Source organism: Papaver somniferum, chromosome 6 (assembly GCF_003573695.1).
Source record: "Papaver somniferum cultivar HN1 chromosome 6, ASM357369v1, whole genome shotgun sequence".
NCBI classification, from domain to species: Eukaryota; Viridiplantae; Streptophyta; class Magnoliopsida; order Ranunculales; family Papaveraceae; genus Papaver; species Papaver somniferum.
The window spans coordinates 148,244,195-148,315,142 of NC_039363.1; the positions used below are offsets into that span (position 1 = coordinate 148,244,195).

Below are 70,948 nucleotides of genomic sequence, written 5' to 3' on the forward strand. Positions count from 1 at the left end.
TCAATTCTAGCTCTACAAAACTGTCTTCTATGCTTTGTGCTTGCAAAGAACATCGTGATACACGTGGTCTGGGATATAAATGTATAGAAGCTCCAAGTACAGGTAAGATAAGTTTTGTTAAGGAAAAAAATCCTTCTACTACCGTAGATGTATCTAATAGTAAAGTTCGTGAGCCTACAAGAATCACTCAGTTGAAGACAAATAAAAACTCTCCTGTCAACTGCTATTATTGTGGAAAGAAAGGTCATGTTGAAAGAAAATGTCAGCTTCGTATACGGAATGAAAAACTTCACAACATTCTTATTTGGATGTCGAAAAAAGTCGTTAAACCTGTTCCTCGGTGTCCAGTTAAAAACTCATTCAACAATCATGAAAAAGGCTGCATAGAGGCTTTTTCTGATTATGACCACAACAGTTCTTCTACTTACAACTGTAAAAGGAACAATATTGTGTGGATGACTGATAATTCTGAAAGACCTGTAAGAAGAAAAAGGTGTCGTAGAAAAAAAATTCTTCAAACTTCTCTCTTTCCCTCAATAATGATCTTGCCGATATTCCTGATTACATTCACATCAATAATCGTGTCTCGGAACTCAAGACCAATATCAATGGCCTCAAACGCAAGATCAAGAAAGCAAGGAAAGCAGCTGATCCAGGTAACCCTTGTCATTCACCTAATAATTCTAGTATAGGGGAGGAAAGTAAAAAAAGGAGTGCGTCAACACCATTGATGAACTTCATGTTCATCAATATACAAATTTACTATTCTTTTATGTGTATCCTCTCTATGGACCAATGAGAAGATATACATAACCCTCAACGGAGATCTTCTTCTTGACAAATGGTCTGTGTTGTATTGTGATAACAGTGTTATCTCTTCCTGTAGTTTGATCCAAACAGTTTGATTTTAAAATTGTTTACCTTTTACCTTCTAAAGATACACTAGTTTATCTTCCTAGAATGACAGTCGAGTCACCTTGTATCAATGACTCATGTCATCTTCTCAACCTTTTTTTTCCATCCATTAATAGACCTCGGCTTGGGTCTTAATCTTGTATATGTGCACACTGGCCCGTTACCAAACGTTTACAAGAAACCCTGGTTTCTCTTATGGGATTTTTTCCTTTAAATATGTATCAAGTCCTTGATATACATGTACTAGTTCGGTAATGCCAAGAGCTTTTCTGGGATTGATTGAGCAAGTGCACGATGGAAGGAAGCAAAAAGGAATGCAACTTTGATGAAGTAACCTTTGAACTTGATGATGATCCCATTTCCGTTATTTGCTATAAAGCAATTGATCATGAAAAATATCTTCCAATCCAGATGTTTGTACAATTGGTTGGAAATCTTCTTTAAGATTTTGAGGTCATGCATGAACATCTCGAGATTGTATCAAAGAATCTAGTGTTTTTGAAGGAGGAGCTAAAGAAAGCAACTGATGAAATTTCCCTTGTCCGTTCCATGCTTGATAATCTCGTCTGAGTTTATTATATCTGGTAAATCTTCTCTTTATGTTTTAGAAGAATAACTAGGGTTTGGAATAGCCATTATTGTGAGTACACATAGTTATGTCCAACAATTTTCATCTTCTATGTTTTTAGATTTATTTATTTAAATTATAATTTTTTGGAAGATGATGTTTGAAATTTTAATCTTTATGATTTTATATATTTCAAACTGTTATGGGATATGTTGTTTACGTCCGTGGACCTGTGACTGTCCCATACTTGTTCAAAAGTTATCTCTATTATGTCGGTATGAATGTATGGATAGAAGATATAATGAACTTTTGACATTACAAAAGTTAAAGCCTTTTATGTCATTGTTTTGATGGAAGAAAGGATAAAACTTTTGTTTACAAGGATTAAGTCTTTGTGCAAATAGTGATGGAAAATAGAATGAATCCTTGTTTATTCTGCAGTATTGGTCGATCTCCGATCCACATCTTTGTGCATATACTGTGTTGCTCCGTAAGGTTCCTTATGTTTGAGCATGATCAACTAAATTGTTCATTCTCTTTTGGTTATTTTAGTTATTGCTCTGTAAGTTCTCTTATGTCGAGCATGACCAATTGAATTGATCACTTTTTGTGGTTAATTTAGTTGTGTAATTCCGATTGAATTAATCATTGGTTTTCTTGTTATTAATTTGGTTGTATTTTTTCGATTGGACTAATCATAAATTCTTTTATGGATAATTAAATTGAATATTTTGGATGCAAATTCATGTTTTCATGTGATTTGAGTTATCCAAAAGAAATCATTCTTTTCTTGTGAAAGTAAGGTCGCCTTTGTTGTTCTTTCGGGAATGACATTTTATGGAGGAGAGTTCATTTTGAACTTGTGCTTAATTGCCAAATCTTTGTGGGGAGTGCAGCTGTGGGATATTAGGGGTTATCTTGTATCTTTATAAATTCCTTGATGAATGCATTTAGCTTCGGCTTTATGATGGCATCTAAATAAGTTGATATGGTATTCTCTTTTGGTCATGAACTATCTATGTGAAAGTTTCATGAAGATCCCACTAGTTTTTGTACCTTTGCTAATTTATATTGACAAAAAGGGGGAGAATTAATGTGTAGTGTGATACTACAAATACATATGGTTTACGGATCATTATGTAAGGGGTAGTGGTTTTCATGTTGTGATGAAGTATTGACGAAGGGAGAGTGATACATATCACCATAGTATTGTTGTCAAAGTTGTGATACAATTGAACTTTGATGCTGTGTAATAATAAGATGACATTGTATAACAATGATTGAGAGCATTTTTTTTTCTCATTGTTATCGCTACGGATCTTCAACAACTGTGATGCTGAACTTACAACCTTTAGGATCATGGAGTACTTGGAAGTGACGAAGATTTCGAGTCGCGTTGAAGATGCCAAGGAGATCAAGCATTTGGATGAGAAGCTACAATTTCTATCTATTTTATAATCCATATGTATTGATACTTTTGTCACTAAAATTGACAAAGGGGGAGATTGTTAGAGCACTTCTCGGTCGAACTCGCATGCGTTTCTATCTCAAGCATGTTTGTAAATGTTAGTGGTCAAAACTACAAGTCTTGATTTCTAGCCTATTTATAGATGTCTCGGACTAGGACATAACTAGTGTAATTGAGCTTAGATTTCACAAAGTTCATCATTTGAAGACGAAGAACTACTAAAGGGAGCTTGTGGAACTTCTTCGACAAAAGGTATGTGGAGACTTGAACTCATCTATCACTTGGAAAGTCTATTTCTACTATCTCCTATATTGAGACATAAGTCGTGTTAAAATATAGTTTTCTCTATACACATTTGAGATTTCGAGCTGAGTATATCTCGCTTACATATTTCTCGAAATATGTGTTGGTAAGCTTTCGCTTCGACTAAGTTCATCTTATATCATGAGAAAATTGCCGAGTAACATCTTACATGGTTTGTGTGATACAATTATTTGATGTAGGCTTGGAATGTTTCGATAATGATTATTTCAATATCTTGAAAATTGCTTTGATGCTAATAGTGTGTGCAAACGGCTATTGTCACTATAGAAGAATGTTTCAATGATTGAAATAAAGAGTTGTTAATGTAACCATGTTTGTATATAAGCATATATAGTGTGTTCGCACATTAGTGTATAAATCCACAAACCGGGAACCAAGTGTATGCATATGTGTGTAAACCAAATTGGTGAAGGAGGCAAGATAAGTATGTGTACCCGTACGCATACTGGCGGAAGTTTTCTAACCAAAAATATCTGCTGAGTTTGGGAATTACAAACTCCTAAACTAGTCACCTTATGTATGCGTACCCGTACGCTTACTGGCGGAAGTTTTCGAACCAAAAATTTCTGCTGAGTTTGGAAACTTAACAAACTCAAATCCGGTTGCTTAAGTATGCATACTTAAGCTGGTTACTTTGTCAAATCGGTCAGTTCGTGGACTTAAACATTTAAATCATAAGTAATGAAATCTTTGCAAACCGTGGCGATAATGTTCATGATTGATTCAAGTGAATCAAACCGATTTGGTTTCAATTGTGTTTTCTATAACAATTGAACAACTCTTTAACTAGTTTCATTTGAGTCATTTGAACTACTTATGGTTGAGATGAATAAGGTTGATATGAAAGTAATCACATGGCTAACCTCGGTTAACTATTTGTGAACCAACATGGTGTACACGTTTAGGTATAGTTACATAAACCTAAATGACGGTACATTTCATTTGTGTGTAACAAGATAATTTCAATCTAATGGTTGAAAGATATTAGCTTGGTTGAATTATGTTTTTCATCTAACGGTGAATATTGAATACTTTGTTACCAATGTAACTTGGATTGCAAACCCTGATTTGAAAACTATATAAAGGAGAACTCTAGCAACTGGAAAACCTAATTCCCACACCTCCTGAGTGTTACTAGTTGCATAACTATAGTCGATTCTCCTTTAACCTTAGGTTTCTTCTCGAGACCCTATAGGTTAACGACTTGAAGACTTCATTGGGATTGTGAATCCATACCCAACTATTATCTTTGTAGTTGCCTGATCTGATCTTGTTGTTTCTATCGTGTTGAGTACAATTGAAATAATTGGCTCGAGATTTTATATCTCCGATAGGCAAGATAGAAAAGTAATCACAAACAATTCGTCTCATCGTTTTTGATTCCACAAAAACTTGTTTCACTAGTCGATTAAGTTTATTATGAGGTGATTGATAATTCTAGGATGTTCTTCGGGAATATAAGTATGGGTTATCAATTGGTTCCTGTTCACCTTGATTTATCAAAAGACGGAATAAAAACTCTTCGGTATTTCTGTGGGTGACAAATTTATTCAATCCTATAGACTTTTCTGTGTGAGACAGATTTGTCTATCAAGTATTTGAATTTGGGTCGTAGCAACTCTTGGTTGTGGGTGAGATAAACTAAGGGAATCAAGTGCGTAGTATCTTGCTGGGATCAGAGACGTAAGGAGCGCAACTGTACCTTGAATCAATGTGATATTGATTAGGGTTCAACTACAGTCCAGTCCGAAGTTAATTGGTAGTAGGATAGGTCCCGGGGTTTTTATGCATTTGCGGTTTCGTCGCTAATAAAATTCTGGTGTCTGTGTTATTTGTTTTCCGCATTATATTTTGTTATATAATTGAAATATCACAGGTTGTGCATTAAGATCAATCAATTAGAATATCCAATCTTGGGTGGTTGATTTACATTGATTGACACTTGAACATTGGTCTTTGGTACCGTTCAAGTTACTCCTCTTATTCAATCGGGCTCGCAGATTTCTATTTGTTGATTGCGGATTGAATTAAGAGTTAGAGATATTAAACTATTTGAGATACTTTACTCTAGATTGAGTCTGACTGTCTAGTTGATTCTCTAGAAGGTATATTGGTGTAAGTCCTCTCAGATTGCCAAACGACTTGTTGGGTGTGGTTGTTAGACCCCCGCATTTTCAAAAACTATATCTTGATTTCCAGTCTACTAAGTCAAGTTTCGGATAGGTTATAATTGTATTGAGTATCATAGATCACCCTTGGAGACTGAAGATCGACGAAGACATTTGGAGAATTTAAATATTAGGTATGTGAAGACTGAACTGTTCTATTTTACTCACTATACCATCATTCTATCTATTGAGATATGTCGTATGACTTATATTAGAATCACAAAGAGGATGTTTCAAGTCAAGCTTGTCTTGTAAAAAATCTCGAAATATGATTTCGTGGTTAGCTGTTCAAAGGTTCTTAACGATATTTGTTAAATGAATTTATTTGTAGACAATTGAGAATTGCTTATGCAAATCATTATATCACTTGGGAATGTTTTAAACATCATAAGAGAGAAATGTGAACTTATTGAAATTTCTACTCAGGGTAGGTTGGTGAACCAGTTCGCAAACCATAGATATCTGAGATATAGAAATATAGGAAAGTTGGTGAACCAGTTCGCAAACCGAAAGTTCAGTTGGGAACAGTTCACGAACCCGATTTGCAAACCACGTACGGTGAACTGAATTTTACAAGCTGGATAAATAGGATAGCAGTGGGAGAACACGGTTTGTGGTCAACTGAGGTTGGTATTCTAGTAGAGTTGGGTAACTCGGTTCACAAACCGTAACACCCTGACTCGTGAACAAGCCCTACGGTTGGCAAACCGTTGTACCAACTATCTTGATAATGTTTAGAAGATATTTAAAGACTTATTTATTTTTAATATGTTTAGCATTACTATAACTCTCTTAAACACTTCTAAGACTTCATTTATTACTTACACACTTACGTGTTTATATCATGATCACTTTCTTCGGTGTTTACAAGAACATCAAATAGCTTTCAGTTCTTTGGATAACCTTCCAAATCACGGTTCCGTAACCGAACCTATGTGTATTGTCTTATATTCTATTTTGAAAACGCAAGTTGTTTGCTTGATTCTCAAGTTATCTTAGCTTGAATCTTATGCTAACCCTAGTCTTTGAAAACTATAAATAGAGCATCGATGTCAACTAGGAAAATCAATCACTGACACTTTATGTCCTAGTTGATTTTATAGTCTTCCTCTTTTGACCTAGGTTTCCTCTATGAAATGTTATTAGGTCTACGACTAAAAGACTTCGCTTAGGGGATTTGTGAAGCCAGGTCCGACTATCTTTACCTTGATAGTTCGTGAATCCTGATCTTGCTTATATGTTATCGAGGTTCTCGTAATCTCCTTCAGGCAAGATAGACAATAATCGCGAAGTTTTATTCATCTCAGAATTTTTGATTCCTCATGATAAATATTTAAAAATTGATCTTTGTAGATCTTTCGAAGATTGTTCTTGAGAGGTGGTTAAGAATGTAGGCTGCTATTCGGGAGTCGTAAGTTCCGGATTTGTGAGGTTTGCTATCTTTGTCTATTACAAACATATTTCCACACCTTGATCTCTGATCAAAACGGAAATTAAATTGGCTTATATGTTAGAGACAGATTTGTATCAAAAGTCTTCACTTCTTATGAAGCAACTCTTAGGATGTAAAGGACGTCAACTAAGGGAATCAAGCGTGTAGTCACTTGCGAGGTTCAAGAGACGTAAGGAGCACGACTGTAACTGAATCTCTTAGAGGGTGGATTCGGTCTCAACTACATTCCAGTCTGAAGTATGATAGTAGGCTAGTGTTTGTAGTGGCTTAATACAATGTGGTGTTCAATCTGGACGAGGTTCCCGGTTTTTACTGCCATTGCGGTTTCCTCGTTAACAAAATTCGTGGTTTCTTGTGTTTTTCATTTTCCGCATTATATTGTTCATATTTATCATTGGATTTACACATATTTGTACTTATTAAATCTAAGTAGATACTGCTTAATTGTAATCGATTACGAGACTAGTTTCTTGTAGAATTCATTTCTTAAAAGATAAATAACAAGTTTAATCGCTTGGCAGAATTCCGATTGAATTATTTGGATACGACTAGATTGATCTTGGATATTGATTTTTGAGATCGTCCAAGTACTCTGCTTAAAAATCAGGTTCACGGACCTTATGTCTATATACATACTGATTGAGTATGCTGAGATAATAACTCTATATACATATTGTCAAGGATCATTAAGTTGGTCTACTCGCAATTGTATTAAGTTTTGTCTATACATGCTACCAAACAAAAAAGTTGGGTGTATTTGGTATTCCCTGCATTTTCACCTAGGTATATAGTAGTGATAAGAATTCGATAGAAGATGGTGAAGGATAGGTGGGTAAGCTTTCATTTAATGATTTGCACGAGAGAAATTATATTTTTAGCGAACAAGGCAATATCCACAAACAATTGGTGATAGGTAAAAGATTTTGATTTGTTTAGTTTGGCTTTCAAATTAAGCATTTACATCTAGAATTTGTGGTGTATTTTATAATGTAATACGTGTCCATATAATTTTATTTGATGGTCAATCTTGAAAAAGTGTATTTTTGGTGGATAAGGAAATATCTACAAATAACTGGTGATAGGTAAAATATTTTGATTTGTTTGGTTTGGATTTTGAATTAAGCATTTAATCCGGAATTGGTGGTGCCTTTTAAAATTCAATACGTGTCCATGTAATTTTATTCGATGGTTCAGTGACTGGGATACCTTTTTATCTGGGTAATTAATGCCTATAAGAGACTCATTTGATATCGGGGATCGATGCTCCAAGATGATGGTGGAATGGACAAAGACATTGTCCACATGATTCAAGCTGGGTGGACGAAATGGCGAGAAACAACTGGCATCCCGTGTGACAGAAAACTCTTGAAAAAACTCAAAATCAAGTTTTATAGGACGACGATCAAGCTGGCGAACACAGAATGTCGGGCTACTAAAAGTCAAAACAGTAAGGAGATGTGTATGCTATGAGGACCTATGGCCACATGAGACATGACCGAATTAGGAATGAGAATATACATGATAAACTTGGGGTAGTACCGTTTAGGGAGATGCTTACCGACTAGGGAGATGCTTACTCAGCATCAAATTGAACATCGATTGAGATAGTATGTACATATCCAAAGAAGACCTCCAGACGCATCAATACGCACTGGGTTTATAAGGCGTGTAAAAGGAACGTAAAGAGGAAAAAGTTGTCCAGAATTGATTTGGGAAGAAGTAGTGATAAAACTTTAAACAGTGAAATTTACAGGGGTGTATTGGATTAGGATTTATCTAGATAAAATTAAATACTAGTTTTATCCGAATCTAGTGGATTCATAATGTTTCTTAAAGATTCTTATATATATATATATATATGATTCTGGATAGTAATGGATTTCGTTAGGAGTAGTTAGGTTTTTAAAAGTTGAGGTATATTACCAATTATATATTCAAAAATATCAAGGTCACGATGATTCTCTTTAAAAAAAAGTTGAGGTGGTGGTGGTTGAATCTAAAACAATTCTAATTGAATACCATGTATAGTTAATGATTCCTTACATATCCTAATTGAATACCTAGCAGTGTTTAGGATTGTTAAGTATTCATGTAAATCCTAATCCAACATACCCCAGTTATTCAAAAGGTTGGCAATGGACAAATGCGTTGGAGATTAGCCCTCCACATTCCGGAAACATGATATGTAAAATTTGGCTTGTAACCTGGATTTCATTTCCAGCGTACCCCGACTTATTCGGGACTAAAGGCTTCGTTTTGGTTTTGGTTTTGGTCCATCTTGAAATAGATGTGTTTGTAATTGTGGCTGCAGCCATCCCACGTAGCTAGAATCCATATGGCAGCTAGTCCAGCTTTCCTTGAATCAATGAGGTAGAGGAAAAGGGGGTCAATACTCAATAAGCACCGGTGTTACCTACCTGATATAAAAACCAAAATAAAAGTCAGTTTCGGAATCCCGTACGAAAATGAAAATGAGCATCTTTTACGTTGTAAAATTTGGATTCCAGTGATGACCCCAAGTCCTCCTTCCTTCCCTGGAAAGCGGAAACTTCTACGACAAAGAACGTGATTGCTGCCGACACTTTTATTTGTGTTCCAACTCTACCCTCATTCGTTCCTCAAGGACCTTAATAATTAATCAATGACAAGTAGAGAAACTCATGACGGTGGGCAGCAATAAAACTTGTGAGTGTCTATTATTGTCATCACGAAAGATACCAAAACAGATCTCTTACACATGCTCGAGTAGTACACGCGTTACGTAACAAAGGCTAGACTTCTTTTTCATGTTCTGTCCAAGATCTGGCTTTCTTCTTCCTATTATTTCTTTGTTTAATCAAATCATAATTAACAATATTTCAACGGAAAATGATTGTTTTTAGACAAAACAAACGAAAATTCTCTTTTGACTAACCACCACAACAGTCATTTTCCGTCGAGCATTAAGGAGTCCTGGGATATTTTTGAAAATCAATGGAAACCCATCCTTCCGTTTGATGTCTACTGTCAGCTATACCAACCAAGATTTTCTTGGTGTCAGTTACTCTCCATTTATTTTCTAGTAAACAAAATTCATTTTCCCCATGTAAATTTATTTATATCGTCAAGCTACTCGTACCTAACCAGTACTGCTTTCGCATACATCAACGGTCGATATAAAATGACAGTACCCTAACTGTTTTATTTTTAGGTCAGACATGTTTCAACGGTGCTCGGCAGCATGTCACTTGCACACTAGTTGCATGCAAGGAGATATGGTACAACTACCCTAATTCAGTAGTACCAACACATATGATATGCCTACCAAAAATAAAAGAAAGAAAATAGTAGTAGCGATACAGTCGTGAATGCATGAATGGAAATTTCTTTTGATGGGCATAACCTGGGGTGATTAGTAAGCCACATATTTACCAAACTTTTATTACCGGTACCTTTAGTAAGGATATCAGCTATATTAGCTTTCAGGGAGGATACATGGACAATTTTATATAGACAGTATCCATGTAAGATTGAACTAATTTTTCTTTAGAGTTCGAATGACAATAAATATTTTGATGATATGTTCCTCTTATTAAGCTTTAGATTCTTACCAAAGATGAGCATAATTTTTTTTCGAGAAGAAAAAAGAGCATAATTTAATATATCAAACTTCACCATCTACTGACTCTAATTTCGACCGTTGATTTTCAAAGTTATAGACGTCTTATAAGTTTCGGATTGTGTTCATTTTTGATAGGAATCTAGAATTTAATAAGAAGAACATATCATCAAAATATTGTGTTCAAATTCATTTACATTTGGACTCTAAATAAAAATTGGTTCAATTTTATATCAATAGTATCCGTATTATCCATGGATCCTCCTCCATTAACTTTCATATACTTATGAGAGAATATAGTAATAATAAAGAAAAAAGATTTCTATTCATTCATTTTTTTTTCCTTTTAAAATTAAGGTTTAAATTTTAAGAGAAGTTTTAGCAGAGTAAATTAGTCTTTCTTAAAAAAAGAAATTTATTTTACCAAGGCTTAAAACATTAAAGTTTAAGTTTGCTACCTATTTACTGGTCACAAGCCCAAGTAGCTAGGTAAAAAAAGAAAAAAAAATCGATAAAGATTAAAGTCTAAACCTAAAGAAAATCAAATTACTATCTACTGTATTCACTTACAAGTCCAGGCAAGCTAGGTCAAGAAGAAAAGAAAAATTCCCCACTTCGATGTTCACGACGAGAGCTACGAGTCGAATTTCGTACTCAGATCGCTGATATCATCACCCAACGACTTTATCACTATACCATACAAATATGATCTCTTTTCAACTGGAAAACGTCTTTATCCCTTGCACAATTGAAATCACTTCCAATATTTCTTTTAAGCAGCAGCAGCAGCATGCCTTCTCCTCTTCTCCTTGGACTTGCACAGTTTGAGAGTAATTTTTTTAATTTTGATTGGTAGACGGTAACGTACGGTTTTAAGAACACGGTGGTGGTAATTATCCGAGTGCATTATAAAAATAGAAACTCAAATACGAAAATAGTGAGTCCGTCCCTCTTTTAAAGAAACCAATCTTAACCAGCCACCATCAGTTCTTCGCAAATCTCTCTCTGGTCATCATCTTCTCTTTCAGAGTCTCTTTATATTTCGGAGATATATCCACCAATAATATCTCTTTCCTTAATTGTCTCAAAAATATATATAAATTTCTCACCTCCTCCTTGTTTCTCATTCTCCTCGTAGATCTGGATCCCAAAACATTGTAAGTCAATTCCCTTTCTTCTCATTCTCAATCAGATCTCTATATTTTTCTTCTCTGGATATAACCTATATATCTCCTTGTTATTGTTGTAAGTATTAAAATGCTTTTTTCTCTTGTTTTGTGATTGTATCTTATTCGTTCTAGGATTGATCCGTTTGTTCACAATTTTTTTTTTTTTTTGTGATCGGTGTAACTGTTTTAGCTCTGTACATTAATTTGATTTGGATCGGATATACGGATCTAATTCTGTTTGTTTAATTCCATTGTGTAGCTGAAAGTAGGGTTCTAAAGAGATTGATTTTAGTGCTTTGTCTGCGAAATCGTGTGTTTTTTTTTTTTGGTCGGTAGTGATTATTTTAATTGGGTTGGAAAATTTGGTAAATGTAACTAGACAAATTTAATTAGGAAAATTATGTTGAATTGCATATGATCTCTTAGATGTTAATGTAAAATTTGTACTCTTGTGAATTTTGAGCTCTTTTTTTGTGTCAGTGAGGTGTGGAAAATCGAGATACATTGGTTAGGTAGTGGAATTTTCTTTATGAAAACACGCTTTCCAAAATTGAACAGATATCCTGATATGGATGTGACCTTTTTATTTAGCAATTAGAGTACTATTTTTATTTTATGTAATGTTCCGTTTAAAGTTGATAACTTTGATCTTGGTTGTTAATTCAATAATTTGTTATTCTGAAACATATCTCTGTGTTTTAATCTGCAGAGACTGACTGATAAATATGGCGAATTACACACCGAAAAACATCCTCATTACTGGTGCTGCTGGTTTCATTGCATCACATGTTGCCAATAGGCTAATCAGGAATTATCCTGATTATAAGATTGTTGTCCTTGACAAACTTGATTACTGTTCCAATCTCAAGAACTTACTTCCTTCTCGGTCGTCACCTAACTTTAAGTTTGTTAAGGGAGACATTGGAAGTGCTGATCTGGTCAACTTCCTTCTTATTACTGAGTCTATTGATACAATTATGCACTTCGCTGCCCAGACTCATGTTGACAATTCTTTCGGGAACAGCTTCGAGTTCACCAAGAACAACATCTATGGAACCCATGTTCTTCTAGAAGCTTGTAAGGTTACTGGTCAGATCAGAAGATTCATCCATGTGAGCACAGATGAGGTTTATGGAGAGACAGACGAAGATGCAGTCGTGGGAAATCATGAGGCTTCTCAGCTTCTCCCAACTAACCCATACTCTGCAACTAAGGCTGGAGCAGAAATGCTTGTGATGGCTTACGGGAGGTCATATGGCTTACCTGTCATAACCACCAGGGGAAACAATGTGTATGGGCCAAATCAGTTCCCTGAGAAATTGATTCCAAAGCTCATCCTCTTGGCAATGAAAGGCAAACCACTTCCAATTCATGGGGATGGATCCAATGTGCGCAGTTATCTTTACTGTGAAGATGTTGCTGAGGCTTTTGAGGTTGTTCTTCATAAAGGAGAAATTGGCCATGTCTACAACATCGGCACAAAGAAGGAAAGAAGAGTGATTGATGTTGTCAAGGATGTTTGCCAACTGTTCTCTCTTGATCCAGAGGCAGTTATCAAGTTTGTGGAGAACAGGCCATTCAATGACCAAAGGTACTTCTTGGATGATCAGAAACTGAAGAATTTGGGTTGGTCAGAACGAACTTCATGGGAAGAAGGTTTGAAAAAGACTATGGACTGGTACTTGAAGAATCCTGATTGGTGGGGTGATGTTTCTGGAGCATTATTGCCTCATCCAAGGATGTTGATGATGCCCGGGATTGAGAGATTTTGTGATGGGTCTGAAGATAGCAATGGCGTCTCCTCCAATGCAGACAGCCTTGTTCAGAACAAAATGGTGGATCCAGTTCAAAAGACCACCAATCCCCCTACTGCAGAACCATCATTGAAGTTCTTGATATATGGTAGAACAGGGTGGATTGGAGGCCTCCTTGGCAAGATCTGTGAGAAACAGGGTATAGCATATGAGTACGGAAGCGGGCGTCTGGAGGAAAGGTCCACGCTGGTGGCTGATATTCAGAAGGTCAAGCCTACTCATGTTTTCAATGCTGCAGGTGTGACTGGTCGACCCAATGTTGACTGGTGCGAGGATCACAGAACTGAGACCATAAAAACCAATGTTACTGGTACCTTGACCTTGGCAGATGTTTGTAGACAGAATGGATTGCTGATGATGAACTTTGCTACTGGCTGTATATTTGAATATGATGCTGAACACCCAGAGGGATCAGGTATCGGATTCAAGGAGGAAGACACCCCCAATTTCGCTGGTTCATTCTATTCAAAGACCAAGGCCATGGTAACTTCTGTCACCTTTTTGATTTCTTGTTTCATATGCTGATTATTTATTTTTTTGTATCTGAAACATGATTTTGTTTAATGAACCAGGTTGAAGAGCTGTTGAAGGAATATGACAATGTTTGCACTCTCAGAGTCCGCATGCCCATTTCTTCAGACCTTAGCAACCCACGTAACTTCATTACAAAGATCAGCCGTTACAACAAGGTTGTTAATATTCCAAACAGTATGACAGTCTTAGATGAACTTCTTCCAATTGCAGTAGAGATGGCCAAGAGGAATTTGAGAGGTATTTATAACTTTACAAATCCTGGTGTTGTGAGCCACAACGAGATCTTAGAGATGTACAAGGAATATATCAACCAAGACTTTAAGTGGAGTAACTTCACACTTGAAGAACAGGCTAAGGTAATTGTTGCCGCTAGAAGCAACAACGAGATGGATGCGTCTAAATTGAAGAATGAGTTCCCTGAGTTATTGTCAATCAAGGACTCTCTGATCAAGTATGTTTTTGAACCCAACAAGAAGACATCTGCTTGATATCTCACCGATCTATGGATGTGTCTGCATTTTGTATTAGTTTGTACTTTGTAGGGGGTAGTTATATTGCCTATATCCTACCACAAGGCATCCACTGTTTTTCATCTTCATCAGTTAGTTTTTCTGCTCATTATTCTCTATTATTCTGATCAAGCCCTTGGAACTTAGAATAAACTAGGTTATTTCTGGTTGTTATCATTCCCTGTGTTTGTTAGTTAATTCGGGGCTTGCTTATTGTTTCTTTTATTGGCATGTAAGAAACCTTCATTTATAGATTCTTTATATGTTTCCATATGAATTTGAAAGCTTTTAGGGGTGGTGGTTTGTAATTTACTTGATTTTAATTAATATGATTCTGTATTTTTCTTCTTTTTTGGGATAGTGATTATTCTTTACATTAAAATGGAATTTTTCAGTTGTCATTTTTGACAATTTTTATTTTATTTTTATGTTCCTTCGAATGTTATATTTTTGCAAGAAACATCCCATATAATGTATAACAAATGGAAATGGGGAATGTACTGTTAACATGCCAAGCAGAAACCTTAACTGTTAACATGTGCCTGGTCACGAACCAGAAATGTCGGAAGAAAATGATCCAACTGTAAATATGAGGCTCATTCCGAGTGACACCGTTCAAACGTGTGGATAGGATATTTCCATGTAGCTAAAATGATGAAATATGATACACGATATTGGTGCAGTTTATCTGTAAGGGAGAAAGATCCATGTGCATTAACAAGATTGATGAGCATTCAACATCTACTGACATTTCCAATAACCTCTTCAATGAAGAAAACAAGAAGAGTAAATTCTATTCAGATATGCCTTCTTTTTTTTTTATACAAAAATAGATTTTATTGAAGAATTAAGGGATTACATTCTTATCCTGATCAACCCAGTTTTGTAGCTCTAATGGAAGATCGGAAAGATAAACAAAATTAGACTTAAGAGATCTTGCTTTTTTAGCAAGCTTGTCAGCTACCCCATTAGCATCTCTCTTAACAAAAACACACTGCCAGTGATCAAGTTTACTTAAGAAATACTTGATATCTAAAACAATAGACTGATTCATCCAATGAACATAGGAAGTTTGTTCATTGACGGATTTTATTAATACTTCACTATCAGACTCGAAAACAACTGCTCTGAACATCTTTGTGACTGCAAACTTGACAGCTTCAAGCATAGCCTTACAATCCAGCTCCTCCACTTCAATTCCAGGCCCATTCCTCCATCAAAATACTTTCCTTGGACACCAATGCATTCACCTGCAAAATCCCTCACAATTAGACCAATGCCTCCTTGTAGAGAAACTTGAACAAAAGAAGCATCAAAATTGATTTTCAAAAAATCATTATCTGGAGGCTTCCAAGTCATTCTATGCACAGAGCTATTCACAGTGGGAATATCAGTTGAAACTGCACTAGAAAGCTTATTAATACAGTCAATTGACAAAACTCTATTAGGTGAAACATTTTGAAACACTTTGGCACACCTATCTTTCCAGATAGTCCAAACAGAAGCCATTAAAACTTTGTTAATATCAGATCTGTTGATCCCATTACCAACATTCAGATTAGAATTAGTAGAAAACCAGGATAAAACCCAATTCCTAAAAGAGCCATGCTGTGACAAAACAGTGCCTACATTGATGTTTACAGTCAACCATATAGACCTAGCATAAGAGCAATTCAAAAAAAGATGATCACTAGTCTCTAAAGGGTGATTGCAGAGACTACAATGCACTTCTATATCATTTTTGTATCTTGAGATCTTGTCTCTAGTAGGCGCTATGTTTCTAATGCATTTCCATATAAGTAGTTTTACTTTATGAGGTAATCTAATTTTCCAGAGAGTTTTCTAAACCTGTGAAGGGATAGTTTGAGTACCTGCAACAGAGTTAGGAAGTTTTGTCAAAACATGATAGACACTCTTAACAGAAAACTGACCCTTTCTATCTGGTAACCAAGTCAAAGTATCATCACCAATAGCAGGTATAGACATTGCTGAGATTTTATGAGCAGTATCTTCAGGAAACATATAGTTAATCAAGTGAATATTCCAATTCCTAGTACCACTAATAAAAAGATCAGCAACATGAATATAACCCACAGAATTGACTGAACCTTCAGCAGGAGTAGGAGGTTTATCTAATCCAATCACCCAACAGGCTAACCATATTTTGGTTTTAGTGCCACACCTAACTGCCCAAAAACGATTCTTCTTGATGACCATAGTACCAGAATACCTTCTTTTTGTTTCATAGAATGAATCATGATATGCCTTTGCTGAATGGTAAAACTGGATGGTAATAGTAATTGTTAGCAATGCTTGAAGATTGAATAAGTATGTGAAATCAGAATTGATTTAACGTGAACCAAAACCTAGACTCCAAAACTTAAGTTTTCACGGGGATTTTTGAAGGTCCTGAAAAATAGAGGGCATCCTCCCTTTGTCAATTTTTTCACTTCCATCTAATCATGTCCACACTGCTCCAGTGTACTAATTCAACCTTGTGACATGTCTAGTTCAAAAACCGACAGATATGAAGCAATAACAGCTAAGAATAAGGTCTCACGGTTCACCAGAAGAAGAAGTTTAACATTGCATTCTCTTTCAAATAATTCATTTAGATAAATATGAACCTGCTACCTGTAATGGAAATGGAGTGAAACATAGACATTTCAACCGTGAAATCCACCTTGCGGAAAATCCATGAGCACAGAATCCAAAATCTGCTCTTACAAACATGTGCAATTTACCTGTAACCGGAATCCTTAAACAACCACTGCAAGCAACTTCATCTAGGATAATCACTAATAATGCCTAAACTCGTTGTCGTGTAAAAATTTTACAATCACAGTCAACAAACATAAATCTTAAATTAATAGTTGGTTGTTAAACCTCTCACCGGTATATTATGTTGACAGTTCAAAATATGCAAATACCAACAGTCACCGAAGTACCGAAAAATCTTCAAAATTTGTGATGCACAATAAAGAATAAAAATGTTATATACAAACAATAGGGACTTAAATAGCACTAAAAACGGATAACCCTCATGGTAGTTACCTACTCAGATTTGTAGGCAAGACCTGAACACCTAAAGAGGCTCTTGGAAATGTCACTAGTTTCTCATTGATCTCCACGAGTTTTCCTTCTTTAGAAGCAGAACTGCTAAGAACAACTTTCTCCAAAACCACGCCATTCTTCAATAAAAATTTCAGAAAATTGAGCTCATTTTCTTGTCCTTGGATGCATTGAATGTCAACTAACTTCAGATTTTGCAGCTCGCATGACGGTGATGACTCTGCATCCCAATCTTCTCTATCACTTTCTGAACCGAATGCTTTCTACACAAAAAGAATAAGAAAATCATATTAACCACAAAAGAGTTCTTATGCACAAAAACTCTTTGCAGACACTTCATTTACAAAAACCAAAAAGAAGAATGATGGACACCTGATTACAACATTGAGAGAGTAGGCTCATGTAAGGGTTTCTTCTAAACAATGTAATAGTTGAATGCTTGAAAGAAGGAAAATTCATCCGAGACAATTTGTAGTAATTCGCATACGGGACTAGTTCTGTCGACAATTTAATTCTCACTATTGAATACAATCATCTCAATGTTGTTTCTGATAACTAGCTACTGTTAATTTTTACAGAAAAATCAGGTCTTTACTATACAGATCTCACAGCGAAAGTTGTAAACACATAGTAACTGGTAAGACTAAGATTGTGAACAAAACCACCCTTTCTAAAGACAGAATAAATACAAAGGGAAAGAGTTTGGTTATTACCCGTTTCAACACGATGCAAAGAGATTGCACAAGTGGAGAGTTCCTCAGTAAGTATGTTATTGAATGAAGGCAGTTTCTCGAAAGGCACGTTTTGAGCTTCAAATGTTGAACGTTAAGAGACATATGAGGATGACTATCTAATAAGCCAGGCGCTTCTGAAAGAACCTTTACACACAAAAAAAGCCAATATTCATAAACATGATGCCTTACAACAGGGTTCAAACCACATAAATACAATTGTTGAGTAAAAGAATGTTCTACTGTCAGTGGGAATGAAAGAGAAAAACTGTCATCCAGTGATATGGGAATTCAATAGGTAATGTGTCAGTGGATGTGATTGCGACTTAATCTTTTTCCTTCATATGGCAAACCACTTGTCAAATTACTAATTTGGTAATTCACTGAAAAGCATGTTGAATTCAACTGAAACAGTAATGAACAGATAGTAGAACCATCCATCACTTTGAGTCTGAGGTTTATATAAAAGTAAAATAAAGAAATTTAAGCATGTATGATCGCAAATATAATAAGTGATCATACCTCAAGAAAACTAGATGAAAGTTTCAGACGTATCACGTTGCGCAGCGCACCTAAAAGGCTCATCATACCCTTAGCATATGGTTCTTTCTTCTCTGCTGAAAGCCCTGTAAAGTATTTGATGTCTTCAACCTCATCTTCGTCACCATCTCCATCCTCATCTTCGTCTTCGCTCCAGTCGTCCTCATAATAATCATCATAAACTTCATCTTCATCCTGGTCATCCTGATTTTCATCCTCATCTTCATCTTCATCCTCGTCCGCCTCCTCTTCATCCTCAATTTCATCTTCACTCTCATCCTCATCTTCATCTTCACTCTCTTCGTCATCATCATAATCATATTCATACTCATCTTTATCTCCATAACAGTACTTGTCTACTTTCAACCTCATGTTAATATCAGCAGTAAGCAGAGAAGAAAGATTCTCTAAAGTATAATCTTTCAATATGAAATCTTTGCAGATGAAGGTTACAAGGTTTGGTGCATATAACTTCACAATCCTTGCCCCATTCCTATCAGTCAACTTATCGTCATTAAAATTAACTCCATCGAGCTTTAGAAATTGAAGTCTGGGTAAATACATGACATTGGGTAATTCAATATCTCCGTAATACGTTCCACCCATTCTCCATTCCAACTTCGTCAACGATTTACATGTAAACAAGCAAGTAGGTACCTTAACTTCCATAGAAACATCGGCAATATCAACAGATAATTCTCGAACATTACAATTTACAAGAGCAAGAGTCCATGTTAAAAGAGAATTTTCTAAATCGCCTTCAATTTCATCAGCACAAACAAGATCAAACATCATTACATTGGTTCTATCACGAAAAACGAATACCCTGTCTATAAAATGAATAAATGAATTGAATTCATCACCTGATTCGTCGTATATATCTGAGTCGAAGTTAAGGGTAGGCACTGATTTCCAGATATGTCTCCATGTTCTTGATAAAAGACTGGTATGAATCACATATTTCATGTCCAGAAATGAAAGTATGTGATGAATAAGGGATTCTGGGAGTTTACTTAATCGATCTTCATCATTCAAAATTGGAGATCTTATTGTTTCCATTGAATCAAACGAGGAAAAGGGAATTCTGGATTTCCTTGTAACCCTAGTCGAAGATTAGTTAATCAGATCGAAAAATCGATAGTTCCAGTGTGAGGAACCCATACCCGCCTAATTTTACTTACTTCTCCTCTCGTTTCCCCACTATAAAGGACTTCACTAAAACTCTTAAGAGGTGTTTGGATACCACACTATAAGATATTATAGCCTTTCGCCTTTGCTTTTGACTTTTGAGAAGCATCCACTTTTGGTTGCCAAACGAACTCTTAGGTTCAAGACGTTATCAATCAGTGAGAGAGCTAACCTGGGATAAAATCCTTGGTTCGTCCCTGTTATCACTGATACCTGATCTTTTCATGACCTCCAAGTGCAACATGTTTGGTGTGATAGGTGTTGCTGGTTTCAGTTCCTGTAGCATTGGCAGCCTTGCGCAAGTGTCATTGGTAATCGTTCTGTGGTAAATAATTACAGACTCTGCCTGCTTCCACCATTTTCACGGTTTTCTGCACTTAGAAAGTTCATGATCTAATTATGTGCCTATTTCAGTTGTTATAATTCCGTCTGTTTCTTTAGAGCTTGCCTACTGTTATCTAGTGGTAGTGTGGTGCTCCTTACTTATTTGCTGCCCTTGTTTCTTAGCTATGTTCCTGGGGCTTCCATACTTTGACCCCATCACAAGTCTAATTTGTCTTGTTTAGGCGGGTTCTGAGAACTCTCCTCCCCTTCAGTTTCTGAATCATCATGACAAAGCTTGGCAAATTATAAAACCTCTGCTTGAATTGCATACTTCTACTAGACTTCATTATGTTAACTTGTCAAAACATAAGATTCAAACTTGACCGCGGATGCAACTCAATAAGAGGCATTAAATTTAAAATGAAAACTTCCAATTCTAGCTCAGGGTATCTCAAATATAGAAAACAGACCATAAGTTAAAATCAATAAAATTGCAAACCACTCCTAAAGCTTTCAAGATCATCTGGAAACATATAAAGGAGCTTCCTAAAGAAAGTTTCTTACTTCACAATAAGAAAAAACAAGACTCGGTATATAAAACTGGAAGTAGCCTAGTTGAGCTATTCTAAGTTCTAAATGCAATCAGAACAAAGATAGAAAACAAAGTTGTGTAGATCAACAAGAAAATACGCAAAGACTACTGCTGCTTAAAGTACCAACTGCAAATTACTTGAACAGACCAGGATTCAACCAGTCCCTGCAACACAAGATAATTCATCATCAACAATTAGATACAAAAGAACAACCTGAGGCGCAATACAAAAGGTAACAGATCGTTCGATTCATTCTTTCTTACTTGCTTATGTCATCAAGGTGATCATCAAAATCAACAACTTTCTGCCATTTCTCAGATGAAATATAGTCTAGCAAGACTATGTTTGACGACGGCTCCCTGATGGTCAATCGACCACCTCCATCAGATCCACCACCTTGCCTCCAAGTTTTAGATGCATCCTTTGTGTAGAACTGCTCCAAGAAAAATAACCACAGCTAAGTTATATCATAACCAATGTATTTAAACAAGTAATAAATGATTTACATAGAGCTATCCAACTGCGAACGCAACAACACGACATACACCATTTTATGCATGTTTTGGTAATTGTTATCAATATTTAGAATGTTCACCCTTGAGTATGGCACTCACCCATCTGATAAGACAACTACCATGTACCAATTTTTTTTTCTAAAAAAAAAAAGGAATACAGTGACACATTGTATACAAACGGAGAAATTCACAATTCAACATGAAAACTTGAACAAAATCAGATGATGGATCATTACACTCTATAAACTAGAGAAGGCACATGGTATATAACTCTTGAAGTTATCTTTATGCTGAAGCTAACTTGAATACAGTACAGACAAGGGACAATTTAAGATATTTGAAAAAAGACTAACCTCGACAACTGGGCTCAATCCTTTCCCTTTTGGAAGAGCTTCCAGCTTCTTATTATCCAACTGAAATTGTATACAAACTCAATATATCATCTAGAAGCATTTGAAAAGAATTAATATAACACACTGAACTTCGCTTCATAAAATTAGCATAGTCAACGAAACGCATGATATAATCAATCCACATGAAACCTACCAAAATCACAACAGCTTGAGGAAAGTATTTATGAATTTGATCCCCAATTCTCTTTGCAACATTTCCCAGCTCGACATCATCGTACCTCTCATTTCCATGATAATAACCAACAACACTCATACCTTGAGATCCATAATGCTCTTCTATCTAATCAAATAAATTAATCGATAAGTTTCAAACCCTAGATAACAAAACCAAGGATATAATCAAGTTGTTTTTGTTTTAATATCTATTTTTTAAAATACCTGAATTAGGGCAAGTTCAAGAGCTGGTAAAAGACCAATCTGAGAGTGAGAAAGAGGTATTGAGTCAGAGATCTCAATAACATCGTCTTTACCAATACGGCCAATGAGAATACCATTAACAGATGATGTCTTGTGTTTCAATGCATGAAGAACAAGTTTGATGTATGCATTCTGTCCAATCTCGTACTTCAATTCACCTCCCATCTCTGTACAAACCCAAAATATAAAATTTAAGGCAGAGCTGTTACAGATTTTAGAGTTTGTTTATTCATATAAAGAAGATTAATTCGCAAAATATCCAGATTGAACTGTGGTTTTCGTGGGAGATAATGGAGTTGTTAAGCTGAAGAGACAGAGAGCACTTTTGAGACAAAAATTTAGATCTACCCTAATTAGGATCAACGAATTGGAACAGTTTACCCTAAGACATTGGAACAGTTTCAAATTGTCCAGTTAATTAACAACCTTAATCAATAATTAAATGAAATCGAAATCGAGATTATCAAATTGAATGAACAAGAGAGAGAGGTTACCTTAGATCCGGTACGACTATTCACTGAAGTGTGTGATGTTTGAGCTCAGGTTTGATTCTGAGCTACTCAGAGTTTTCTACAATATTGAGGGAAATATTATTTGGAGGCGTCCCGTTTCGTAAACTCGATCTTTTTATCAAGATACCGGTTTTGCTTTGGTAACAGATTCAAAAGTCAATCGAAAAGTTAAATTGCGACGTGCAAAGAAGTTTAAGCCGGCTAGGCTAGGTCCGGGAGCAAACACATGGGCAATTTTAGATTTACAGGACGACCCCTGATTTTGGGCATACCTAAATCTTTCTAGGCATACAAAACAATAGTCCCATTTTGGATGATCTTATAAGGGGTATTTTATGGGTAGTTCAATTACCTATATACCCTTAATACAAAAATCTAAATTCAGTTTTCTAAAAAATCAAAATCAGTTTCCCTTAACATCTCTTCTTCTTCCTCCTCCTCTAGCCGAACTCTTCCCCCTCCTGCGCAAAAAAAAATCATCATCGTGATTAATTATCGATTCGCAAAAATTTGATCGTCGATTAAACTCAACCACATAATGACTCGTACAAAGAAAAGCAGGGATTAGGCAAACCAAATCGTCTTCTAATCCATCAATTAAAGAAGAAGAACCAATTGAAGATGAAGGTGTAGAAACTGAAAATCAACCACCAATTGAACCAATTGCATCTCCAACTCCGGAAATGAGGATAAGAAAGTAAGTTTTACAAACCCAATCTCCTATTTGCTGTTTTTCATCGATTAAATGATGGTTACAGTGTTGGGTTCGGTTCAAAATTGAGTTGCGTTTTTAGCCGAACTGTTCTTCACAAAAGCTTCATGTAAGTGTATATGAACAGTTCAGAATGAAATTTCATGAAATTTCAAGCCGAACCTAGTCGCAGATAGAGATGCATAGGGGTTCGGCGTATTCGATAATTGATATGTTTTTCAATGATGTTGTAGTAATAAGTTCGTTGAGACTTGTGAAAGCAAAAGATTTTAGACTTATAAAACTTAAAAATAGAAAACTTATTACAAAATTGATTTCAAGATATTAAAAGTAACCAAGACACTAGATTCCACTATTACACATGAATGAACGATACCAAATATGTTTCAAAACTCTAAATATCCTTTAAGTCTTTTATTTCTTAATTCACATATAATCAAACGTATTCCCAAATATTAATTGTATTCCCTAAGAATAGACTATCAATCAATTAAACAAAGTATAATCTATCAAATTGAATCACAAGTAATTAAGAAAATTATGTGAACATTTAGAACTGCGCAAAAGCGGTGATTGAATGAACTATAAATTGTAAATTAGAGAAAATAAAATTGTTACCAATCATTCATGCATAGATAGCTTCATCCATTGCCTTGGTTGCGCGAGAATTAGATCATCATCATGGAAACACGCTCAAAATTCATTTTTATTGCTCAAAGGGTGTTTACAAAGATGAAATGGGAGAAACAATGATAAAACAGTGATTTTCTTTTCTCTCCCAAAAAAACTCCCCCCAAATGTGCTCTCTAGCTCTCTATTTATACACACGAATACACATCACTCAAATATATTCTTCGATAACTCCAAAATCTTCTTCTTTTTAATTAAAAATATCTTCAGAATTTTTCCTTCTCTTTATTCTATATATTTCTTTACTAAACCCATACCTTCTTTAATTCGCAGAATAAAATCCAAGATAAAATCTTCTAAGGATATCTTTCTTGTTTAATACAAGATAACTTCCTTTTTCTTCAAAACTTCATGTTTGTAAGGCAATAGGATATTCTTATCTTAAAGATAATAAATCCTTTACCGTTGAAACCAAATTTCCCGCCAATTTTTTCTTTTCAAATCTAGGAAGAAGATGGAGCCCCCTTAACCAGTAATGGGGTGCGATTAGCAGTTGGTTCCCTGGGGTGCCCCTTATCAGTTAGGTGCCCTTTGTCCAAAACTGAGAGTCCGAATAACATGTGTCCTCCGGGGTCCAAATAGCACTTTTTGATCAACTTTTTCCACACAAGTGTATTTCTCCAAAAACACCTACACAAACATAAAAACACCATAACAAGTACAAAATCAAGCACTAACAATAGAGACACTGAGGACAATTCAGACACAAAAATGTGTCTATCAAATACCCCCAAACTTATTATTTGCTAGTCCTCGAGCAAATCTAATATAAAATGTCTACACTTAGCACGTGCAGCATGACGTTAAACCGCTAGGTGGGCCTAGCGGCGGAGTATTGTCTCCGGAGGGTTTACCAGAGGTGTACCCAAAAAACCTTTACTACAGACCCTAACTATCTACGCTGAATCTTGGAAGGCACTAAAAAATCTCCTTGGTTGGCATACAATCATTGACTATAGGAGGAAGTACCCTGATGCGAAATTCCAATTGTTGTACACGAGTTTGCACTCAGCATACTAAAATTCATATATAAGTGACAGAGCTCTACTCAGATAGTTTCTAGACATCATAACCGGAGTCAACCAATCACATGGAAAGATTAAGAGATGGATAAAGAGAAAATAGATGGTTCAAAGTGAACGGTGTTTCCCATATCTGTCTGAAGGCCTCTGCCAAGATGAACCTATCCTAATGGACTGAGATACCGGTCTGACTAATATCAACACAACTGGCATATACAAGGGGACCAGTGGTCGATAAACCTAACTCTAGGTCAACACAACTGGCATATACAAGGGCACCAGTGGTCGACTTTATTGATTTTATTCCGGTTGGTCTGATGATCCGGTCTCAAATTTTTTTTTTTTAGGTATCTCAATCACCCTATTTCACCCTAGCAATGGTAACAACTTGAGTCGTGTGCCCCACCAAATCACTTAAGAAATAAAAACATAAGGGATTAGGATTCAATGAGTTATGGCGAAACTACCATGTTTTTTTTTAATTCTAACACCTGAGCTCTGTGCTTTTATGAATAGACTCTTTAGATGTTTCCATCTAATCGGATTGGTTCCTCAACTCCTACAACCAAGATGTTCTCATCCACTTAGATTGGTTTAATGTGCCAACCTTAATAAGCATAAATTTCTAGGCTCTGGAGTTTATTTATTGCAACTAAAAGCTAACAAAAAGTTTCTTCCCCACCCCCAAACTTAAATCTAACATTGTCCTCAATGTTTCTAATGAAAGAGAAATACCAAAAAGTAAGGTAACACGAGGAATCAGTAAAGAGAGAAGTCGGAAAGATAGTACCTGGGTGAAGAGAGAAATCAAAAACTAATATACAACATACAATCGCCTCGATGGTCAATCAAGGGTAAACAGAGGGACCTCCTCAACATCACCTGTAGGAAAGGGCTCTAAAAAGGGTTTCAATCTCTGACCGTTAACCTTCGAAGAACTACTACCATCTGGTGTCTCGATCTCAACAGCTCCATGAGGAAAGACAGTGCGAACAATAAAAGGACCCGTCCACCGAGAACGTAACTTCCCAGGGAAAAGATGCAAGCGGGTATCATACAGAAGAACTTTTTGACCTGGAGAAAATGACTTTCTTAAAATATTCTTATCATGCACAAGTTTCATTTTGTTCTTATACTCCTTCGCACTATCGTAAGCATCTATACGAATCTCTTCCAACTCATTGAGCTGGAGTTTCCTATGGGCTCCTGCCTTGTCAAGTGAAAAATTTAGCTGCTTAACAGCCCAATAAGCTCTATGTTCTAACTCAACAGGTAAATGACATGCCTTCCATACACAAGCCGATAAGGCGACATTCCAATGGGGGTCTTAAACGCAGTACGGTAAGCCCATAAGGCATCAGTAAGCCTAGACGACCAGTCTTTCCGATTAGGATTAACTGTTTTCTCTAATATACGCTTTATCTCCCTATTGGAAACCTCTACCTGACCACTAGTCTGTGGATGATATGGGGTAGCTATTATGTGTAATACCATATTTCTTCATCAAAAGCCTAAAAGGTCCATTACAAAAGTGCGACCCTCCATCACTAATTATAGCTCGCGGTGTACCAAAACGTGTAAGTATATTATTTTTCAAGAACTCAATCACAACCCTATGGTCATTGGTTTACACGCAACCGCCTCAATCCACTTAGAGACATAGTCTACAGCGACAAGGATGTATAAGTTACCAAAAGAATTAGGAAACGGACCCATAAAGTCAATACCCCACACATCAAAGACCTCAACAACTAAAATAGGGTTCAAGGGCATCATGTTCCTACGGGAAATGGTTCCTAATTTCTGGCAACGTTCACAAGTAACACAGTAACTGTGGGAGTCTTTAAACAACGAAGGCCAATAGAATCCACACTGCAATATTTTAGCAGTCTTCTTAGCACTAAAGTGACCCCCACAAGCATGATCATGACAAAAGGAAATAATACTGGACTGGTCACTCTCAGGTATACATCTCCTAATAATCTGGTCTGGACAATACTTAAACAAATAAGGATCATCCCAAAAGAAGTGCTTCACCTCGGCTAAAAACCTAGAACGATCTTGTTTACCCCAATGTTGGGGCATTCGACCAGTAACAAGATAATTCACTATATTCGCATACCAAGGTGCTTGGGTAACAAAGAACAGTTGTTCATCAGGAAAACTATCCCTAACAGGAGGAGAATCATTAAGGGTATCCACAACAAGCCTAGACAAGTGGTCTGCTACTACATTTTCTGCACCTTTTTTATCTCTAATGTCTAAGGAAAATTCCTGCAACAATAGGATCCATCTAATCAATCTAGGTTTAGTATCCTTCTTGGAAAGAAGATACTTCAAAGCAGCATGATCAGTAAAGATTATGACCTTAGAACCTAAGAGGTAGGATCTAAACTTGTCTAAGGCAAACACAATAGCTAATAGTTCCTTCTCCGTAGTGGTATAGTTCAACTGGGCATCATTCAGAGTTTTGCTAGCATAGTAAATCACATGAAGTAACTTATTTTCTCGCTGACCTAGCACAACACCAATAGCATAATCTGAAGCATCACACATGATCTCAAAGGGTAGGTTCCAGTTGGGTGCCTGGACTATGGGGGCGGTAGTGAGTAAATTCTTAAGCTTCTCAAAAGCCTCTAAACAAGCATCATCAAAGACAAACTTAACGTCTTTTGCAAGCAAATTGCAAAGAGGTCTAGAAATTAAGCTAAAATCCTTAATGAATCGACGATAAAAACCTGCATGCCCTAAGAATGACCTAATATCTCTTACGGTTTTTGGGACCTGTAAAGTTTTAATGAGGTCAACTTTGGCTCTATCTACCTCTATACCCTTCGAAGATACGATATGCCCTAGAACAATTCCTGAACGAACCATGAAGTGACATTTCTCCCAATTAAGCACTAAATTCTTCTCCTTACACCTAGTCAAAACTAATGACAAATGATGCAAGCACTCATTGAAAGACGAACCAAACACTGAAAAATCATCCATAAAGACCTCTAAGAACCGTTCTACCATGTCAGAAAATATGCTCAACATACAACGTTGAAAGGTCGCAGGAGAATTACATAGCCCGAAAGGCATGCGTCTATACGCAAAGGTACCAAAGGGACAGGTAAAAGTGGTTTTCTCTTGGTTTTCTGGGGCTATGACAATCTGATTATAACCGCAGTATCCATCTAAAAAGCAATAATGGCTACGTCCAGCTAATCTCTCTAGCATTTGGTCGATGAAGGGAAGGGGAAAGTGGTCCTTCCTAGTGACCTTGTTCAATTTCCTATAGTCAATACAGACACGCCAACCCGTGGTCACCCGGGTTGGAATTAACTCATTGTTATCATTCTGGACTACAGTAATACCGGATTTCTTGGGAACAACCTGAACGGGGATGACCCACTTACTGTCTGAAATGGGGTAGATAATGCCTGCATCTAACAGATTAAGAACCTCGGTTTGAACTACTTCTTTCATATTAGGGTTCAGTCGACGTTGCATCTCCCTAGAAGGTTTAGTGTCATTCTCTAAATAGATATGATACATACAATCAGTAGGACTTATACCCTTAATGTCTGTTATGGTCCACCCTAAAGCTTCCTTGTTATTTTGAAGGACAGTCAATATCCTACTTTCCTGATCACTATCCAAGTCGGATGCTATAATCGCAGGATGGGCCTAAAAACACATACTTCAGGGAATATGGTAATGGTTTAAGGTCCAACTTAGGAGGCTTTTCTAACGAAGGAACTAGGGTAGACTCAAAAACGGGTAGAGGTTCGAACTTAGGTTTCCAGCCATTACTAGTGTCTATCAAAGGGGGTGAATCTAACAAAGCATTCACCTCATTAATCACATCGTCATTATCAAAATCAATCCCAAAGTGGGCTAGGCATTTCTCTAATGGATCTTCTAACAAAGTGTTTGGTAATGACTCCTCGACTAATGTTCCTATCATGTTCACCTCTTCTATGTTCGAGTCATCTAGTTCAGAGGGTAGCTTACTAATATTAAAAATGTTCAGCTCAATAGTCATATTACCAAAAGACAAATTCATAATGCCATTTCGACAGTTAATGATCTCATTGGATGTAGCTAAAAACGGGAGACCTAAAATCACTGGTATTTGGTTCTCTGGGTCAGGGACAGGTTGGGTATCTAGGATAACAAAATCCACTGGATAAATAAACTTTTCGACCTCAATAAGAACGTCCTCGATCACACCACGAGGAATTTTAACGGACCTATCAGCTAACTGAAGTGTCATCTGGGTAGGTTTCATCTCACCAAGTCCTAGATTAAGGTACACATGGTATGGCAGTAATTTCAAACTGGCTCCTAAGTCAAGCAAAGCTTTCTCGACACGGTATTTACCTATTGTGCAAGAAATAGTAGGGGAAACTGGGCCTTTATACTTAGGAGTAATGGTATTCTGAATAATATAACTCACATGACTAGCTAGGAAGGCTTTCTTCTGGACACTAAGTTTTCACTTTCACGTACACATATCCTTAAGAAACTTGGCATAAGCGGGAATCTGCTTAATCGCATCTAACAATGGGAGGTTGATAATAACCTGCTTAAAAACCTCCAATATATCATTAAAGTTGGACTCCCTCTTAGTTGGAACTAGTAGCTGGGGGAACGGGGCTCTGGGAACAAAGCCGGGCTCAGCAGGACCCTCATTGGTCTCTTTGGGGACTCTATCAGTCTCCTCATTTTCTGGCTCAGAAGGGTGAACTACAACATGTTCACTATCAGGCATTGCAACCTTATTGTCAACTTTCTTTCCACTCCTAAGGGTTGTTATAGAATTCACATGATTGTACGATTTCTCTCCTTTTGGGTTAGGATCAGTTTGACTAGGGAATCTTCCACCTTCTCTTTCACTAAGAAACTTAGCTATTTGGCCGACTTGAAGTTCTAAGTTAGCAAGAGACTGGGAATTATTCTTAAAATTCTGCATGGTTTCTTCTTGAAAACCAAAGTGGTTATTTGATAACATCTCATGGTTCTTTGCTAACATAGTAAGGGTTTCTTCTAAGGTGGAGATCTTTTTCTCATTCTGAAACTGGAGTTGACCTGATGAGTTCTTAGCATAACCAAAACCTGGGGGAGGCTGAGAATTACTAGACTGTCCTTGATTCTGACCCTTAGACCAAGAAAAATTAGGATGGTTTCTCCAACCAGGGTTGTAAGTCTCTGAGTATGGGTCAAACTTCTGACGGTTCTCAAACCTAGCATTGTTATAGACAACATGGGCTTGCTCTTCACTAACCTGACCTTCCCAAAACGAGTTATTGGGTTCTACTCCACAATTAGACACTTGAGAGGCTCTAAACCCATCATCAGGTTCAACGAGAGACCTATTTTTAGGATGATTCATTTCCAAAGCCTCTAACCTTCTAGACAAAGCAGCAAACTTAGAATCAGACCCGAAGCTTGTATCTATCACATTGGTGCTACTTCTATTGACCAAGAGTCTTTTGGGGGGTTCAACACAAGACTCCCACTGTTGGGATTTTTCAGCGACATCTCCTAAGAAGGTGAAAGCATCATCATCACTTTTACTAGTGAATTCACCAGCGCACATAGACTCAACCATGGCTTTGGTTGAATAGTCTAAACCATCATAAATAATCTCTACGATTTTCATCTTATCAAATCCATGGTGAGGACACTGGGATAGGAGATCATTGAATCTCTCTAAGAACCTATAAAGAGACTCTCCCTCTTGTTTCACACTAGCACTAATTTTCTTCCTAACAGATGCAGTTTTATGCTTAGGGTAGAATTTCATATGGAAAGCAGCAATAAGTTCCTGCCATGTTTCAATGGATTCAGATGGTAGGTTGTTTAGCCAGGTCTTGGATTTATCTCTCAAGGAAAAGGTAAACATCTTAAGTTTCAAGACTTCATCAGTAAGGTCTTTTATTCTAATTGTCCCACAAATTTCCTCAAAGTCCCTAATATGAAAATAAGGGTTCTCATCATCTTTTCCTAAGAATATAGGGATCATCTGCAAAATACTAGGTTTTATCTCGAAATTAGCCGTAGTGGCTGGAAATTTAATGCACGAAGCTCGGGTGGACCTAGTTGGAAACATGTAATCTTTCAAAGTTGCCATTGATGGCACAGCTGAAGTACTAGGGGTATTTTACTCACGAAGAGACAGATTCTCAAAACTGAAGTTTCCAAAAACAGGGCTCTCAAAAGAAGAGTCTTCGAGCTCCCCGCCTTCACAAGAAGAACTACTAGGTTTATCACTAATCAAACGACCTTGAGTGTTTCTTTTCCAAGCATGCTCTTTAATAACCTTGGACATACACTAGAAAAACAAAAGATAAAGAAAGAAATCCTAAAAGGAAGGGAAGTTATATGCAAACACAAAGTAGGCTGACTCCACCAAAGCAAACCTAAAGATTTCTAGCAAACAAAAAGCATGATGGCTCCACTTAGATTGTTTCTAGACCAGCTTCTAATCCTTCGAAAGGGAATTCGTTACAATTTAATCAAACCCCTCTGGAATCAATCCGAGTTTAAGTAAGTTGAATCGAGACGAGGGAAGCTCAATGGAGCTTTGATACCCAAGGCCTCACCGGCGTTACTAGGTGGCGTATTCAACTCGCAGAAACCATCATGAACTTTGAAGCATGCTTAAAAGAGTAACTAATATTTTTCGAATGACTTTCCTATTAAGCTCGTTACCCTATAGGTCTCGTTCTAGTCAAATTTTAGGCTTAGGTTCGCGTTTGGTTTCGTTTTCCTAAGGCGGGCAAGAAGGGAACGGTGATGAAATCCGAACCTTTATCTTGTATGGCCAGTCCTTGCCCTTTACTAGGAAATTAAAACAGCCGTTTTCAAATCCTTAGCATATATGCAAACGAAGGAATACAGTAACTCGATGACATGAGATTCGCGAGTGTTTCGACAAACTTACCTCCCGTACCAGACGGGGGATGAACCGCTGAAGTCGACTCGGGCCACGACTCCTATGTCATGTACGAACCCGAGGGGCCGAGGCGATATCGTAATCGTCGTCCTTCTCTGCAAACAGTTTATATTTAAATTACCCTTCCGTAGTGTTTAAAAAAATAAAGTCTCAAAGTCCACGGTCCAAAAATAAAGTGCAAAAGAAAAAGATAATCTAAAAAAAAATTCTAAAATAAATAAATAAATTCTCTCTCTCTCTTTTTTTTTAATTAATTTTTATTCTCCTTTTCTTTCGTTCCTTTCGCTTTGCTTTTATTCCAAATCTTTAAGTATTCACCAAAAGCTTTGGCAAATTTTTCTTTCGCTCCAAATTCCAAAATTTGTAAGGAAAAGACAAAAACCCAGAAGCGTAAAGAAGAACAAATAAAATAAAAATGAAAAACAAATAAAAACCTAAAAAAAATCTAAAAACTCTAGCCTAAAGACAAGTCCGCGTCGGCGGCGCCAAAAATTGATATGTTTTTCAATGATGTTGTAGTAATAAGTTCGTTGAGACTTGTGAAAGCAAAAGATTTTAGACTTATAAAACTTAAAAATATAAAACTTATTGCAAAATTGATTTCAAGATATTAAAAGTAACCAAGACACTAGATTCCACTATTGCACATGAATGAACGATACCAAATATGTTTCAAAACTCTAACTATCCTTTAAGCCCTTTATTTCTTAATTCACACATAATCAAACGTATTACCAAATATTAATTGTATTCCCTAAGAATAGACTATCAATCAATTAAACAAAGTATAATCTATCAAATTGAATCACAAGTAATTAAGAAAATTATGTGAACATTTAGAACTCCGCAAAAGCGGTGATTGAATGAATTATAAATTGTAAATTAGAGAAAATAAAATTGTTACCAATCATTCATGCATAGACAGCTTCATCCATTGCCTTGGTTGCGCGAGAATTAGCTCATCATCATGGAAACACGCTCAAAATTCATTTTTATTGCTCAAAGGGTGTTTACAAAGATGAAATGGGAGAAACAATGATAAAACAATGATTTTCTTTTCTCTCCCAAAAAAAACTCCCCCCAAATGTGCTCTCTAGCTCTCTATTTATACACACAAATACACATCACTCAAATATATTCTTCCATAACTCCAAAATTTTCTTCTTTTTAATTAAAAATATCTTCAGAATTTTTCCTTCTCTTTATTCTATATATTTCTTTATTAAACCCATATCTTCTTTAATTCACAGAATAAAATCCAAGATAAAATCTTCTAAGGATATCTTTCTTGTTTAATACAAGATAACTTCATTTTTCTTCAAAACTTCATGTTTGTAAGGCAAGAAGATGTTCTTATCTTAAAGATAATAAATCCTTTACCGTTGAAACCAAATTTCCCTCCAATTTTTTATTTTCAAATCAAGGAAGAAGATGGAGCCCCCTTAACCAGTAATGGGTGCGATTAGCAGTTGGTTCCCTGGGGTGCCCCTTGTCCAAAATTGAGAGTCCGAAAAACATGTGTCCTCCGGGGTCCAAATATCACTTTTTGAGCAACTTTTTCCACACAAGTGTATTTCTCCAAAATCACCTACACAAACATAAAAACACCATAATAAGTACAAAATCAAGCACTAGCAATAGAGACACTGAGGACAATTCAGACACAAAAATTTGTCTATCAATAATCATAATATATGTCGAACCTAGCACATTTACGAGGTTCGGCTATTATGATATTCACAATATGTGCCGAACCAATAACAATATTTTAACCCAAAAAATAACAAATTGATGTTCGGCTCATACAATTTTCGAAATATAAGCCGAACCAGTAATTATTTTTTTTCCGGGCAATCCAGGATGTTGTTCGGCTTACTATGAAACTTTCATATAAGCCAAACTAGTGTCTAGAAAAAGGGTTGGAATTGAAAATTATAGGTTGAAATCTGAACTAGTGCATTAAACAGATTCAGTGAGCCGAACCATTCATCAATTGGTAGATTCGGCTCATAGATGTGAGCCGAACCTCAACTTGTTTCGCCGAACCATGATCCAAAAAATCATCTAAACAACCTTTATAATTCTGAAAATTATCTTAATCACTAAACAAAATATTTAATCACTAATCAATATTACTAACATTAATACGTAAAGGGCAGATTTGCCATTAAATTTTTTGGGTTAAGGGGTAATCTGATTTTGCTATTTCACAACCTTTTTTGTCTTTATGCAGTATGCCTAGTAAGATTTCAGTATGCCTAAAATCAGGGTTCTCTAGGACTATTACTGGGCCTGCCTCCGCCTACCAAACCTGCTCATGGCCCAACTTAGAAGGCCTACCTCCGCCCACCAAACCTTCTCATGGCCAACCAACTTAGAAGTGGACAATTCAACTGTAGTCGTGTTCTTTACGCCTTTTGAATTCCGTAAGATTATGCATATTTTAGCCGACATCAATTACATCCTAAGAGTGTCTTCAATCTTATTGAAGACTTTTGATACCAATCTGCCTCTAACAGATAAGCCTATCTGATTTTCGTTTAGATCAAAGATCAAGGTAAGGAAATCTGTTAACCACAAATCCCGAACTTGCGACTCCGGAAGAGCAGCCTAGATTCTTAACTACCGCTGAGAACAATCTTCAAAAGATCAATTAAAATCGGGTTTCATATATCTATCTTGAGGAATCACAAATTCTGGGACAAAGATTACTATCTATCTTGCCTGAAAGAGATTACAAAAACCTCGATACCAGAAAAACATGACCAGAATACACGAACTATCAAGGTAAAGATCATCGGACGTGGTTTCACGAATCCCTAAAACGAAGTTTTTTAGTCGCAGACCTAATAATGTTTCTCATAGGAAACCTATATTTATAGGGGACGACTCTAGAATCACCTAGACACAAAGTATCAGGGATTGAACTTCCCGGTTGAAAGAGCATCTTTATTTATAGATTTCCAAGTACCATAGGTTGCTTAGAATTCAATATAAGATAACTTGAGAATCAAGCAAACACTTTTAGGTCTTGAAAATACAATATAAGAAATATACACTAGGAACTGGTTCCATAAACCATGTATTGTGATTGTTGTGTTTGGAAAATGTGCCAAAAAACTGAAGCAATTTGATGTTCGTTTAAACACTCTAATAATTTAATCATGATGCACAAACATAAGTGTTTGAGTCGTCAATGAAGTCTTAGAAGTGTTTGAGAGAGTTCTAGCAATGCTAAACATGTTTCACAAAGGAAACCTAGGTTCTAGAGGATGAATCGAGCTTAGCAACTAGTACACAACAGTGTCGTTGATAATGAAATCCAATTGTAAGAGTCTATCTATTTGTAGATTTTCAAGGGTCTAGGTAGCTTTGAATTCAAGCTAAGATAACTTGAGATACAAGCAAACACTTTCTCAGTTTAGATGAAATTCTTCTTAGGAATTCATATAAGCATGTGAGAAGTCCTCCTTGAAATTACATAGAAGAATATATATACCATGTTCTAGGGTTCCAGCACCGTTTACAATGATAGTTCGTGTTGGCAAGTATATATACCTTTTGAACCTACAAGCATTAAGTGATATTCATTAATACTCAACTATGATTCGTAAACACAGAGTGATTTAGTGAACGAAGTTGTCTTAGAAGTGTTTATGAGAGTTGTCGCAAAGATAAACATGTTTGTTAAAACAGTTTCTGAGCGTCTACTTATTCAGAACTGGTTAGGTATGCGTACCGCATATGCATACCTATGAACAATCCACGAACTCATACTGCAAGGGTACGCGTATCAGGTATGCATACCTTGGTCGTACGCAAACTCATACCCTAGGGGGTACGTGTACAGGGTATACCTAACTCCACCGTTACCGAACTTAGAACCATGGGGTACGCGTACTTTTTCCAACTCAAGAATTCAGATCACTAAGTTACGTGTATCGGGTATGCGTACCTACCATGTGTCCAAAATTCAGTATGTTCTGAAAACTCTCTTGCGGTTGTTGTTGGTCCATCTGACTCACTAGCTTACTGGCCTGCGAAAGTATAACATTGTCTTGATTGGAAGTAGACTGAAGTAAAATGGATTTTCTTTCCGGTGACAACGAAGAGAGCATCTCCGTAATAATTCGAAATATTACTGATGGCCATAGATAATAAATATCATTGCTTGGGAGATTTCCAAATGATCAAATTGAAATAAAAATAGTTCATGAACAATAAATTGTTTTTAACCAATATTATTAAGGATCTAAGAACATCTCTTGAATCATATTTCAAGATATTTATCAAGACAAGCTTGACTCGAAATTTCTTCTTTGTAACATTAAATACATCAAAATCATATGACATACTCTCTTAAGATAGAATGGTAAATGACCTGAGTATATATGATGATTTAGTCGTCACATACCTCTTTGTTGATGAAGTTCTCCAAATGTCTTCGTTTGTTCTGCAGTTTTCAATCTTCGAGGGTTATTCAGTGATGTCCGATACTCAACTACCGTATTCTAGTCCTAGTCTGAGACTTGAGTTTAGTAGACTAGAAATCAAGATATAGTTTTGTGCATCTAATATTGACAACAAGCTTAATATGGAAAAAATTGTGGGTTCAACCAAGCATTGCTCTAACTATAGGTACTCCTAACTTTGACTTTTATGGTTTCATTATTAGATAGATGAATTTTTTTTGCAAAATGAACAAAAGTTTGGGTTTTGGAGTTCAACCGAGCAGTACTCTAATAATTATATTTTGGAATCTTTATTAGTGATGTGGCAACACCTAGTCATAATTAACTGACTTAAAGATACAAAGAAGGCAATGATAACTTGTACAGATCACACTGTATACATAGACGGTTACGTGACTAATGTTAAAGTAGTTTAATTCATTGGAGTAAGGCTCAACAACCAAAGAAAAACCTTTTACTGCCTTCATTTCTTAAAGAAAATATGACCCATACATGAATGGATTCCATGAAGCAAATAGAAAAACTTACTCTACACATAAAATATTGTACAGATATACTAGAGTAACCTTGGCATCAGAAAAAAAAGTTTCATGATGTTTTATGCAAACCATATATTCTCAAGTCAATATTTGAGGTGGCACACATTACTGCATTTATGTATTTATGGGGTGAGTTTGAGACTCACAATTAGTATTGTTAAATGACACAACAAGGTCATTTGTATTTTTATGATGATCAGATTTTCTTCTTACCTTTTTTTTCCTTCCTTTTTCCTTTATCATGACGTAGCTAAGAAGATGCTCCATATGTGAAGTTCTTCAAAGTTTGATTGATCTTCTCCATATCATTCTGGAGTTTTATAACAATTATGTTGTTTCTTTTGAATTTCCAACACTTTTCTTGAACATGTCCATTATTTCCATTGAATGAACAGTATTTACAGAGGCTTTCTCCTTGAGATTCGGTTCCTTTAATACTACTAATATTTTCTCATCATCCTTATTAGATCCTGCAAGAATAAAGGTATTGTATTTAGTGTAGAAGGTGTTACCATTAAACCTGATACCACCGGTATTTCCAAAGGACTTTTGAACAACAAGCATGGCAGAGATCTTATCAGAACTTCTGGAGAACCTTTATAGATCATTCTTCAGGGTATCAATATTTTTTTTCTTAAGAGATAAGGTCTTCGTGAAATTCTCATTGAGTTTGTCAAGCTTTTGATTTTTCACATGAAAAGACGTTTCAGCTTTTCCCAAGTTTTTCTTCATTTGAATTTTTTTTGGTGAAGTTCTTTACTCTTTCTCAAGAATTCAAGAATCACCTCGTCTGACACATCATCTGAATCAAGACTAGAATCCATAGATAATTCTTCTGTAAAAGCTGAGTTTTCTACGCAGTCTTCAAAGACATGGTCATCAAGCATAACAGTAAAGGCATTACTTCCTTAATAAAAATACTTAGTAAGATATTCTTTTTGCGCATGTCTGAAACCGCGGCATTTGAAGCACTGAAGGAGATTCTCGTCACCCTAAAACTTAAAAAGAAAAAGTAATCCTTACTTAATCTAGTCCAAAAGGACCAAATCTAAGCAAGAAAAATGTGAAAACTCTAGGTTTTTTTTTTTGAAATGTGAAGAAAAAATAAAGAGGAGATAAAGAAAGAGATTAAGCATCGATGATTAATGAACAACTTATTAAGCGATCATAAATATCACTCTATTTTGTAGCGCATAACATAGTAATTAATACTTTTGGTATCTCAAATAATTGTCCATTGTAAATCTAAATATTATTTTTTTTTCCGGATATTTTTTGTATAATGATTAATATCTCAAATTTTTTGCAAGATAAGTAATTAGATTTTGTTTTATCCGCTTGAATGAGAAGCTCCATCACCATAGGATAACTAAGATATGACATCATCATAATATGAAATTAGCTATAGTTGCGGTCTGTTTTCTAAAAAAAAAAAGAAGTAGTCTTTGATTTTTAAGAAAACCCATAATATCCTTGCTAACTTTGGGCATATGACTTTGTGATCGGAGACTTTTTTATACCTAAACTAAAATTTAGTCGAAATTGGACAATATCACAATAACAGCCGAAGTCTTGATGAGCAAGAAAAAGACTGCCTATGTATTCCAATGAAATTTGTCGAAATTTGACCACTTTCTCTAAGTTTGATTGAATCTATAACTAGCCTGCTTAAAAACCTTTGAACCATCGCCAATTGAAACATCATCTTGAACGACTTTCATGATCACCTGATGTTTTAGAGCATTGCTCAGTTGAACTCACCAAGCGTTGTATGTCAAGTTTGGTTGTCATATTTTCATATCAAAACTCAGTTAGAGTCGCTTGATTAAAATTACTGTAGTCAACTTCGTTTAGGTTAGACTAGAAAGTCTAGGAATGTTGAGACATACAAGTATTACTCTGAAGACCCGAAGAACGCGAAAAAGTATCGACTATAATGAAGACATCATCTTTCCACTTGAGGTTAGTGATACTGACTTGACTTGTTTCCATTCCTTTCGTTCCTTTCAAGTCGTTTGATATTGAAAATATAACATGCAAGGTTATATATATGATACTCCAGTAATAGACTTGGTCATATTAGTATGATTAAAGTGTCAAGGAAGTATATTGAATTACAAAGTATAACATTTATCTTTTGAACTTCGTAAATGTGACATCAACATAATCTATGTAACTTATTACTTGATTGTTTATTGGATATAGGTGTGATTTCATCCTATGAAACTATGTTTCGTTACATATTGTTAGAGCGTAGCTCGGTTTAATCCACCAAGCGTTGGTGTGTCAAGTTTGGTTATCATATTTTACTATCAAAACTCATCTAGAGTCGCTTGATTAAATACTAGAGTCAACTTCGTTTAGGTTAGACCATAAAGTCTAGGAATGTTGAGACATACAAGTATTATACTCTGAATACTTGAAGAATGATAAGAATTAATGACTACAACAACGACATCATTCTTCCACTTGAGGTTAGTAATATTGACTTGATCTTGCTTCCATTCCTAACATATCTTTCAAGTCATGCTATATTGAAAACATAATATGTGAAGATGTATATATTGTATATTATACTCTAATGGTGAGACTTGGTCATAATAGTATGATCAAACTGTCAAGGAAACATATTACGAAGTATAATCACTTATCTTTTGGAACTTCATAAATACGACATCGACATAATCTATTGTATATAATTATTGGATTATGTGTGCATTATATAGGTATGATTTCATCCTAGAAAACTATGTATCTTTATATGAGTTTAAGGAAGTAGATGTATGAACTTGTTTCCGTAATACAAAGGGAAACCATGATTGGTCTTTCTATTCTTTGAATATCTTTTGGATGACCAATGGAAGATGACTTTGGTGGAACCTATCTTAATTCTATTGAGACTTGAAGTATAACCGGTCATAGCCTATATAATATAGCTAGTTGGAATCGGTCATGAACTACATTGTAAATCAAGCTGTAACCGATCATAAGCTATATTAGAATGTAAGTTGTAACCGATGATGTGTTTTCAAAGTTGTTGTAGTTATAAGATTCGTTCAAGACTTGTGAAAGCAGATTTTAGACTTAATTTTAAATAAAAAATATAGGAAACTTGAATAAAAGTGATATGAAAAATATGGAGAAGACTGGGGCTATGGATTCCACTAATTACCAATATCAAAGTGATTTATATTTTCTAATTATAATTATGCAAATACTTCATTCAAATTGATTCTTAATATTGCAAAAGTTGATTTTTTAGAAATAACAATTGTAAATCGAAAGTATGGGACATCAAAACCCCAGGCTAGCATGCTCCATCAATTGAAATAACATTTGTTTAACAAAAACCATTTTATCTATTTATTTATCAAGACAAATAATCATATAATAATTGCATAAATTAAATAAAATAGAGATTACCACATTTCATTGGCGAAATAGCTTCCTCCGTCGCCCCAGAGGATGGGTTTAGCTCATCATTGTGTAAACTTGCTCAAAATATTGATTCATGCTCAAAATTTGTTTACAAAGATGAAATGGAGAGAAAATAATGAAAATCGGGTGTTTGCAACGTTTATAATTGTTGCAAAACACTGTTACAAAGAACGATAAAAAAGAACTGTTGTTGTTGTATCTCTGCGACCCTCGTGTGGTTGTCGTTGTCACTGTAGCATGAACAACTGCCTCTGGTGGTATTTTGTTCTTCGTGTTATTGGTGCAGCAGCAGAAACAGAGTTCTGAAAACTCTTGATTCACGCCTCCTGAGCTCTCCTCTCGACCCCAAACTCTCCGTCCCCCTTCTATGTGATCCTATGAACCTATTTATACATCATTGCAACATTGAATCTCCCAAAATCTCTTTATTTAATCCCATTATTTCTTTTATTCTCGAAAATATATTGTTTCCAAAAATCGTTTTCCTACGCGTCTGCAGCTGTATTTCTTTCCTTCTATACCTTCTTCACGCTCCAGAATATCGATCAACTCTTCCAAGCACGTGCAGTACACGTTTAAATTCCTCACAACTCGTGCAAGTTCATGTTTTTCCTTCAACTCCCTGTTTGGATTAAACCAAGTTATCCAACCAAATTTGATCGAAACAAACACCCATACTAGCTATGTTAGGACATATCACAACTACCCCTGAAGTTTCAGCGATTGAATCACACAAAAACTCCTCCAAACATTCGATCGAAATTTTGCCAGTGAAGTGAAATGTTTTCCCGCCAATTTTTTTTTTTTGAATTTGAGAAGAAGATGTCCTCCCCCTAATCCTGTACGGGTTTCCCTTTAGCACTTGCATTATGGGGTGCAAATAGTAATTTTTTGGGCGTAAATAGTAATTTTTCTGGGGTTTCTCCGGCACATTTTTTGGGGTGCTTCTGGTGTATTTCTGGGGTGCCTTTAGTACTTTATCCTGGGGTGTAAAATACCACTTTTCGAGCCAATTTTTTCGCAAGAGCTTATTTCTCTATAAATACCTACAAAGACATAAAATAACAAAATAAATACAAAATCGAGCACTAACAATACATACAATTGAGACATATTAGACACATAAATGTGTCTATCAACACCCCCAAACTTATTATTTGCTAGTCCTCGAGCAAATCAAAACTACAAAATAAAAATGACTACACTTAGCATGTGCATCAAGCCGTTAAACCGCTAGGTGGCCTGGCGGCGTAGTTTTTTCTTCGGAGGGTTTACCAGAGGTGTACCCACAAAATCTTTACTCCAGACCCTAGCTATCTATGCAGAACCTTGCAAGGTACTAAAGAATCTCCTTGGTTGGCATACTCTCATTGACTACAGGAGGAAGTACCCTGATGGGAAATTCCAATTGTTGTACACGAGTTTGCACTCAGCATACTAAAATTCATATATAAATGACAGAGCTCTACTCAGATATTTTTGTACATCATGACCGGAGTCAACCAATCACATGGAAAGATTAAGAAGATGGATAAAGAGATGGTTAAAAATGAACGATGTTTCTCATATCTGTCTGAAGGCCTCTGCCAAGGTGAACCTATCCTAATGGACTGAGATACCGGTCTGACTAATATCAACACAACTGGCATATACAAGGGGACCAGTGGTCGATAAACCTACCTCTAGGTCAACACAACTGGCATATACAAGGGAACCAGTGGTCGACTTTATTGAATTTATTCCGGTTGGTCTAATGGTCAGGTCTCTTTTTTTTTTTTTCATTTTTTTTTGTGTATCTCAATCACTCTATTCCACCCTACCAAAGGTAACAACTTGAATCGTGTGCCCCACCAAATCACTTTAAAAAATAGAAATAGAAGGATTAGGATTCAACGAGATATGGCGAAACTATCATGTTTTTTTTTAATTCTAACACCTGAGCTCTGTGCTTTTATGAATATACTCTTTAGATGTTTCCATCTAATCAGATTGGTTCCTCAACTCCTAAAACCAAGATGTTCCCATCCACTAAGATTGGTTAGTGCCAACCTTAATAAGAATAAATTTCTAGGCTCTGGAGTTTATTTATTGCATCTAAAAGCTAACAAAAAGTTTCTTCCCTACCCCCAAATTTAAATCTAACATTGTCCTCAATGTTTCTAATGAAAGAGCAATACCAAACAGTAAAGTAACATGAGGAATTAGTAAAGAGAGAAGTCGGGAAGATAGTACCTGGGTGAAGAGAGAAATCAAAAACTAATATACAACATACAATCGCCTCGATGGTCAATCAAGGGTAAACAGGGTCCTCTAGAGGGACCTCCTCAATATCACCTGTAGGAAAGGGCTCTAAAAAGGGTTTCAATCTCTGACCGTTAACCTTCGAAGTACTACTACCATCCGGTGTCTCGATCTTAACAGCTCCATGTGGAAAGACAGTGCGAACAATAAAAGGACTCGTCCACTGAGAACGTAACTTCCCAGGGAAAAGATGCAAGCGGGTATCATACAGAAGAAATTTTTGACCTGGAGAAAATGACTTTCTTAAGATATTTCTATCATGCACAAGTTTCATTTTGTTTTATACTCCTTAGCACTATCGTATGCATCTATGAATCTCTTCCAACTCATTGAGCTGGAGTTTCCTATGGGCTCCTGCCTTGTCGAGTAAAAAATTTAGCTGCTTAACAGCCCAATAAGCTCTATGTTCTAACTCAACAGGTAAGTGACATGCCTTGCCATAAACAAGATGATAATGCGACATTCCAATGGGGGTCTTAAACGCAGTACGGTAAGCCCATAAGGCATCAGTAAGCCTAGACGACCAGTCTTTCCGATTAGGATTAACTGTTTTCTCTAATATACGTTTTATCTCCCTATTGGAAACTTCTACCTGACCACTAGTCTGTGGATGATACGGGGTAGCTACCTTATGTGTAATTTTTTTTTTTTCATCAAAAGCCTAAAAGGTCCATTACAAAGTGCGACCCTCCATCACTATTATAGCTCGCGGTGTACCAAAACGTGTAAGTATATTATTTTTCAAGAACTCAATCACAACCCTATGGTCATTGGTTTTACACGCAGCCGCCTCAATCCACTTAGAGACATAGTCTACAACGACAAGGATGTATAAGTTACCAAAAGAATTAGGAAACGGACCCATAAAGTCAATACCCCACACGTCAAAGACCTCCACAACTAAAATAGGGTTCAAGGGCATCATGTTCCTACGGGAAATGGTTCCTAATTTCTGGCAACGTTCACAAGTCACACAGTAACTGTGGGAGTCTTTAAACAACGAAGGCCAATAGAATCCACACTGCAATATCTTAGCAGCAGTTTTCTAGCACTAAAGTGACCCCCACAAGCATGATACAAAAAATAATACTGGACTGGTCACTCTCAGGTATACATCTCCTAATAATCTGGTCTGGACAATACTTAAACAAATAAGGATCATCCCAAAAGAATGCTTAACCTCAGCTAAAACCTAGATCTTGACGATCTTGTTTACCCCAATGTTGGGGCATTCGACCAGTAACAAGATAGTTCACTATATTCGCATACCAAGGTAATTGGGTAACAAAGAACAATTGTTCATCAGGAAAGCTATCCCTTATAGGAAGGGAATCATCAGGGAACTAACAACTAGCCTAGACAAGTGGTCTGCTACAACATTTTCGGCACCCTTTTTGTCTCTAATGTCTGGAGAAAACTCTTGCAACAAAAGGATCCACCTAATCAATCTAGGTTTTGTATCCGTCTTAGAAAAAATATTTCAAAGCAGCATGATCAGTATATATGATGATCTTAGAACCTAAGAGATAGGGTCTAAACTTGTCTAAGGCAAACACAATGGCTAACATTCCTTCTCGGTAGTGGTATAGTTCAACTGGGCATCATTCAGAGTTTTGCTAGCATAGTAAATCACATGAAGTAATTTGTTTTCTCGCTGACCTAGCACAACACCAATAGCATAATCTGAAGCATCACACATGATCTCAAAGGGTAGGTTCCAGTTGGGTGCCTGGACTATGGGGGCGGTAGTGAGTAAATTCTTAAGCTTCTCAAAAGCCTCTAAACAAGCATCATCAAAGACAAACTTAACATCTTTTGCAAGCAAATTGCAAAGAGGTCTAGAAATTAGGCTAAAATCCTTAATGAATCGACGATAAAAACCTGCATGCCCTAAGAATGACCAATATCTCTTACGGTTTTTGGGACCTGTAAAGTCTTAATAAGGTCAACTTTGGCTTTATCTACCTCTATACCCTTAGAAGATGATATCCCTAAAAAATTCCTGAACGAACCATGAAGTGACATTTCTCCCAATTAAGCACTAAATTCTTTTCCTTACACCTAGTCAACACTAGTGACAAATGATGCAAGCACTCATCGAAAGACGAACCAAACACTGAAAAATCATCCATAAAGACCTCTAAGAACCGTTCTACCATGTCAGAAAATATGCTCATCATGCAACGCTGAAAAGTCGCAGGGGCATTACAAAGCCCGAAAGGCATGCGTCTATACGCAAAGGTACCAAAGGGACAGGTAAAAGTGGTTTTCTCCTGGTCTTCTGGGGCAATAACGATCTGATTATATCCAGAGTAGCCATCTAAAAAGCAGTAGTGACTATGTCCAGCTAATCTCTCTAGCATCTGGTCGATGAAGGGAAGGGGAAAGTGGTCCTTCCTAGTGACCTTGTTCAATTTCCTATAGTCAATACAAACACGCCAACCCGTGGTCACTCGGGTCGGGATTAACTCATTGTTATCATTCTGGACTACAGTAATACCGGATTTCTTGGGTACAACCTGAACGGGGCTGACCCACTTACTGTCTGAAATGGGGTAGATAATGCCTGCATCTAACAACTTAAGGACCTCGTTTCGAACTACCTCTTTCATATTAGGGTTTAGTCGACGTTGCATCTCCCTAGAAGGTTTGGTATCACTCTCTAAATAGATCTGATGCATACAAACAGTGGGACTTATACCCTTAATGTCAGCTATGGTCCACCCTAAAGCTTCCTTGTTGTTTTGAAGGACGGTTACTAGCCTACTTTCCTGGTCACTATCCAAGACGGAAGAAATAATCACAGGTAAAGTCTCAGACGGGCCTAAAAACCTATATTTCAGGGAATCTGGCAATGGTTTTAGGTCCAACTTAGGAGGCTCTTCTAATGAAGGAACTAGGGTAGACTTAGAAACTGGTAGTGGTTCGACTTTAGGTTTCCATCCATTACTAGTATCTAACAAAGGGTTGAATCTAACAAAGCATTCACCTCATTAATCACATTATCATCATCAAAATCAATCCCAAAGTGAGCTAGGCATTTCTCTAATGGATCTTCTAACAAAGTGTTTGGTAATGACTCCTCGACTAATGTTCCTATCATGTTCACCTCTTCTATGTTCGAGTCATCTAGTTCAGAGGGTCTTACTAATATTAAAAATGTTCAGCTCAATAGTCATATTACCAAAAGACAATTTCATAATACCATTTCGACAGTTAATGATCGCATTGGATGTAGCTAAAAACGGGCGACCTAAAATTACCGGTATCTGGTTCTCTGGGTCAGGGACAGGTTGGGTATCTAGGATAACAAAATCCACTGGATAAATAAACTTGTCAACCTCTATGAGAACATCCTCGATCACACCACGAGGAATTTTAACGGACCTATCAGCTAACTGAAGTGTCATCTGGGTAGGTTTCATCTCACCAAGTCCTAGCTTAAGGTACACATGATATGGTAGTAAGTTCACACTAGCTCCTAAGTCAAGCAACGCTTTCTCAACACGGTATTTACCTATTGTGCAAGAAATGGTAGGGGACCCTGGGTCTTTATACTTAGGAGTAGTGGTATTCTGAATAATAGAACTCACCTGACTAGCTAGAAAGGCTTTCTTCTGGACATTAAGCTTTCGCTTTCGCGTACACATATCCTTGAGAAACTTGGCATAAGAGGGAATCTGCTTAATTGCATCTAGTAGTGGAAGGTTGATAGTTACCTGCTTAAAAACCTCCAATATATCATTAAAATTGGACTCCCTCTTAGTTGGAACTAGCAGCTGTGGAATGGGGCTCTAGGGACAAAGTCGGGCTCAATATGACCCTCATTGGTCTCTTTAGAGACTCTATCAGTCTCCTCAGTTTCTGGTTCAGAAGGGTGAACTACACATGTTCACTATCAGGCATGGAAACCTTGTTGTCTATCACTCTACCACTCCTAAGGGTTTTAATAGCATTCACATGATCAGATGGTCTTTCACCTATTTCATTAATTCCTCTAGGGTTGGGTTGAGTCTGACTAGGAAACTTACCTCTTTCTCTTAAAGACTCATTTATCTGACTAACCTGGGTTTTCAACTCGGAAATAGCCTGAGAGTTAGCCTGACCTATTCTCTTATTTTCTTCTAAACCTTGAGCAACAGATTGCTGAAACTGCACAGTGTTACGAGTTAACAAAGCAAGAGACTCTTCTAAACTCATAATCTTATCCGAAGGGTTCTGAAACTGTGCCGGAGCTGAAGGATTCTTAGTATAGCCAAAACCTGGGGGAACCTGAGTTACTAGACTGACCTTGATTCTGGCCCTTGGACCAAGAAAGGTTTGGATGGTTTCTCCAGCCAGGGTTATAGGTTTCTGAATATGGGTCAAACTTCTGTCGGTTATCAAACCTAGTGTTGTTATAAAGAGCATTGGCTTGCTCTTCAACACATGGCCTTCCCAAAAAGGCTCATTTCTTCCACTACCACTAGAATGACCTAATTCTAAGGCTCTAACCTTTTGGCTATAGCTCTATTTTGGCATCTGACTCATAAGATCCTTCTACCCTATTAACATTTCCTCTACTTAGAAGAATTGTTTTCTGGGGTTCCCTACTATTTTCCCATTGTTGGGTCTTATCGGCGATTTCATTCAAAAATGTCATCGCTTCATCAACAGTTTTATTCTCAAACCCACCTGTGCATAAGGACTCAACCATGGTTGTTGTTGAATAATCTAAACCCTCGTAGGATCTGAACTAACCTAACCTTCTCCAAACCATGATGAGGACATTGAGATATCAAGTCATTGAACCTTTCTAAGTACCTATATAAAGATTCTCCCTCTTGTTGGGCAAAAGTACATATTTGTGTCCTAATAGACGATGTTTTATGCCTTGGGAAAAACTTATGTATAAAGGCAGAAGTAAGTTGGTCATAGGTTTCAATTGACTCAGAGTCCAAACTATACAGCCAAGATTTGGCTTTATCTTTTAAGGAAAAGGGGAATAACCTAAGTTTCAACGCATCATCACTTAGGTTTTTAATTTTCAGAGTACTACAAACTTCCTCAAATTCCTAACATGAAAATAGGGGTTCTCATTCTCCTTCCCTAAAAACATTGGGAGCATCTGTAAAGTCCCAGGTTTCAGTTCATAATTTGCCTCGGTTTCAGCTAACTTGATACAAGACGGACGAGAGGTCCTTGTTGGGTTTAGCAAAGCTTTCAAAGTTGTCATTTCTGGCACTACCAAAGGACTAGGAGTACTAGGGGTACTTTCCTCACGAAGAGACAGATTCTCAAAACTGAAGTTTCCAAAAACGGGGCTCTCAAAAGAAGAGTCTTCGAGTTCCCCGCCTTCACAAGAAGAACTACTAGGTTTGTCACTAATCAAATGACCTAGAGTGTTTCTTTTCCAAGCCCGTTTAAAAACTTCGGGCATACACTAGAAAAAGAAAATTAAAAAGAAAATTCCTAAAAAGGAAGGGATGTTCTATGCAAACACAAACAAGGATGACTCCACCACAACAACCTACTGATTTCTAGCAAACAAAAAGCATGACGGCTCCACTTAAATTGTTTCTAGACCAGCTTTTAATCCTTCGAACGGGAATTCGTTACAATTTAAGCAAACCCCTCTGGAATCAATCCGAGTTAAAGTAAGTTGAATAGAGGCGAGGGAAGCTCGGTGGAGCTTTAATATCCAAGGCCTCACCGGTATTACAAGGCGGCGCAGTCACGCATCCAACTTACAGAAACCGTCAAGAACTTCGAAGTATGCTTAAAAGAGTAACCAATATTTTTCGAATGACTTTTCTGTTAAGCTCGTTACCCTATCGGTCTCGTTCTAGTCAAAATTTTAGGCTTAGGTTCGCGTTTGGTGTCGTTTTCCTAAGGCGGGCAAGAAGAGAACGGTGATGAAATCCGAACCCTTATCTTGTATGGCCATTCCTTGCCCTTTACTAGGAAATTAAAGCAGCCGTTTTCAAGTCCTCAACATATATGCATACGAAGGAAGACAGTAAATCGCTGACAGGGGATTCGCGAGTGTTTCGACAAACTTACCTCCCGTACCAGACGGGGGATGAACCTTTGTAGTCGACTCGGGCCACGACTCCTATGTCATGTACGAACCCGAGGGGCCGAGGTGATATCGTAATCATCGTCCTTCTCTGCAAACAGTTTATATTTAAACTACACTTCCGTAGGGTTTAAAAAATAATGTCCCAAAATTTAAAGTCCACAGTCCAAAAATATAAAGTGCAAAAGAAAAAGAAAGTCAAAAAAATAAAAATTTACAAAAATAAAAACGTCTCTCTTTTTTTTTCACTCTTTTTTTTTAAAAAAAAAATAAAAAAAATCTTCTTCTTTCGCTCCTTTCGCTTTGCCTTTTACTCGAAGTCTTTAAATGTTCACCAAAAGCTTTGGCAAAATTTTCTTTCGCTCCAAATTCTGAATTCTGTAAGAAAAAAACAAAAACCCAAAAACGTAAAGAAGAACAAATAAAAATAAAAACCTAAAAAAAAATCTAAAAACGTAAAGAAGAATAAATAAAAATAAAAACCTAAAAAAAAATCTAAAAACTCTAGCCTAAAGACAAGTCCCCGGCAGCGGCGCCAAAAATTGATGTGTTTTCAAAGTTGTTGTAGTGATAAGATTCGTTCAAGACTTGTGAAAGCAGATTTTAGACTTAATTTTAAATAAAAAATATAGGAAACTTAAATAAAAGTGATATGAAAAATATGGACAAGACTAGGGATATGGATTCCACTGATTACCAATATCAAAGTGATTTATATTTTCTAATTATAATTATGCAAATCCTTCATTCAAATTGATTCTTAATATTGCAAAACTTGATTTTTTAGAAATAACAACTGTAAATCGAAAGTATGGGACATCAAAACCCTAGGCTAGCATGCTCCATCAATTGAAATAACAATTGTTTAACAAAAAACATTTTATCTATTTATTTATCAAGGTAAATAATCATATAATAATTGCATAAATTAAATAAAATAGAGATTACCACATTTCATTGGCGAAATAGCTTCCTTCGTCGCCCCAGAGGATGGGTTTAGCTCATCATTGTGTAAACTTTCTCAAAATATTGATTCATGCTCAAAATTTGTTTACAAAGATGAAATGGAGATAAAATAATGAAAATCGGGTGTTTGCAACGTTTATAATTGTTGCAAAACACTGTTACAAAGAACGATAAAAAAGAACTGTTGTTGTTGTATCTCCGCGACCCTCGTGTGGCTGTCGTTGTCACTGTAGCATAAACGACTGCCTCTGGTGGTCTTTTGTTCTTCGTGTTCTTGGTGCAGCAGCAGAAACAGAGTTCTGAAAACTCTTGATTCATGCCTCTTGAGCTCTCCTCTCGACCCCAAACTCTCCGTCCCCCTTCTATGTGATCCTAGGAACCTATTTATACATCATTGCGACATTGAATCTCCCAAAATCTCTTTATTTAATCCCATTATTTCTTTTATTCTCGAAAATATATTGTTTCCAAAAATCGTTTTCCTACGCGTCTGCAGCTGTATTTCTTTCCTTCTATACCTTCTTCACGCTCCAGAATATCGATCAACTCTTCCAAGCACGTGCAGTACACGTTTAAATTCCTCACAACTCGTGCAAGCTCATGTTTTTCCTCCAACCCCTGTTTGGATTAAACCAAGTTATCCAGCCAAACTTGATCGAAACAAACACCCATACTAGTTCTGTTAGGACATATCACAACTACCCATGAAGTTTCATCGATTGAATCACACAAAAACTCCTCCAAACATTCGATCGAAATTCTACCAGTGAAGTGAAATGTTTTCCCGCCAATTTTTTTTTTATAATTTGAGAAGAAGATGTCCTCCCCTTAATCCTGTACGGGTTTCCCTTTAGCACTTGCCTTATGGGGTGCAAATAGTAATTTTTTGGGCGTAAATAGTAATTTTTCTGGGGTTTCTCCGACACATTTTTTGGGTGCTTCCGGTGCATTTCTGGGGTGCATTTAGTACTTTATCCTGGGGTGTAAAACACTACTTTTCGAGACAATTTTGCCGCAAGAGCTTATTTCTCTATAAATACCTACAAAGACATAAAATAACAAAATAAATACAAAATCGAGCACTAACAGTACATACAATTGAGACATATTAGACACATAAATGCGTCTATCAACCAGTCATAAGTTACTTTGGGAACCAAGGTATAACCAATCACAAGATGAATCGGGAAGTTAGTTGTAATCGATCACAAGCTACCTTTGGGAAACAAGGTGTAACCGATACAAGCTAACTCGGGAAGCAAGGTGTGATCAATCACAAGCTACTTTGTGAGCAAGGTGTAATAGATTACGACATGTATTGGGAATCATGTTATAACCGGTCACAACATATCTTGGAGTAATAATTTAATCGGTTCCATTTACAAAACAATAACCATGGTTCGCAAATTTCTTCATGGTGCGTGTGAATTAGGGTTTTGGGTTTGTCAAGAAGCTTCTAGATGTCAGCATATTTGAACATGTACATAACTCATATCATTTATTGTTCAAAGATATTCCTTGATACTCAAGGTGATCCATGGTCCGAAAAATTGAAAAGCATTTAATTATGATTTTTATCATATATGTTTTAATTACCAGCAATCAAAGCATATCCTCTGAAAAATATTATTACTTCATGTGTTAGACTAATAATAGAAGTCTTTCTACGAGAGTTTTCGGATATGTTGGTTAACATTAATTGTAAATAGGAAAACCGAATTTAGGTACTTTAATGCATATCTTAAGAATATTTTCGGTTTTGGAATTTCCTTGTTGTCCAAACAACCTTAGTCTATAAATACTTGAGTTTGCATTTCTTGCAAACTATCCTAAGAGTCAGGAAAACTTCATTTCTTGTAGTTTCTGGTGGAGCCGTTTATTCGGAGAGGAAAGTATCCTAATTGGGCGAGATCTCTTACGACCGCTCTTTTAAAGACTTTTGTGGGATCAAGAATCTCTACGAGTACCGTTGGTGAGAAACTAGATAATTGCGGTGTTATTAGTTTTCGATTATTGATTTGATTAACTAATAGTTGTTCAAACTTTAATTGCACCTAGTTTGTTTATTATTGAGAATCTTCTCTTCTGATATAAGATCACTCAGACTAGATCAAAGTGTTGACGGGATTTTTAGAACCATCTTTGGATCTAAAGACATCTTTACAAACATTTTCGGATCTAAAGACATCTTGTGATAATCCATTGTTAACATACTCTGTTCTGTGCGTGATTGATCACAAGAGGATTCAAGTGTTGTTGTGCAGGTATTTGAAGGCAATAGAAAATTTGAAGACGAGGAAGAATTCTTATTTGTTTTCGTATCTTGTGGATTTAGTGCACAAACCTTGATCGGCTGGGATCCAACTAGAATCAGTTTATCTTTGATAGACTTGATTGATTAGTTGCATCAGATCGTCATCGTTTTATAGTTTCTCTTTGAGATTTATATTGATTGATTGTGAATCTGGAAGTTGATTATTTCGGTAATCAATATTTAGATTCATCTAACCAGACAAAGGAGTGTATTAGATTAAACATAAAAGCCTTTGTCAATGACTCATCTTATCTTTAACAAGATTGATTAGAGTGGTTACCAAACCGATTCTTCCTTTGCTGTTTGGAATACGATCCAAAAGACTTGTTATTCACGTGGGTGACTCTAGAAGTCGAAGGCGCATGGATACTGATGGAACTAAGTAGTTAGGGGTAGTATTCTTGGTCTCAACTATACGAAGTTGGTATTATATTTTGTATAGCGGCTTAATTCTGAGAGTTTTCAAAACTGGACTAGGTCCCGGGGTTTTTCTGCATTTACGGTTTCCTTGTTAACAAAACCTTGTCGTGTCATTTGCTTTTCTATTCCGCAATTATAATTATTTTTTATTACAATTAAAAGTAAATTACACTTGTATGTTAACTCCGTAACACTTGATATTGATCCTATAGAGTTTCGGTTGATTCAGAACCTATTATAAAGTGATCACTCTGTTGTCGTATCGTATCGATCTTGTATCCATAGTCAATCACACAAGTTATCTTTTTGATGTATTGTCTCGATCTCATATCCATAGACGACCACACAAAGTGTGTGAACCGAATTTTTGTATTGTATCGACTCTGTCCATAGACGATCACATTCGGAAGATAACTTATAGGTTGATAAAAAAAAGATTATGGTGTATTTTGGCACCCTCATCTTTTCCCCACCCTTAAATAATAAGCCCGATCAAATCCGAAACTAAATTCTTCTCTTATGTGTACATATGATCATTTGTATGGAAATTTTCAATTTATCCACAAATTAATTCATAGGACCTTTGAACATCTAATTGCTAAATCATATTTCAAAAATTTTCACAACACAAGCTTGACTCGAAACTTCTTCTTTGTAATTCTACTGTAAATCATACGACATAATCTCAATAATAGAACGATGGTATAATGAGTAAAATGGAATAATTTGGTCTTCACATACCTGATTCATAAGTTCTCCAAATATCTTCGTCGATCTTCAGTCTTCAAGGGTAATCTCTAATACTCAACTATAATTCTAACCCAATTCGAGATGTGACTTAGTAGACTAGAAATCAAGATATAGTTTTGATCATTTAACATTTCCAACAAGCTTGAGATAGCAAAACTTGTGGGTTCAACCGAGCAATGCTCTAACACCTACCATATGGGGAATCCCTTTTCGCATCTCGTGCAACATCTCATTTACCTATCAATGCATTATCTCCGTAATTATTGTTTCACTTTCTTTGAAAATTAAGAGGCATTATATCCAGTTATAGAGAAGGATAATGCAAATATATCTACATTAATAAATCTCACACAGGCAAGATTTTATAATTAAAATTCAGGTGGAACTCCAATCAATCTTGCTATAATGTTGCATATCGAGGACAATCTCTTCGGCCACCTGCGAAACAATGTGCAAAACACTTGATCAATCTTTTAAGGTTCGAATTATCTAATTGCACTACCGTAAAGAGTATAAATAACGTAATACTTCAAAAGGTAAATATAACACGTATTATTGTAAGCGTATGCTACTTCAAGATGTTAATATCCTAATGTAACACCTAATAGAGCCGCTAGTGTTTCCTCTTTGGAGCTTATGGTTACTATAACTCAAACTATAATATCCAATTCTTAAGAGTTCTCCTTGGATTGAAATACCTAAATATAATAGTAAAATGATGTATAGGCGAGATAAGCATCAATTATACCTAGCTAACTGAGCTGGTGATTTTTGTGCAGTAGAGAGGATATGGGGGCTAATATTGCTCACATGATATGAGCCTCCTATACCAGTCTACAACCCACCACCAACAACATCAGCTTATGATCCTCCCACACCAATCAACCCACAACCACCAACTACACCAACCTATGACCAGTCATATGTCCTACACCTCCATGCTACTTCAAGTCATCACCTCCACCACCAACATACATATGCTCATCTCTTAGTATGCACCAACATCAACCACTAACAATACCACCACCACCACCATCACCACAACATCAAGATCATATATTAAAATCAATAATCTTTACAAAATCATGAAATTAATATAGACCTATAAAATACAAATTACCTTTAAAGATGTTTTCTTATTTGTTTGCAGATTATGTGAAACCGAATTGGTCACTAGATTCATTCCAATATAGAATTTGTGAACCAGAATCAGTAATATCAAGGAGGAATGAAAGAGGAAGATGAAGAAGATGATGACCAAAGAAAACATGAACTGTTTTTGAATATGTTGATGATTTATGACATCTAATTTATATTGAAACCAAAAAATCAATCGAAAAAAATTAAACAACAAGTATCTCGTGAATCTCACTAACAAAATACCCCTCTTTTTGGTGGTGGAGGAGGAGGTGGCAATGACGAAGAAAGTGGTGGTGGTTGTCGTCGAGGAGAAGAAAGATATTTAGAAAGAAGATGATTGGGCTTCATTCGGTTGAGAAGGCATTAGATCTAAGTATATACATGGAGGGCGGATTTGGTATTGATAATTATAATTATGAGTATTTCCTTTTAAAATATGAGGATATAATAATTGACAGATAAGGGTATTTGTGGGCCGCGGATCGTCTGTGCCCAAAACTCTTTTTGCCTATGTTCCGGCGAATAAGGAGTCGCCACATGTCTTCTTTTATCTGTGTACATCATCACGCAGTTAGACTACCTATAATCAAAAAGTTAGTTGACGACGGAAAAATATAAAAATAGAAATATACAAGATGTAGACTTCTATGATTGTTATTTGCATCTTTAAAACCTCTAAACTGAATTTTATAGCTTTCATACGCAACCTTTCTATTGAAATCAACAATGAGAAAGTAACCGTTTGTTTTTCTTCTCTTTTTGAAAGTTCTCTAGTGACAGATTTTCTAGGGTAAGAAAAATCGTTTAATCTGATGATGATGGTCATGGAATCAAATTTAACAAATTCAAGGAACGATTGATTTAAGAGGAAAAAAATACAAACAACAAAGATAAAAAAGATTTTATCTCTTTAACAACAAGTTCACGCTTGATCAAGTTGAAAGACATTGAGAAAAAAAGTTAAGCCTATTAGTGGTTTTCCAATGTAAGTTATAACAAAAGTTATTCAATTTATCATTTTGAAATAGAAAAAAATTGTTCTCATCAATGTCTTCTGAAAGAAGTGGTACTTTTCTATTCAAAACCAAAACTATGATTCGGAAGAGTTAAAAAGGAAAGAGTTAAGTAAGTAGTATCGGCGCCTAAAGGTGTTAGAAGCAAATATATACTGTTAAATTCATAGCACGTGGCAACTCCTTATTCGCTGGTACAGAGACATAGAAGATCCGCGCCCATATTTGTGAAGGCGGGGTATTTATTCAACTTCCACTATCTATTTTATAACCATTTTTTTTCTTCAAAATAATAAAATAATGAAAGATATAAGGGTAATGAGATAACTCTATCACTTTTAGACACCCCTTATCACACCATCTTCGTTTTATTCCACACCCCAATTAGTATGGATATATACCACACTTGGTGCCTATGAGCTAGTGGGAGTACCGGCTTAAATAAATTTCTCGACTGTCAATGAAGTTTATCGGGAAAGCTACTCAGAAGTATTGAATTGATGCAATTATATTATTATTATTATTATTAAGATGATAGTAAAACAACATGATCATAATAGAACAAGTGGACCAAACACAATCACAACATCTCTCCATTTTTAATGTCATATAACCAACACACATTCACTAATAAACGTTAAAATAGTGAAATCCCGCCCAAGTATCCTCCTGGCAGCTGATTAACAAGTTTCCCATGTATCACCAAGCATATATCTCTTGGTTTTTTCTCCTATGGCTGCAAGTGAAGCAAAGTATTTACATGGGAAATTGCTTTGAGAGCGACGAAGTACTCAACTGAAGCTTCATCACTATCAGAAATCAGTTTCAATGTATCTGTTTTCACATCATAACAGTAAAGTGCAGTTTCATCATATATGAATATGTTTTCTTCCTTCTTGGTAAGTACGATTGGTTCGAACAATCAATAACGAGAACCTCCTACAACCGCTTCATAATCTATATCAAAGTCAAGACTCCAAGTCTCCTGCGTGCAGCTACTTTGGTTGCCTCTTTTATTCAAGGAACATATTTCCATTCATGATGTGTCGACGTAAAGACACAAGTGACCTCCAAATGTTAGGAGTCCATGGATTTCAGCTTTACGGCAACGGTTAATCATACCAGGAGGCCAAGGGAGCAATCAAAAATCTTCCTCAACCAAATCGAAAGCCACGACATTTTTATCCGTCATCCAATAAATAACATTATTCGCGTAGGTACCTGCAACACTTGTAAACAGCGCCATGGAAGTTGTACCTTTGCTTCTCCATCCACAACCACTACTAAGTGTGTATACTTCGACGTAACCTTCTCCAGAAAAAGTTAGGATAGTTGATTCTAACAACCTTATACTCATTAGTGGAACTAACATACCCGAATCCATATGATATGCAATCGATCATCCCAACCACTCCTTCTATGCGGTCAGGATCAGTCGGGTCAACATCATCCTTCTTTACGACTAGTTTAGGAAGATAAACATATTCTCTGGTGACAGGATTAAAAATATAAATGGGATCAATAGTTAGATGGTACTGTATATTTATGCACATCAAACCATTGCACGAGCCAACAAAGTTCAGCAATAAATGATTAATAAGTAGAGGAGGATTATTGATCCTTTTCAATTTTTTCCGGTAGAAGTATTGTTCATCAAAGCTAACCCGAGCACCAATATGTCCCCCATAGAAAAGTAACGGTGCCGCACATACATCTTCAATGCAACATGCAAAATAGAGACTTTCCTCCACCTTAACAGCTATATTATTATCGTTGTCGCCATCACCACCGTAGAGATGTTTAAGCTGGAGACTAAAGTGCAAATTTGTAAAGTGAGTTCCGCTCTCTTGGATGAGTGTAAGCCTCTTTTTGTATACTAATTTGCACTCAGAAACAAACTCAGTAGGAACCCGTGAAAAAATGTCCAATATGATATCTGAGGGAAGAGACTCCACTGTCCTCCCAATATTAACATAAATAAATATAAAGAGGTTAGATAAATTCAATGAGAAACATCAAGTGATCTAATGATTCTCAAGCTTTCTTAGGATATTAACATAAATAAATATAAACAGGTTGTTCTCAAACTTCCTCCCATAGTGAAGGTTGGGGATCAAACCCCTATAGCAACATAAATCCTAAGCTAAAATACTTCGGTGTAGTGTTAGGGACCATAAATCCCAAGTTAAAATACTTAGGTGAAGTGTTAGGGACTTTAAATCCGAAGCTAAAGTACTTAGGTATAGTGTTAGGGACCACTATTCTATGTTAATCAAAAATATCAATGGGTAGATAAAATTATTATCCCTCCCTTTTTGTTTCCTAGGTGGCATATATAGCCTAGTTGCTCTACCATATCAGGACTCTATTAATTAATTTATTTTTGTTTAATCGATTGTTTTTCAGGTTAACGAAGGAACAAGGTGTAATAAGATTCAAAAATAAATAAAAATAATAACCAATTAAAAAAAAATAAAGGGTGCAATAAAATCTCATACAAATATGTTAAACAATTAATTTTTAATACAAAAAATAGGAGTTATGAACATACCTGACATTTTCTTTCCTTTCCTCTGTGCTTGGGAAGCCCACAGCCTGCTATTACCTAAGATGATAACTTCCTTCTCCTACCCCTATCATATGAGGTCATGTATATAGTATATAAAGGTTAAAATATATGATAACTTCCTTCTCCTAAGAGCAACTGCAGTGGTGCGATCAAAACCAAAGATCAAAGATCAAAAAAAAGACCAAATTTTGGGTTTAGTCCGTGTTGTGACGCAACGGTACATAATTAAAATTTCGTCAGGCGGACTTTAAAAGTCCGCCCCATTTTTTGTAAATTTCATCAGGCGGACTTTAAAAGTCCGCCCCATTAAAATTTCATCAGGCGGACTTTAAAAGTCCGCCCCATTCTTTGTAACTTTCATCAGGCGGACTTTAAAAGTCCGCCTCATTCTTTTTCTTTTTTATTTAATTTGAATTTTCATCGGGCGTAATTTAAATCTCCGCCCGTTAACAAGCGTACTTTAAATTTACGCCCAGCAACAAGCGTACTTTAAATTTACGCCCGACTATATTAGAATTTGGGATTTGGTCGCGACCATATTTGGTCTGGAATTTGATCTTTGGTTGGGATTTGATCTTTACTCCGTCCCACTGTGTTACGATCTCATCCCAAATTTTTGGTTATACTCGTCCACTGTGGATGCTCTAACCCTTTGTATTTGTATATACATATAGTATGAGTCGCGATCCGCTCACAGAGTCTTGTCTCACGGACTTTATCACAACCTCGCCGGACCGTTGATTTCTTCTATTTTGAATGGCTAGGATTATTTGATAGAACATGCGGATTTATAGGTTAACCCATGACCAGATTCGAAATGCTAAGGTCCTGTTTGGTATAGTTTTCAAAAACAGCGTTTGGTAAGGACATTTTCAGAAAATGTTTTCTATCTGTTTTCTGTTTTTAAAAACAAAAAAATGAAAACAACAAATTATTGTTTTCTGTGTTTTCTCTTTTTTTCTTTTCTTTATTCTTTTCTTCTTTTCAGAACAAAGTAAGAGATGGGGAATGACTGCAAGTGAGTCATGGCTAATATCACTATCTCTTAGATGAATCTTTACATTTGATCCGATTTAGTTGGTTTTCCTTGTTTTCAAAAACAGTTTACCAAACAATTTTTAGAAAATGAAAACAAGGAAAAAAGGGTATGTTTTTAAAACAGTGGAAAACTATTTTTGAAAACTGTTTTTCAAAACTGTACCAAACAGGCCCTAAAATTTTCTCATGATTTTTCCTCTTTTTTCTATATCTCCTCTCCTCTTAACAGATATCTTCCTCTCGAATTCATCTTCCATTTTCTATGAAATTAAAAGTTTATCAACTGATGGATCTACGGAGAGTCTTATTTGATGACTAGTCTATTTTTCAGTCAATGAAGTGTTCTATTAGAATCAAGATAACCAATACAGCACTTCCTGAAAAAATATCATCGATCTATAATTATTAAGGATTTCTTTTGTTACAGAATGGTGGAAGAAATGAAAGAATGACTTTACGTGAGACTCTGTCAAACACAGTCTGTGAGCGGATCGCACGTCATGTTCTAATAATCCGGGAAGTAGACCCCGAATCTTCCCTCTGATAGAAATCTAATCCGCTGCTAATAAGATGTAAAATTTAGAATGCAATCCTTAGTTTACTAAAAACGGCAATCAATAAAATTAAGCAAAATAATTCATAAAATATTAAAATGTATCCAAATTATTACCTCATCGTATCAGTTCTAGAATCTTAAGAATGACTCTCCCTTAATAATAGTATATAAACTAATTAAAATATCTGTTTTACAATTCTTTTGATCATTAAAATTGATCAAATAAAAGAGAAAAGTTAACCACTTATTTTAGTACAATCTCAAAATTTAAACAAATGCTTCCGAAATTTTTTTTTAACACGAACATTGATCATACCTGACTGTTCTGATTCTTCTTAAGCTTTTGGATTTGAACATATAACCGTAAATCGCCGATCAAAAAACTGTGTATCAAAAACGCCACAAACTTTCTCACCCTCTTTCTCTCTGTATTTATAAATCTTCTCTTCTTCCGCTCGAAGTATTCACGATCCTTCTCCCTCTTTGACCAGTAAACACAGTTTCAGAATAGCCTAAAAAAACCTAAAAGATAATATATAGTACAAAAGTTTATAATCCAACGATTAGAGAAAGAGACTATGAACGGCCTCGATTGTGATCCAAAATCGGTTGTTCTTGGTGGAATCAAGGAAAATGTACAAAACAATCCTAGTAAGCATCCTACTATTACAAACTATTAACAAAATGATCATACTTCCGTTAAAAAGAGAGTTAAGTGGTGACTCACAGTTAAATATGTTAATGAAATTACCTATTTGTCCTTCGTATTTATCCCTTCATAGGGGCTGTTTGGTAACGATTAAAATAATTGATTATGAGGTCATACGCCATTATAATTATAATAATCAATTCTGAGGGTGTTTTGTAACAATTATAATAATCAGTTATTTTAAACATAATCTAAAAAATCAATTATTTCTTTACACAACTAAAACTTGTTTTTAAAAGTTAAAATAATCGATTCTCATTTTTATAAACAAAAATTCGGGTTTCCTTTTTTTTTTCTATTTATTTTCGATAAAAACTAACTGAGAGAGGGGAACTAGATAAGAAAAATGGGGAAGAAAAACCCTAGATCTGATTTCTCTCCTCTCTGATTTCATCAATCGTCTACTCTCCTCTGTTATCTGTTCATCAGCAACTCGAATCTCGACGATTAATCTCGATCTTCTCTCACATTTCTGTTGAAACCCAAACTAAGGTGGTGAATTCATCTTCTTCAAAATTTGAAGAACTTCGTATCAAAATCAAAATTAGGTAAGTTTTCTTTAGTGGGTTTTCAATTTTTTCTTTGTTAATCTCAATTTAGTATGTCAAGTGTTTTGCTCTGCTCTTGATTTTGGAAATCCCACCAACTGTTTGTGAAATTGCCCGACTGGTATTTACTAACATTTTCTTAAAAATTGGGTTCATTAGAATGTCGACTGAAACTGCCAAATGGTGATAGTTTGGAAAAAAGCCTATGTGAACTTTTGATCGTTCAAATACTTTGTGGTAAGAAGCCTAAATCATTTGTGAAAGAAGCTTGGATTGAAGTAAAAGATGAATTCAACAAGAAAAATGGACAGAGTTTTACTATGGATCAAATTAAGAATAGGTATAATGTGTTGAGGGTTAGACACAATGACATGAAGAAACTTATGTCCCTTAGTGGCTTTGAATGGGATTCAGAAGATAAAAAGATTATAGTTGACGATGAAGGAGTGTGGGATGCATATCTTGGGGTAAATTTAATTGACATCACCCTCTTTGTTTTTATTGTAGGTTGTATTTTGATTTGTGAATTATTGTGGGCAGTAGTTATTAGATACTTTGTAATGTTTTGACGTAGGAAAACCCGGATAAAAAAAAGTATAAGACAAATGGCTGCCCTATCTATGAAGAGTTGTGTACCATTTTTGGCGGTTCAACTGCAACTGGTTCTAATGCATATGTTCTGATTAATGCACTTGCTCTTTCCTTTGAATTCTGGTTGTATATGAGGCATGAGAACTAGTTTTAAATTGATAACCTGTTTATTCTATTGTTCTCTATTTTTCCTACTCTATATTCAATTTAGTTCAATTTACTCTTCTTTAGTTTCCCTCTTACTGAGTCTTACCAATTGTTTGTATATATTAGGATATGGACTCCGAAGAAGAGCTTGAAGAACGCACCTTATTACTTGTGGTTGCAGCAGTTATCGAAAACGTTAAGGGTCGCATATGTAAGGAACCCTGTAGAACTTCTATACTTACAGGACATCAACACATGCAAGAGATTTTGCACGGCCATCCCCGTAGATGTTATGAGAAGTATCGCATGGAGAAATTTGTTTTCTTAAGGTTGACTCACATTTTAAGAGAAAGAGAACTTTTACGTGACAGACGATGGGTTACCATAGAAGAGCAGTTGGCGATTTTCCTACTCACAATTGGACATAAAGAAGATAATAGAATGTTACAAGAAAGATTTCAACATTCCGGTGAAACTATAAGAAGATACTTCAATGAAGTATTGAGAGCCATCATGGAACTTTCCAAGGAACTTATAAAACCTCCTTCTTTTTCTGAGACTCCAGCTGAAATACTCAACAACTCTAAATATTTCTCATGGTTCAAGGTACGTCAGATGATATCTCTTCTAGCTTTGTCTTTTTTTTCTTCTCATTTTTAACTTATAATTTAAATTTCCATAAATATTTTATAGGATTGTATTGGCGCTATAGACGGAACACATATTAAAGTGATTGTACCACTAGCCCAACAAACACCATACTTCGATAGGAAAGTAAATATATCGCAAAACGTGATGGCAGTATGTTCGTTTGATTTGAAATTCACATATATCTACGCTGGATGGGAATGATCTGCAAATGACTCAAGAATTTTATGGGAAGCTTTGAGTAATAGAAGTCTGATGTTTCCTCATGCCCCTGAAGGTTAGTTAATTTTGCTATACATTTTGCTTATCATATGAACCTCAAACTACATGATTTTTTTTTGTATCCGGATTTGAGATAGTTGTTCAATGAATCTGTACTCTCTTTTGCTTTGTCATTGGTATTGCATTGTCGATTGTATGCTATGTATTGTCGATTGTATCCCAACTTTTGATTACCATATGTCTATATATTCAAAATGAATGCTGTTTAGAAAGTGTATCACTAAGCTTGGAACACGCCATAGTGGAAGCAGATTTAGTTGCATTTCAAGAAGTCTGGATTGATACATTGAGTCACCAGTATAGTTAGTCTTTTTATTTGGGTAGAACTAGTATTGTAGTGGAACTCGGCCTAGAAATTTAAGTTGTTCCAATAGTAACAACAATAGCTTTATGTCATTGTCGCTCATTTTGTGTAAGTGTCGTGGGTTGCTTCTACGAAACATCTCTAAGGTCTGTTTTTGGTGATTAATTTATAATCTTTAGAAATTTCAGTGTGCGCCATTATTTATTTTGAATTTCCGCTTTCTTTGGTTGCCAACATATATGTATGGCACCGGCCTATTTGTTATTTAACCAGGATCAAATCTCTAAGGCGAGGCAGTAAGATATTAAGCCGGCAAAATGTAATATGGTCAGTAAGATAGGTCTCACCTTTCAATGCTAACTTGTTACATAAATCATAAATGTGCATATACTACTTACGTTTTTGGAAAAATGGAATATACGCAGTAATTCAGTATATGAGTTTGCACCTTTTATAATAGTCTTTAAAACAAGTTGTGTTAGTAAGAGTCTTATAATTTTGTGGGTTTTCTTTGGTCTATTCAATGGATTGAATGTATAGTAGTATCTAATGGCAGTTTTCATTTCAACTTTTCGAAGTACAATATGTCAAGTCCTGGATTATAAGCATGAATAGCTTAGAACCTAAACCATTGTTGTTTGTGTACCATGTCTTCTTTCTGACCAGAATGCGTTTCCTTCTTGTGAATTCCCTCTACTTGTATTGTGACTAAAAATGTTATTGTTGCTGAATATTCTCTGACATTGTCTACATTTTTAGGAAAGTATTATGTTGTTGATGTTGGATATCCAAACATGCCTGGTTTTCTTGCTCCATATCGGGGAGTTCGTTATCACTTACATGACTGTAGAAGAGGAAGCAATGGAAGGTTCACTGCAAAGGACTTGTTTAATTTTGGGCATTCTTCGTTAAGGAATGCAATCGAGCGAAGCTTTGGAGTTCTTAAATCTCGCTTTCCAATTTTGAGGGATCCTGCCTCATTTCCATACAACACCCAGGTACAAATATTAATAGCAACATGTGCAATCCACAATTTCATTAGGACGGAATCCAAGTCTGATGAACTGTTTGCATATTATGCAAATGAAGAAAATGTCATAGATATTGATACATCCCCGCCTGATGAACCAACGTTTAGTGGTATGTACGCACATCAACAAAGAAGAAGTGAAATGAATCACGTGAGAGATGAAATTGCCGATGCCATGTACAGGTTTCGATACCGAAACTAGCTAAAATCAAACTGCTGGTGTATTGAAGATCTATAATTAAATTTGTGTGGTGTGGTTTATAGAAAAAACACTAAAATGATAATGATAAACATGTGTACCAAACAACTTCTCATTTTAATCATTTTTCATTTTTTGATAATCAATTATTCCAAAAAGTTGTTTGTTAAAATTTATTTCAAAAATGATTATGATATAATCATTTTTCAGTTTATGATTATCTATAATCATAAATAGATAATCATAATGGTTACCAAACAAGGCCATACACAATTTTAACTTTTGCTTTCATTATAATTTTTTTGACGATTGTGCTATTTGTAGGTGGTGGTGGTGCCGCTTACATATCCGCATTCAGAATCATAAAATCGCATTCAGGTTCATTACACCGCATTCAGGATCGTTACACCGCATTCACCCAAAGGGTTCACCGCTTTCCCTTCGGGGTTTAGTAGAGATTCTTAAGCTTCAACCACCACCACCGCTTCATCACCACCACTTCAACCAATTAGTTAATTAGGAAGGGTATTGCGACGGAGGGTATTTTCGGAAAATATAACACTATTTTATTCAAAAGTGTTAAATCGGATGGAAAAAGACCATTTTATAAATGAATTACAAAAATATGATTATTTTGTGACCGAATTACAAAAAATATGACCATTCTGTAATTGGCCCTTGAATAAACTATAGAAACGGAGGAATGCTGTTAATAGGAGGGAGGAAAATGATCCGTGCAGGGAAACATTTGGGGTGGAATTAAAAATTTAAATTTTGTAGGAAACAAGGATTAACCGAACGCTGGTTTGATCAAATTAATCTTTATGAGAAGATCCTTGTTAACCCTTTCATTAACCCCTGATCAAATTGCATGACCTACACCTCTATTTCTCTTAATCTTTTTTCTTTTCAGAACTTTAGAAAGGTTGGTTATATGCAACAACAATTGAAACCATTTAGGATGAAAACGATGTTAGACGATCAAATATTGGATAGCAGAAAACAAACAAGTTTTGCGTATACAATCAAAAACCCTCCATGGAGGAGATTTTTAAAACCCATAATCTTTCGATTCTTGTTTATCAAGTGGTTTGATGTCATGGAAAATGGGGATTATTCAGGCGGTCATTTTCTTTTTTGAAGCACAGTTGGCCATGATTTGCTGCATCATATTTATCTAGCCAATCAATTTTTCTCAATTTGTAATGATTTTTCTCATTTGGATTTGGATTTTCTATTTGATTCAATTTGTAATGATTAACATCAAGATTCAATCTGGTTGAAAAAATAAATATAGAGCAAAGAATTTAAGAATGGAAGCCATCAAATGGTTCAATCAAATAGAATTTCTTTGCTCAACATCATATGTTTTCTTTTGGGAACCATGCCCCCGGATAAACAATTAAATATCACTGGACAAATTAAAAAAACTGCTTTATTTTGATTAATCTTCTTCTCTAGCTGATGCTAGTAGAGCGGCTAACGACGAGTTTCAATCTCACCAACATCCTAATTCCTAGAAATTAAAAATATTCTTCTTGGCTACATTTTTCAGCAAGTCACACTACCGTGAGTGTGACCGCAAAAAATTAGTCAGAGAAATTACACTTAACATAAAAAGAAACGAACGGAAAGAAAACAATCCGCTTTCATAATCGCGGTATTGGATCGTACTAACACATATAACAATAAGGGTAACTAGCTAAGCTAACTATATAGAGTGGTACTACTAGCTAGTAGCTGTAGAATCAAGTGCACGGCCTAGATGTGCTTACCCCTGGCTTTACCGCAAAGAATTGCATTTGCAGGGATTTCGTATTCAGTGAAAGGACTCTTCTCCTCGTTCCATACTCTGATATATAATTCCTGTCCTAGGTACCTTCTTGGCCAGATTGCCGACCTCAAATTCCACATTCCTTTGTTGTCAAATGGTACTAGCATTGCTGTCCATGATTTTGGGTATACTTGGATTGTGTATCTTGTTGCAGCATCCACTAAATTGTAGAATTTCCTTTGTGCTGCTGTCCACTTCTTAGGTCCATACCTGCAGTTTTATTCATTAGCTTATGTAGGCAAGTACAGAGTCATATCAAAGCATCACATGAAGAAAAGACCATATATATAGAGAGAGAGGTTGGTAGCATACCCGACGACCCAGCCATCGGTACCAGAAAGATGCCAAGATTGAATGGTGTTTTCATTGTTATTGAAGATAATTTCGACATAGTCATGAAGCCAAAGTCCAACTACAGGAGTTCCTAGTTTAGCAGGACCAGCTTGAGTTTTATTCTTGAATGTTTTCAAGTCGAATACTCCAGGAATGTCGAAATAATCAGCTAATTTCAATGGAGTATCAGGGTTCACGTATGACATCCCGTTAATTGCATATCGCAATTTGCCATTAATTTTAACCTCAGAGTTAGCTAGATGAAGTATCCTGGTTGGCTTGACACTACCATAGTGGTATGCCCCTTGAGGGTTGGGTCTTGCTGCACTCGCTGTCAAATTCCATCTGCATATCATTCAAAACCAAATTGGTTAAGAAGAAAATGAAATTATCAGAGAAGTCTCCCTGAATTTACATTCACAAGACAAGAATTTTAACCTGAAAGATCGAGCTTGTTTCAAGGACCAGTGAACATGGGTAGTTGGACCAATTGGCTTAGCACCTGAAGCTTTCTCCCTGGAGTTGGAGTACTTAAGTAATCCAGTGGAAGTGAGTACAGGGATGGCAAACCGCGATGAAGCAACGACGTAGTAACCTTTAGCTTTCTGATTTAACGTGATAAGAACAGCGAGTGACTGACCGACATGGATATCAAGAGAATCGTACCATTCTTGAACTGTATGAGATCCTTCCATTTCAACCAGCCTCATTTTATGACCTTGAATCCTAAAGTTGATTGAAGTTGACAAACCAGCATTTGATACCCTGATCATATAGGTTTTCCCTGGATCTCCCTGGATCTCAATTCCGTTTTGCATTCCGTTAATAATCAAACCATCTGGAAAAGCAAGCTTTTTCCCATAGTCCAAAATATTCTGCAATGCCTTGTGGCCAGCCTTGTACCAGTCACCAATGAGTAAATGGAAATCACCAGATGGTTCGGCAAATGGGAGAGGGATCTTGGGGCGAGTATACATGTTGATTCCTCCGTAGCCGCCGGAAGCTTTGTGCATTTGTAGTGAAGGGAAATACATGAATGTTCCAATTTGATCTTTGACTTGAAGATGGTATGTGAAGTTATGGCCCGGAAGGATTGGGCAATTGCTTCCAAGTACTCCATCTTGCCATATAGTCTTTCTGTTCTTGATCCCATTCCTATAGAGAAATACAGTCAGTACCAAATTTACAAAGCATTTTAGAAAAAGAAAAAGGTTTGAGCTTACCATGTAAGGAGGAAAGGTTCATCAATCTTGTTAATGACATTAATAATAAGGTTGTCGTTGGTGACACAGTCGAGTCTTGGACCAGGGAACTGTCCATTGATGAGAATTCCCTGCAAAACAAGGTAAGAAATAGTTGCTAAGTATCGATGGCAGTGAATTAAGAGACGCGAGATTTGGTTTAGTTTATTACCTTTTGAGGTTTACCAAGAGGGCTAATGGTACCATAGGTAACAGTCCAAGTGAAATATCTGTATGGGTCTTCTGCTTCCACTACCATGACAGCACCAAAACATGCTAGCACTCCTACTAATAACAGCAGCATCATTGTCGTTCCTCTCATCTTGGAACTATATCACAAAAACAGTCTCTTAACACTCTATCTAATTTCTGCAATAACCCCAAGTAAACACAATCCGAAGTAAGCTAGACTAACCAATTTGGATTATACATGACTCAGAAAAAGCGTCTGAATCAGACCAGCTGGATCACACAAAATCAAGAACATAGTATCTGACTCGGACCGACTCAATCCCGAGTTGAATTAACAAAAAGACAAACAAGCTCGTGTACCAAATACCAATGATTATAAGCAGAGTCACTTATCTAAAATGGAAGTGAACAAAAGACAAATTCTTCAACTTGACAAAGAAGAGAAAAAAGAAACCAACCTCGAGTAATGTTCTTCTTGTGGAAGAAGAAGAAGAAGAGACAGAAAGAATGAGGAATTAGAGAGAATTGTTAAGTGTTTGGATGAGAATTAAGGAGCTAGAGGTGACCTATAAATAGTACAGGTACAGGGATGTTGAAGTAGAGTGTAGAGATTAGATTAGATTAGAGAAGCGTAGTGCCATGCAATTAATGCTCACATTGATGCCTTGTGAGTTGCGGTGATGTGATCCAAACCCATTTGCGCCGCACTTCTTGGGTCTCACTCGGGACAGTACTAGTGTACTACTACTCTGAAACTTACCAGAGAAGAAGATATAATTACCAGTTTAGTTTATTCTACTGCAACAACAATTTAAAAAAAATTGGTAAAATGAACTGTCCTGACATTCAGACATGAGCCAGATTCAGATACGACGTCACCCAAATGGAGTACCCCCAATACTTCATAACTCAAAAGTGTTCAGATCACATGAGAGATCAAACAACAAATACAAGAAAAATAAAGCCATTGGACCCAGACTAGCTAGAGATTATGCTCTGTGTGCATTGTAATGCACCCCTGAATATACACCCGGAATAGTTTGAGCCGGTTCCAAATGTCAACGTTTTGCTGCAGTTTCCTTTAAGAAAGCCATCGTATCCCAGTGGGGATTTCACACCAGTGTTTCTTTATCACACAATAAGCAACTTAGGCGAAGATAAGTACAAAATACCCTTTATAAAACAAAATGCTTTTACAGTGTTGGTCCTTGTCACATATCAACACTAATAATTTACAGATATTCATAATATTACAAAATTTTCAGCTAAAAAGATGCACCAGTTTGGTTTCTACAAGTACAACTGGTTAGATTCTAGTTTGGATAAGATAGAATCATTATTGATTGCAATAAAATGGAGACATTTTATTTTTACTTTTTTTTCTTCTTCACATACTGATTAATCCTGAATAGTTGAGCAAAATCAGCTAGTGCTGATTTCTGAAACTCCGTATGAGGTTGAGATATTGATAGCTTAACTTGAGGTCACAGATGTTTTCCAAAATTCATTAAATAACCTGAATCATATCATGTATGACTGCTTGTTCCTATTCTTGCATATGCTCTTTTAAGTAGTAATACTTTGGAATCCAACCTGAATGAGGAAGTAGCACCTGGTAGCCTCCCTGATATATTGAACATCACCATTCATCAGATGAAGAAGCTTACGGGACATGCTTAGACAAAGACCTTCTTGTGTAGCTGTTGAGGACCGACCTCCATCTTTTTCGAACATATCTTGCACAATTTCTTGAGGCAGTCCTTTACCTGGGTGAGTCATTCTACATGTGTATCAAGAACATAAGAAGAAAGTTGGAATCAGCAACAACCACCCCATTTTCATCCTCATGCAGAGGTTCTAACAGTGAAATAGAGATGCATAGAAAAATATAGAAGCAAGTCATATCAGATTAATAAAAGGTTCGTGTTTTTGGCCTTTAACTGGCTAATGTCAGACTAACCATTTGTATCCCTAAAACAAATAGACAACAACGGGCCTAAAACAAATAAGACAACAAGGCGCCCCTACATCAAAGGATTCACTGGAACAGACTATTTACTACACGTAATTCTTCAACTTTGTGAACTAAAGGAAAAGATATTAAGAGAACACTAGTGCATCTCCAAACTTTTCAAGAACGTCAAGTTGCTAGACCTCTCATCTACCAATCGTAGCTCACTAATAAATCTAGTAAATGAGAAATGGGCTTGGCCATGATTATTGTACCTGAACTCCAATTGCAAAAGCTCAATCCCATCATCTGTAAGCTTCAAATTGAACGAGATCTTGATTTCTACCCAGCCACCCGGAGACGGTGCATGCTGCACAGTGTTCAGCAGGAAATCTGACAGCACCTGCTGAAGTCTAATTTGATCACCATATAAATGAACTGTTTTAATCTTCTCCGGAATGTCGTGAATTAGCTGTAAATTCTTTTCCTGCAACAAAATCATTACTTGACTAACAACAGCATCCATAACACATCCCAACAGAAACTCAGTCTTGTTTAGCTTTGTACAACTGCCAAAAAAGAAAAGAAAAGAGAACTCAGATGCTTAGAACAATGCTGCACACATTTATCCATAATGATTCATGTTCATTATAAACTTGTCATTCCCTTGCTGTCTGAAGATCTGTGGATAAGCCAATATCATTTTTTTAAGGAGATAATACCAAACTATGCTAAAAACTTATCCAGGCTGCAGAGCCTAGCTTAAATACTCCTAGATTAATAGGATCAAACAAACGAGAATGCAAGCGAAGAACGATATCCAAATCACACTGAGTTTGGGCTAAAGCTATCCACTGTTTGGCCTATTAGTATTAAGTTTACCTTAACAGCTGAGATATAGGAATTACAAAGTAGAGAAGTCTAATTTGGATTTCTTTTGTTGCGGTCCATAGGTACTTTTGAAAGTAACGAAGTGGGGGGAGTTAAGTAGACTACAGTATTAGACCCCCACTAAGAAATAATTGAGATACTTACCCCTCCTCATTACTTCTGAACTGCATATCTTCTACGATGGCAATAATTTGTCTTTCACATGCTTCACTGGTCTCAAGGACTTGCTTCTGATCATCTGAAATAGCACTATTCTCCAAAAGTTGGTGGGTAAAC

General features: G+C 36.1%; 7 protein-coding genes across 12 annotated transcripts in view; 2 read left to right on the forward strand and 5 right to left on the reverse strand.

Annotated features, from left to right (window-relative positions):
- The first annotated feature begins 11,419 nt into the window (after positions 1–11,419).
- On the forward strand, positions 11,420–14,870 carry LOC113289748 (trifunctional UDP-glucose 4,6-dehydratase/UDP-4-keto-6-deoxy-D-glucose 3,5-epimerase/UDP-4-keto-L-rhamnose-reductase RHM1). Of its 2 annotated transcripts, none has more exons than XM_026539115.1 (3): positions 11,420–11,739; positions 12,373–13,960; positions 14,050–14,870. In XM_026539115.1, exons 2-3 carry the CDS (start codon positions 12,389–12,391, stop codon positions 14,497–14,499), a joined length of 2,022 nt encoding a protein of 673 aa, XP_026394900.1. In that variant the 5' UTR covers positions 11,420–11,739; positions 12,373–12,388; the 3' UTR covers positions 14,500–14,870. The 2 variants fall into 2 exon arrangements, with proteins under 2 accessions (XP_026394900.1, XP_026394899.1); XM_026539114.1 differs by having other exon boundaries at positions 11,421–11,651.
- A 2,458-nt stretch (positions 14,871–17,328) lies between these two features.
- Positions 17,329–20,223, reverse strand: LOC113289749 (FBD-associated F-box protein At5g22730-like). Of its 2 annotated transcripts, XM_026539117.1 has the most exons (4): positions 19,727–19,868; positions 18,846–19,520; positions 18,306–18,470; positions 17,329–17,855 (listed from the first exon to the last, which is right to left on the reverse strand). In XM_026539117.1, exons 2-4 carry the CDS (start codon positions 19,467–19,469, stop codon positions 17,571–17,573), a joined length of 1,074 nt encoding a protein of 357 aa, XP_026394902.1. In that variant the 5' UTR covers positions 19,470–19,520; positions 19,727–19,868; the 3' UTR covers positions 17,329–17,570. The 2 variants fall into 2 exon arrangements, with proteins under 2 accessions (XP_026394902.1, XP_026394901.1); XM_026539116.1 differs by having other exon boundaries at positions 18,846–20,223.
- Positions 20,224–20,763: 540 nt separating this feature from the next.
- On the reverse strand, positions 20,764–22,969 carry LOC113289750 (ER membrane protein complex subunit 8/9 homolog). Its single transcript, XM_026539118.1, has 6 exons — positions 22,808–22,969; positions 22,275–22,480; positions 22,030–22,176; positions 21,837–21,896; positions 21,232–21,401; positions 20,764–21,132 (listed from the first exon to the last, which is right to left on the reverse strand). The coding sequence occupies exons 2-6, from the start codon at positions 22,476–22,478 to the stop codon at positions 21,102–21,104; spliced, it is 612 nt and encodes a 203-aa protein (XP_026394903.1). The 5' UTR covers positions 22,479–22,480; positions 22,808–22,969; the 3' UTR covers positions 20,764–21,101.
- A 33,213-nt stretch (positions 22,970–56,182) lies between these two features.
- LOC113289751 (F-box protein At3g07870-like) lies at positions 56,183–60,262 on the reverse strand. Of its 2 annotated transcripts, XM_026539119.1 has the most exons (3): positions 60,089–60,262; positions 58,161–58,242; positions 56,183–57,563 (listed from the first exon to the last, which is right to left on the reverse strand). In XM_026539119.1, exons 2-3 carry the CDS (start codon positions 58,165–58,167, stop codon positions 56,893–56,895), a joined length of 678 nt encoding a protein of 225 aa, XP_026394904.1. In that variant the 5' UTR covers positions 58,168–58,242; positions 60,089–60,262; the 3' UTR covers positions 56,183–56,892. The 2 variants fall into 2 exon arrangements, 1 of the variants encoding a protein (XP_026394904.1); XR_003331096.1 differs by lacking the exons at positions 56,183–57,563; positions 58,161–58,242 and adding an exon at positions 59,303–59,775.
- Positions 60,263–60,350: 88 nt separating this feature from the next.
- On the forward strand, positions 60,351–61,768 carry LOC113291636. The gene is made up of 3 exons (XM_026541146.1): positions 60,351–60,423; positions 61,189–61,496; positions 61,604–61,768. Exons 1-3 carry the CDS (start codon positions 60,351–60,353, stop codon positions 61,766–61,768), a joined length of 546 nt encoding a protein of 181 aa, XP_026396931.1.
- Positions 61,769–65,603: 3,835 nt separating this feature from the next.
- On the reverse strand, positions 65,604–68,350 carry LOC113286291 (L-ascorbate oxidase homolog). Of its 3 annotated transcripts, none has more exons than XM_026534952.1 (6): positions 68,289–68,350; positions 67,811–68,007; positions 67,621–67,730; positions 66,836–67,552; positions 66,377–66,742; positions 65,604–66,274 (listed from the first exon to the last, which is right to left on the reverse strand). In XM_026534952.1, the coding sequence occupies exons 2-6, from the start codon at positions 67,958–67,960 to the stop codon at positions 65,992–65,994; spliced, it is 1,626 nt and encodes a 541-aa protein (XP_026390737.1). In that variant the 5' UTR covers positions 67,961–68,007; positions 68,289–68,350; the 3' UTR covers positions 65,604–65,991. The 3 variants fall into 3 exon arrangements, with proteins under 3 accessions (XP_026390737.1, XP_026390738.1, XP_026390736.1); XM_026534953.1 differs by having other exon boundaries at positions 67,811–67,967; positions 68,289–68,330; XM_026534951.1 differs by lacking the exon at positions 68,289–68,350 and adding an exon at positions 68,054–68,267 and having other exon boundaries at positions 67,811–67,967.
- Positions 68,351–68,990: 640 nt separating this feature from the next.
- The window catches only part of LOC113289752 (phytochrome E-like), a 5,213-nt gene continuing 3,255 nt past the window's right edge, over positions 68,991–70,948 (reverse strand). The window contains exons 2-4 of the mRNA XM_026539120.1: positions 70,817–70,948; positions 70,057–70,350; positions 68,991–69,610 (exon numbers count right to left, since the gene is read on the reverse strand). The exon at positions 70,817–70,948 is cut by the window's right edge and continues 673 nt beyond it. Coding sequence (XP_026394905.1) covers positions 69,397–69,610; positions 70,057–70,350; positions 70,817–70,948 — 640 coding nt within the window. The 3' untranslated portion in view covers positions 68,991–69,396. The remainder of the gene's footprint in view (positions 69,611–70,056; positions 70,351–70,816) is intronic.

Coding starts and splice junctions, on each gene's coding strand:
- LOC113289748 (XM_026539115.1), top strand. CDS start 12,389: ATGGCGAATTACACACCGAAAAACATCCTCATTACTGGTGCTGCTGGT. Junction 13,961..14,049: donor ATTCAAAGACCAAGGCCATG/GTAACTTCTGTC, acceptor TTAATGAACCAG/GTTGAAGAGCTGTTGAAGGA.
- LOC113286291 (XM_026534951.1), bottom strand. Junction 67,731..67,810: donor CTCTTGGTAAACCTCAAAAG/GTAATAAACTAA, acceptor CTTGTTTTGCAG/GGAATTCTCATCAATGGACA. Junction 66,275..66,376: donor ACCGATGGCTGGGTCGTCGG/GTATGCTACCAA, acceptor ATAAAACTGCAG/GTATGGACCTAAGAAGTGGA.
- LOC113289749 (XM_026539116.1), bottom strand. CDS start 19,922: ATGGAAACAATAAGATCTCCAATTTTGAATGATGAAGATCGATTAAGT. Junction 18,471..18,845: donor TTTCATCTAGTTTTCTTGAG/GTATGATCACTT, acceptor TTGTGTGTAAAG/GTTCTTTCAGAAGCGCCTGG. Junction 17,856..18,305: donor TTTGCATCGTGTTGAAACGG/GTAATAACCAAA, acceptor CTTTTTGTGTAG/AAAGCATTCGGTTCAGAAAG.
- LOC113291636 (XM_026541146.1), top strand. CDS start 60,351: ATGAACGGCCTCGATTGTGATCCAAAATCGGTTGTTCTTGGTGGAATC. Junction 60,424..61,188: donor AAATGTACAAAACAATCCTA/GTAAGCATCCTA, acceptor TGGGTTCATTAG/AATGTCGACTGAAACTGCCA. Junction 61,497..61,603: donor TGTGGGATGCATATCTTGGG/GTAAATTTAATT, acceptor GTTTTGACGTAG/GAAAACCCGGATAAAAAAAA.
- LOC113289750 (XM_026539118.1), bottom strand. CDS start 22,478: ATGGGAGGTGAATTGAAGTACGAGATTGGACAGAATGCATACATCAAA. Junction 21,897..22,029: donor CTCAAGCTGTTGTGATTTTG/GTAGGTTTCATG, acceptor ATACAATTTCAG/TTGGATAATAAGAAGCTGGA. Junction 21,133..21,231: donor CACCTTGATGACATAAGCAA/GTAAGAAAGAAT, acceptor CTTGTGTTGCAG/GGACTGGTTGAATCCTGGTC.